The sequence below is a fragment of the Dendrobates tinctorius genome, unplaced genomic scaffold (genome assembly GCF_039654945.1).
Source record: "Dendrobates tinctorius isolate UK_male_01 unplaced genomic scaffold, ASM3965494v1 ptg000173l, whole genome shotgun sequence".
In the NCBI taxonomy this organism is placed as follows: domain Eukaryota; kingdom Metazoa; phylum Chordata; class Amphibia; order Anura; family Dendrobatidae; genus Dendrobates; species Dendrobates tinctorius.
Window position 1 is genome coordinate 2527395 of NW_027361840.1, and position 72089 is coordinate 2599483.

Genomic DNA, 72089 nt, shown 5'->3' on the forward strand with positions numbered 1-72089 from the left:
GACCATAATCCCCTAGTCTGGCTTAATCGGGTCTCCGGAGACAACGCCAGATTGCTGCGGTGGAGTTTAGCCCTACAACCTCTGGACTTCACCATCCACCACAGACCCGGCAAACAAAACGGTAACGCCGATGGACTAAGTCGACAAACGGAACTGGTACCAACCCCATAAACTTCGGTCATCCTCAAACCGATCCGTTGAGGATCAGACTGTGAATGCCGATCGCGTCGCTGAAAAGGGGGAGCCGTGTTACGTGCTACAGAACCACGCAGCACCCAGAATATGTTGCACAGTTATATGTATGTATAATAGGTTCCATGTGAGGTGCATGTCCCTAGTGCATCAGCCCACAGGCTGCGCCCCTGGGCAGAGGGGACACGATATTCTCCTTTTTTGTCCGCCCTCCCCCCACCTTTGTAATTCCCACAGTAAACATCGGCAGGCTCCGGCCACCTGTGGCTTAAATAAATGCATGTCTGGCCTGCCGCTTTTCTATTGGCCGGCCCTCTGTATCTGTGTGATATATTCTGTGTCCTGTGAGTAAAGTGTTGTCAGACTGGAAATACGTGGAGAAGCAGTGATCTTTTATATGCGCCCATGTAAACAAGGAATTCCAGCCAGCGTCCTTCATTCAGACTCCAGCCAATGCAGAGCGGACCTCCGAAAACACGGGGTGGTACTGAAAGAGGTACCCCAGCTTGGTAGACCCCGTTACAGGAGGTATGAACTAATCTGATATAAGGGGGTTGGTATGGACTAATTTATTTGATATAAGGGGGAGATTATATGGACATACAGTGGGGCAAAAAAGTATTTAGTCAGTCAGCAATAGTGCAAGTTCCACCACTTAAAAAGATGAGAGGCGTCTGTAATTTACATCATAGGTAGACCTCAACTATGGGAGACAAACTGAGAAAAAAAAATCCAGAAAATCACATTGTCTGTTTTTTTTTCATTTTATTTGCATATTATGGTGGAAAATAAGTATTTGGTCAGAAACAAAATTTCATCTCAATACTTTGTGATATATCCTTTGTTGGCAATGACAGAGGTCAAACGTTTTCTGTAAGTCTTCACAAGGTTGCCACACACTGTTGTTGGTATGTTGGCCCATTCCTCCATGCAGATCTCCTCTAGAGCAGTGATGTTTTTGGCTTTTCGCTTGGCAACACGGACTTTCAACTCCCTCCAAAGGTTTTCTATAGGGTTGAGAGCTGGAGACTGGCTAGGCCACTCCAGGACCTTGAAATGCTTCTTACGAAGCCACTCCTTCGTTGCCCTGGCGGTGTGCTTTGGATCATTGTCATGTTGAAAGACCCAGCCACGTTTCATCATCAATGCCCTTGCTGATGGAAGGAGGTTTGCACTCAAAATCTCACGATACATGGCCCCATTCATTCTTTCATGTACCCGGATCAGTCGTCCTGGCCCCTTTGCAGAGAAACAGCCCCAAAGCATGATGTTTCCACCACCATGCTTTACAGTAGGTATGGTGTTTGATGGATGCAACTCAGTATTCTTTTTCCTCCAAACACGACAAGTTGTGTTTCTACCAAACAGTTCCAGTTTGGTTTCATCAGACCATAGGACATTCTCCCAAAACTCCTCTGGATCATCCAAATGCTCTCTAGCAAACTTCAGACGGGCCCGGACATGTACAGGCTTAAGCAGTGGGACACGTCTGGCACTGCAGGATCTGAGTCCATGGTGGCGTAGTGTGTTACTTATGGTAGGCCTTGTTACATTGGTCCCAGCTCTCTGCAGTTCATTCACTAGGTCCCCCCGCGTGGTTCTGGGATTTTTGCTCACCGTTCTTGTGATCATTCTGACCCCACGGGGTGGGATTTTGCGTGGAGCACCAGATCGAGGGAGATTATCAGTGGTCTTGTATGTCTTCCATTTTCTAATTATTGCTCCCACAGTTGATTTCTTCACTCCAAGCTGGTTGGCTATTGCAGATTCAGTCTTCCCAGCCTGGTGCAGGGCTACAATTTTGTTTCTGGTGTCCTTTGACAGCTCTTTGGTCTTCACCATAGTGGAGTTTGGAGTCAGACTGTTTGAGGGTGTGCACAGGTGTCTTTTTATACTGATAACAAGTTTAAACAGGTGCCATTACTACAGGTAATGAGTGGAGGAAAGAGGAGACTCTTAAAGAAGAAGTTACAGGTCTGTGAGAGCCAGAAATCTTGATTGCTTGTTTCTGACCAAATACTTATTTTCCACCATAATATGCAAATAAAATGAAAAAAAACAGACAATGTGATTTTCTGGATTTTTTTTTCTCAGTTTGTCTCCCATAGATGAGGTCTACCTATGATGTAAATTACAGACGCCTCTCATCTTTTTAAGTGGTGGAACTTGCACTATTGCTGACTGACTAAATACTTTTTTGCCCCACTGTATCTCTCTGATATAAGGGGGTTGGTATGGACTAATCTATCTGATATAAGGGGGTGGTATGGACTAATCTATCTGATATAAGGGGGGTGGTATGGACTAATCTATCTGATATAAGGGGGTGGTATGGACTAATCTATCTGATATAAGGGGGTGGTAGGACTAATCTATCTGATATAAGGGGGGTGGTATGGACTAATCTATCTGATATAAGGGGGTGGTATGGACATATCTCTCTGATATAAGGGGGGTGGTATGGACATATCTCTCTGATATAGGGGGGATGGTATGGACATATCTCTCTGCTATAAGGGGGATGGTATGGACCAATCTTTCTGATATAAGGGGGGTGGTATGGACTAATCTATCTGATATAAGGGGGGATGGTATGGACCAATCTATCTGATATAAGGGGGGTGGTATGGACTAATCTATCTGATATAAGGGGGGGATGGTATAGACATATCTCTCTGATATAAGGGGGGGATGGTATGGACCAATCTATCTGATATAAGGAGGGTGGTATGGACATATCTCTCTGATATAAGGGGGGGTGGTATGCACATATCTCTATGAGGACATCCGCTGACTTTCCTTTCTGCCGGGGATGAGCTGCTCATTTCTATGATGACACCATATTTTTTGATGTTTGTTCTACCTTTTGCTTCTGCAGGTGGAGGAGCTTGTGGCGAGATGTTCTCTGCACCCTGCGCTCTGTCATGTCCTGGCCGCGCTCCTCGTACAGTAACATCCATTTGGCAAGGGAGATATTTTATTTGGTTTCAGCAGAAAGGAAACCCGACCAAACCGAATATTATTCTAATGATTAACATTTTCTTATGGTCGAGTTTAAAAGTACAAAGTCATGTAATGGGAAGTTCACGGCTGCGCTGGAAGGAGACGGCCATATCCTCGCCAGCGGCCACCGACACCACAAATCTGATGTTAGATTTCTTATATTTTTAATATTTTGCACCCTTAAAGGGTTAATTTTAGGAGCTGATAAAAATTGGAAGGCAAAATCTGTACCTTGGTTATTAAAGTGCAGGCACCCTCTTATAGCTGCAGCCAATGATGATGCTGCAGAACTGTCGGCGCCCTTTATATCTGGGATCCAGGTGAGCCCTTGTGTGGCTCTTCACTAGTCACATATGTTGGATCAAAAAACAATATGGCGACTATGGAACAATGGAAAGCGAACTGGACAAATGGCGCAGTCCTGCTCATACAACTATTGGGTTGTTACAATGTATCAGTGTAGATGATGTGGTCATGGCTGGGCTGAGCAGACTGTTACACCCAGTTGTGGCGCACGTGGATTTGTGGACCCACTGTGCCACAGGACCGGGCCCAATCAGGAAGGGGCATAACTCACCACTACCGGTGATACAACCTCAACCAACACCGGAACTGCTGCAACCCACCAACCTACTGTCTCCTTCCCCACCATCCTGTAGCATGTAAGCCTGAAAGGGCAGGGTCCTCTCTCCCCTCTATATCAGTCTGTGATTGTTAGTTTGTTTGCTGTAAGTAATATCTGAAATTAGTATGTAAACCCTTCTTATGTACAGCACTGTTATGATTGAGTCACCGTAGGAGGCAAAAACATAAATGCTAGCTAAGTCCTGAAAACCAGAGAAGTTGGCAACTATCAGATTGCAGACCCCTGAACCTATCAACACAACTAGCAGTAGCCATGGGGGGTTCCTACAATGACCTAGACCCCTCGATCACAGCCGGAGAGATACATAGGCCTAAAGAAGGAAAGGGGAAATCTAACTGCCCCAGAGCAGACCCCAAAGCAATAGGCAGCCCCCCACATATAATGACGGTGAAGCAAGATAAAAACACTTACACAGACAGAAAGACAGGCTGAGCAAAGACGGGGCCCAAAAACTACCTAGATAGGAACGGATAGGAAAGCTGCTGTCTGCAATCTGCCAAAACCCTATCAGAGACAAAAGCCAACAAGCTGATATAAAAATGGCCCTGAAGCAACTAAGCTTCAAAAACTAAATCAGCACTCAGGTACCTTCAGAAGACAGAGCTCACGGAACACTGCACACTCCAGCAGGGAGTGGCAGAATCCAAAAAGCAAGAAAAACAAAAAACAAATCTTAGATGCAAAAGGCAAAACAGAAAACTTAGCTTTAGGAGAGCAGGAATCAGACTGGTGTCCAAGAGTCCACAGAGAAATCACCCGCAGGGCAGAAAGGGCGTAGGCTGCCTTAAATCCAGTCAGTGACTCCACTCAGCCAATCGTCTTCATTAGTCCCAGGTGTCTGATAATCAGGCTCACTACCTTCCTTCACTAGAATAGGGAGTTCACCAGGCCTCAGTGACGGAGGGGAAAATGAACTCACAACACAGCACCATGGAACCAATGGCGCTATATAAATAAATAATAATAATAACTAAGCAGCTACCTTGGTGTTCACTGGAGCCTCTAGTGGTGAGGTCAGGCTTGTGCGGCAGGTAGCTACGAGGTACCACTCCTGGGCAGAACTCGGTACTGCAGCTGCTGACCCCAGAGGTCAGGTACGCTGATACTACTTTATGGCTCAGTTCAGACATGCTGGTCTAGGATTTAGGAACAGGGTTAGACCACTCGTAAACCAGGGAATAGTGTTCATGCCCTGGCCGTACAGGGAACACGGTGTCATGACTGAGGACGGGATTTCCTTCTCCGTCCTGGGTTTGTTGGGGTTAACACCACATAGCCTCCCTTTGGTTCGGGGCTATTTGTGCTCGCTCTGGCGCTGGATTCTTTGTCAGTGATACTTCCGATCTCGGCTGAGCAGCTGACCTAGTGACTCTGGCGTATACCGTTTGTTCCTCTGTGTGCTTGTTCTGTGTATGATTCGGCTTGTCCCACGTTCTGTGTCTGCTTGATGATTCTGTACTGCTGTTATATCTCCGGTTCTGACCTTTGGCTAAGTTCTCAAACTTTCCTGCTGTCTACGCCCCTGGTTACCACATTCCTGTCTGGATTCTGACTTGTATTGCACCATCCTTCTGTCTCATCCCTAGGCTCTTGTGTTACCCTCCGGTTACTGATCTCGGCTTGTCTGACCTCGCTCCCGGCTCCGCCATCTCCTGCTTTCATTTTCTCTCCCATATGGGAGTTAGCTCCACCTTCTGCCACTTCCCTTTGGGGCTGTCTTGAGCAACCGAACAAGCTAACAATAACTGCCCACGCAGGGGATCAATACAAGAAACACACGGTAATGCGAACACAACTAACCCGGCAAAGGCCAGTCACTATAGGGCCACGGTATGGCCGACTACGGGTCCTTAGTTATAAAAGTGTCACCTATCCTCTCTGATGTCCGGCAGGGTCGTGAACGATGATGCTTCGGCGTTGCAGCCGCTGGGCCCAGCCGACGAGGATCTGATGAAGACTTCGGGCGTTCATGTGCCCAGGCGAGGTGGAGGCATAACAGAAAGTAAGGAGTTCCGCAAGGCAGCGCCCCCGGCGGAGGTGGTGCAGTGCCACTTGGGGGCTGGAGAACGGAGGCCGCAGCCCCGAACGGCGCTACAGGGACCGCGGCTGGCAGCGGACAGGCCGCAGCCGCGAACTGGAGTGAGGAGGCGTCGGCCGCGGGTGGCAGCAGGTAGGCCGCAGCCGCGAACTGGAGCGGGGCGTCGTCTGCTGCGGGTGGGAGCTGACGGGCCACACCCGTGGGAAGGAGTTGGGCGGCGACTGCCACGGGCGGGAGCAGACGGGCCATACCTGCGGGACAGAGTCGGGCGGCGGCTACCGCGGGCGGGATCGGACGGGCTGCACCTGCGGGGTGGAGTCGGGCGACGGCTGTCGCGGGTGGGAGCGGACGGGCCACACCCGCGGGGTGGAGTCGGACGGTGGCGGCCACTAGGAGCGCGGCTGAACAGTCAGCGTCTCCCTCCTGGACGGCTAGCTGCCGTCTCCCTTCTGTCTGTGGTGAGTCTCCCTGCAGTCTCTCTGGTCGCTGCTCTCCCATGGCTCTGGCTTTTGCTCTGGATCCCTGGCGCTTCCTGGCTTCCTTCCTCCACCTCTCCTGTTCTGCTGACTCACCCCTCCTGGCGTCCTCAGACCTTTTTATACTGGCTCCTCCCCCAACCTCTCTTGAACCCTCTATGTCCCGTCCTCTAATTCTGTCCCCGGGAAACAGTTTCCCTAGGAACCTTGGTGACAGCCCCCTTGGTTCCGGCCCGGGCACACAGCGGGGACAGCTCCTCCTACACTTATATCTAAAGATGCGCCAAATTTATCAAACATCATGCAAAAGGCTGATACAGTGGCATGTAAATGTTTGGGCACCCCTGGTCAAAATTACTGTTATTGTGAACAGTTAAGCAAGTTGAATATGAAGTTATAGGTGACACATTTCCTTTGTATTTTAGGGACAAAAATTAGAATATCATCAAAAAGTGAATTTATTTCCGTTCTTCAATACAAAAAGTGACTCTCCTATATTCTATAGAGTCATTACACACAGAGTGATCTATTTCACGGGTTTATTTCTGGTAATGTTGATGATTATGGCTTACAGCCAATGAAAACCCAAAAGTCATTATCTCAGTAAATTAGAATAATTAACAATAAACACCTGTAAAGGCACCTAAGTGTTTATAAAGGTCCCTTAGTCTGTTTCTGTAGCTCCACAATCATGGGGAAGACTGCTGACCTGACAGATGTCCAGAAGGCAGTCACTGACACTCCATGTAACGGGGTCCACCCAAGCTGGGGTACCTCTTTCAGTACCACCCCGTGTTTTCGGAGGTCTGCTCTGCGTTGGCTGGAGTCTGAATGAATGACGCTGGCTAGAATTCCTTGGTTACATGGGCGCATATAAACGATCACTGCTTCTCCACGTATTTCCAGTCTGACAACACTGTACTCACAGGACACAGAATATATCACACAGATACAGAGGGCCGGCCAATAGAAAAGTGTCAGGCCAGACATGCATTACAAAAGCCGCAGGTGGCTGGAGCCTGCCGATGTTTACTGTGGGAATGACAAAGGTGGGGGGAGGGCGGACAAAAGGAAAATATCGTGTCCCCTCTGCCCAGGGGCACAGCCTGTGGGCTGATGCATTAGGGACATGCATCTCACATAGAACCTATTATACATACATATAACTGCACAACATATTCTGGGTGCTGAGTGGTTCTGTAACATGTAACACTCAACAACATAGTTATTAACATAGTTATTAAGGTTGAAGGAAGACTTTGAGTCCATCAAGTTCAACTCATGGAGGGGAAGCCACGAAAGGTCATTGGCAAAGAAGCCGGCTGTTCACAGAGTGCTGTATCCAAGAATATTAATGGAAAGTGGAATGGAAGGAAAAAGTGTGGTAGAAAAAGGTGCACAAGCAACCGGGATAACCGCAGTCTGGAAAGGATTGTTAAGAAAAGGCCATTCAGTAATGTGGGGGAGATTCACAAGGAGTGGACTGCTGCTGGAGTCATTGCTTCACACCACACACAGACGTATCCAGGACATGGGCTACAAGTGTCGCATTCCTTGTGTCAGCCACTGATGACCAATAGACAATGCCAGAAGCGTCTTACCTGGGCCAAGGAGAAGAAGAACCGGACTGTTGTCAGTGGTCCAAGGTGTTGTTTTCAGATGAAAGTAAATTTTGCATTTCATTTGGAAATCGCGGTCCCAGAGTCTGGAGGAAGAGTGGAGAGGCCACAATCCAAGCTGCTGGAGGTCTAGTGTGAAGTGTCCACCATCAGTGATGGTTTGGGGAGCCATGTCATCTGCTGGTGTAGGTCCACTGTGTTTTACCAAGACCAAAGTCAGCGCAGCCGTCTACCAGGACATTTTAGAGCTCTTCATGCTTCCCTCTGCCGACAAGCTTTATGGAGATGGAAATGTCATTCTCCAGCAGGACTTGGCCCCTGTCCACACTGCCAAAAGTACCAATACCTGGTGTACACACAACAGTATCACTGGGCTTGATTGGCAGCAAACTCGCCTGACCTTAACCCCATAGAGAATCTATGGAGTATTGTCAAGAGGAAGATGAGACACCAGACCCAACAATGCAGACGTGCTGAAGGCTGCTATCAAAGCAACCTGGGCTTCCATAACCCCTCAGTAGTGCCACAGGCTGATCGCCTCCATGCCACGCCGCATTGATGCAGGAATTGATGCAAAAGGAGCCTGACCAAGTATTGAGTGCATTTACTGATCATACATTTCAGTAGGACAACATTTCAGATTTTACAATCATTTTTCAAGCTGGTGTTATAAAGTATTCTAATTTCCTGAGATAATGACTTTTGGGTTCTCATTGGCTGTAAGCCATAATCATCAACATTACCAGAAATAAACCCGTGACATAGATCACTCTGTGTGTAATGACTCTATAGCAGTGGTCCCCAACCTTTTTTGCACCAGGGACCCGTTTCAAGCAAGACCATTCTTCCATGGCCCGGCAGGGCGGGGATGGAGGTGTGGCAGGGGCGGGGCTTTGGTCATAAGGGGGCGGGGATATGGACACGGTTGTAGTGTAGCAGTGCATACTTATAATTAAATAACATTTATAATGTGACTCAACTCACCATAGGTTTTGAATGAGTGCTCCATCACCCCCTTCTCCCCATCATTGCCTTCACACCATCACTCCCTTCTCCCCATCATTGCCTTCACCCCATCACTGCCATCTCTCCATCATTGCCTTCACCCCATCACTGCTGTCTCCCCATCATTGCCTTCACCCCATCACTCCCTTCTCCCCATCATTGCCTTCAACCCATCACTGCCGTCTCTCCATCATTGCCTTCACCCCATCACTGCTGTCTCTCCACCATTGCCTTCACCCCATCACTGCTGTCTCCCCATCATTGCCTTCACCCCATCACTCCCCTCTCCCCATCATTGCCTTCACCCCATCACTCCCTTCTCCCCATCATTGCCTTCACCCCATCACTGCCGTCTCTCCATCATTGCCTTCACCCCATCACTGCTGTCTCCTCATCATTGCCTTCACCCCATCACTCCCCTCTCCCCATCATTGCCTTCACCCCATCACTGCCGTCTCTCCATCATTGCCTTCACCCTATCACTGCTGTCTCTCCATCATTGCCTTCACCCCATCACTGCTGTCTCTCCATCATTGCCTTCACCCTATCACTGCTGTCTCCCCATCATTGCCTTCACCCCATCACTGCTGTCTCTCCATCATTGCCTTCACCCCATCACTGCCGTCTCTCCATCATTGCCTTCACCCCATCACTCCCCTCTCCCCATCATTGCCCTCACCCCATCACTACCGTCTCTCCATCATTGCCTTCACCCCATCACTGCCGTCTCTCCATCATTGCCTTCACCCCATCACTGTTGTCTCCCCATCATTGCCTTCACCCCATCACTGCTGTCTCGCCATCATTGCCTTCACCCCATCACTGCTGTCTCTCCATCATTGCCTTCACCCCATCACTGCTGTCTCCCCATCATTGCCTTCACCCCATCACTGCTGTCTCCCCATCATTGCCTTCAGCCCATCACTGCTGTCTCTCCATCATTGCCTTCACCCCATCACTGCTGTCTCCCCATCACTGCCTTCACCCCATCACTGCTGTCTCTCCATCATTGCCTTCACCCCATCACTGCCGTCTCTCCATCATTGCCTTCACCCCATCACTGCTGTCTCTCCATCACTGCCTTCACCCCATCACTGCTGTCTCTCCATCATTGCCTTCACCCCATCACTGCCGTCTCTCCATCATTGCCTTCACCCCATCACTGCTGTCTCTCCATCATTGCCTTCACCCCATCACTGCTGTCTCTCCATCATTGCCTTCACCCCATCACTGCTGTCTCTCCATCATTGCCTTCACCCCATCATTGCCTTCACCCCATCACTGCTGTCTCCCCATCATTGCCTTCACCCCATCACTGCTGTCTCCCCATCATTGCCTTCACCCCATCACTGCCGTCTCTCCATCATTGCCTTCACCCCATCACTGCCGTCTCTCCATCATTGCCTTCACCCCATCACTGCCGTCTCTCCATCATTGCCTTCACCCCATCACTGCTGTCTCCCCATCATTGCCTTCACCCCATCACTGCTGTCTCCCCATCATTGCCTTCACCCCATCACTGCTGTCTCCCCATCATTGCCTTCACCCCATCACTGCTGTCTCTCCATCATTGCCTTCACCCCATCATTGCCTTCACCCCATCACTGCTGTCTCCCCATCATTGCCTTCACCCCATCACTGCTGTCTCCCCATCATTGCCTTCACCCCATCACTGCTGTCTCTCCATCATTGCCTTCACCCCATCATTGCCTTCACCCCATCACTGCTGTCTCCCCATCATTGCCTTCACCCCATCACTGCTGTCTCCCCATCATTGCCTTCACCCCATCACTGCCGTCTCTCCATCACTCCCCTCACAGTCTTCTCCTCATGTCCCCATCTCCTCCAGGGCCAGGCTACACAAACGCAGACCAACACACACACACACACATTATACATACACACAGACACCACCTCTCTCCTCTCACCTGTCCGCAGCATCGCCCGCGCTTCCTCACTCTGACACAGCAGCGGCCGCGCTCCTCTCTGTGTCAGTCAGAGACAGGAAGCGCGGGCGGCGGGCAGGAAGCTGGACACAGTGGACGGGTCCTTGCAGCTCCGCTCCTGCTATTCCCTCTTGCAGGCAGCGGAGCTGCTTGGATCGCTCCCTGGCCGCCGCTACACACGCCGCTAAGAACTGCTGCGCGCCGCCCCAGCCCCCGCTACGCCACTGACCGCCCCTGGCTCCCCTTGTGTCCGCGGACCGGCAAGGGCACTGCAGCGGCCCGGTGCTGGGCCGCGGACCGGCGGTTGGGGACCCCTGCTCTATAGAATACAGGAGAGTCACTTTTTGTATTGAAGAACTGAAATAAATTCACTTTTTGATGATATTCTAATTTTGTGAGAAGCATTTGTATATATTCTCATTTTTTACATTTTAAAAATTACAAAAAGGATAATGGGCCAATGCAAAAGTTTATGGAAATACTGCATGGTTAGTACAGAGTAGACCCCATTTATAAGTATCACAGCTTGTAAACGCTTTTTGTAGCCAGTCAAGAGTCTTTCAATTCTTGTTTGAGCGATTTTCCTCCTTTCTTCCTTGGAGAATTCCTCCCGTTCTGTGAGATTCCTGGGGCGTCTTTCATCCTCTGCTATTTTCAGGTCTAGCCTTATCAATGATGTTCAGATCTGAGGACTGTGAGGGCCATTGTAAAACCTTCATCTTGTGCCTTTTGAGGTCGTCTGTTGTGGATTTTGACATGTGGTCAGGGTCATTATCCATTTGTAGAAGCCATCCTCTTCCTCTTTTCACCTTCATCTTTTTTACTGGTGATGTTAATTTTGCATCAAGAATTTGTTGAAATTTCATTGAATCCATTCTTCCCTCTACCCATGAAATGTTCCCTGTTCCATTGGCTGCAACACAACCCCAAAGCCTGATTGATCCACTCCCATGCTTAATGGTTGGCAAGATGTTCTGAAATTCTGTGCCCTTTTTTCTCCACACATTTTAACCTCATCATTCCACAGGATTTGTTTCCAAAATACAGCAGGCTTGTTTAGATGTTCATTTGCATACTTCTGATGCTGAATTTTATGGTGAGGACACAGGAGAGGTTTTCTTCTGATGACTCTTCCATGAAGGCCATATTTCTGCAGGTGTCTCTGAACAGTAGAACAATGTATCACAACATCAGAGTCTGCTAAATCTCTCTGAAGTTCTTTTGCAGTCAAGCAGGGGTTTTGATTTGCCTCTCTAGAACAGGGTTTCCCAACTCCAGTCCTCAAGGCACACCAACAGATCATGTTTTCAGGATTTCCTTAGTATTGCTCAGGTGATAATTGCTTCACCTGTGCAATACAAAGGAAATCCTGAAAACATGATCTGTTGGTGTGCCTTGAGGACTGGAGTTGGGAAACCCTGCTCTAGAAATCTTATAAGCAGCTCTCACTGAAATTTTGCTTGGTCTTCCAGACCTTATCTTGTCTTCCGCTGTTCTTGGTAACTGCCATTTCATAATTACATTTCGAACTGAGGAAAAGGTAACTTGAAAACGCTTTGCTATCTTCTTATAGAATTCTCCTGCTTTGTGGGCCTCCACCATTTTCATTTTCAGAGTGCTCAGCAGCTGCTTGGAAGAACCCATGGCTGCTTTTTGGCACAAGGTTAGAGGAGGACTGGTTATTATAAAGCCGTGAAATTTGCATTGTCTTGCCTTATCTAACGATGATAGTGAACAAGCTGAAACCCTAACAGGCTTTTTAAGGTATGAAACCTTGTTCAAAGTTATCTGAGCACCCAAATCTCCAAGGGTGCCCAAACTTTTGTATTGGTCATTTTTCCTTTTTGCAATTTTTAAAATGTAAAAAAATTAGATTGTTTTCTTTTTTTTCTAAAATACAAAGGAAATGTAGCATTTTTACCTTTAGGCCTTTATAAACTATTCACGATAACAGTAATTTTGACCAGGGGTGCACAAACTTTTACATGCCACTGTACATTTGGTGCAAATAATAGCAACACAGGCAGCATAAAAGTGGCTTTAAAAATTCCCTTCATAATTCTCCCTGCTCCATAATATCTGCTGGAGGATTCCTTTAAGCCTGTAACACTTCACAGCCACATGATGTCATTGTATTAGAAGGATCGGGATGATGATTCAGTGATCGCTGTGATCTCTCATCTGCACTGCTCCTCTCGCTGTGAATCCTCAGGAGGTGTCCATATCCTCCACCCATCAACATGTAGCTCAGAGATCTCCTTGTTCATAATCTTCCTAATATCTAAAGTGTTCCGATAAATTTTACTCATTTTTCTCTTCTTTGGCACAAGCCCCCACTATTGGGTAATGCGCAATCCCATCCAGCAATGTAATTGTGTTAAAAATCTGGAAGAGAAGATATATTTTCTACATAAAGAAATATGAGCTCCACTCTGTACCGGGGATGATCAGCAGCCATTACTTCTCCAACAGTGACCTCAAAAGTGAGCAGTCCAGCTGCATCCATTCCCCGGACCTGGCGGAGTCCCTCCATCACACCAACGCTTCTGGACAGATGGTCACCCCCAATCAACAGAAGATGGGATTAAGAGTGTTGGAAGTCCCAGGACGATGGCTGGTGAGGATAGAGGGAGTGATGGGACGAATTGTGAGCTTCCCTATCTATGTAGGCTTGACTGGCTCATAGTGGGGAACAATAGTGGGCAGGAACCACACAGTGAATGGAATGAACTTATTGGCAGTAAGTATCACGCAGTTTTATCATTAGGAAACGGATCCAAATCATCGACAACTGCCAAGCATATCTCCTATTAGTGTAACCGCCAAGCTTTGTGACTCCTAATAGTGTAACCGTCAAGCTTTGGGACTCCTAATAGTGTAACCGTCAAGCTTTGTGACTCCTAATAGTGTAACCGCCAAGCTTTGTGACTCCTATTAGTGTAACCGCCAAGCTTTGTGACTCCTATTAGTGTAACCGCCAAGCTTTGTGACTCCTAATAGTGTAACCGTCAAGCTTTGTGACTCCTATTAGTGTAACCGCCAAGCTTTGTGACTCCTAATAGTGTAACCGTCAAGCTTTGTGACTCCTATTAGTGTAACCGCCAAGCTTTGTGACTCCTAATAGTGTAACCGTCAAGCCTTGGGACTCCTAATAGTGTAACCGTCAAGCTTTGTGACTCCTAATAGTGTAACCGCCAAGCTTTGTGACTCCTATTAGTGTAACCGCCAAGCTTTGTGACTCCTAATAGTGTAACCGTCAAGCTTTGTGACTCCTATTAGTGTAACCGCCAAGCTTTGTGACTCCTAATAGTGTAACCGCCAAGCTTTGTGACTCCTAATAGTGTAACCGTCAAGCTTTTGACTCCTATTAGTGTAACCGCCAAGCTTTGTGACTCCTAATAGTGTAACCGCCAAGCTTTGTGACTAGTAATAGTGTAACCCCCAAGCATTGGGCCTCCTAGTTGTGAAACCACCAAATTTTGTGCCTTCTAGCTGTGAAACTCCCAAGACTTTTGCCTTTTAGCAGGGTAATGGACAAGTCATGTGCCTCCTTCGAAGCTTCTTTGTCCCTACCAGTGTAACTCACAAAGTATGTGCTTACTAGTAGTGAAATTACTCAATCTTGTGCTTCCTAGTAGCGTATCCTTCAAGTTTTGTGCCTCCTAGTAGTGTAACTGATCTTTGTGTCTCTTAGTAGTGTAACTCCCAAGTATTGTAGATCCTAATAGTGAAACAGTCAAGCTGTTATACTGAGTGTCTTTGAACCCAGAAGATTAGAGCCTGCGAACCACCCTGGAATCATGTTTGTATTTTCCTTCAAGGACTTTAACCACTGTGCCTGCCCGCCTTATTCTGAGTAAACTTGTCTTCACCTTTTCCTATTGTTTGTTGCTTCCAATCCTAATTCCCATTTTCCTTTCTCCATTCTCTACACTCAATTCTATCCTCCTTTGTCCCTCTTTTTCTCTTGTCCACTCTATTTCTCTCATTTCTTCATTCTTTCCTTCTTCCCTTTCTTATCTCTTCTTTAAATAGAATCATAGAATGCTAGCGTTGGAAGGGACCTCCAGGGTCATCGGGACCTCCAGGGTCGTCATGTCCAACCCCCTGCTCAATGCAGGAGTCACTGAACCATCCCAGTCAGATGTCTGTCCAACCTCGGTGTGAAGATTTCCATTGAAGGAGAACTCACTACCTCTCTTGGCCGCCTGTTCCACTCATTGATCACCCTCACTGTCAAAAACTTTTTTCTAATATCTAATCAGTGTCTCCTCCCTTTCAGTTTCATCCCATTGCTTCTCATGTTTCCATGTGTAAATGATTATAAAGATGATCCCTCTACACTGACAGCCCTTCAGATATTTGTACACAGCTATTAAGTCTCCTCTCACTCTTCTTTTTTGCAGCTAAACATTCCCAGATCCTTTAACAGTTCCTCATAGGACATACTTTGCAGTCCGCTCACCATCCTGGTCGCTCTTCTCTGAACTTGCTCCAGTTTTTCAATGTCTTTTATAATGTGGTGCCCAAAACTGGACACAGTATTCCAGATGAGATTACCAAAATGCAAGAAAAAGAAGGATCAATGATCAAAAAAAATATTCCTAAATAATACCAATTTTAATCAATATTTCATGAAAAAATTACCAACACAACTTTAAAACATGGACTACAATTTCATGGGACATGATGGCAGAAAAACTAAACCAGCTGAGGCATAAATCAATGTCAGGACATATATAGCAGTTACTCAAAAAAGCTCATGGGATATGTTTTTTTAATATAAATCTATCTTTATATATATATATATATATATATATATATATATATATATATATATAATAGTACACCCAGGCAATTCTTAGTTCTACATCCAGAATGTCCAATACCAGTCAGTATTACTATGGTACAGATATAATGTGAGGCAGTATCATGCCTACTGGCATATACAGTCATATATTAAAGTTTGGGCACCCCTATTAATGTTAACCTTTTTTCTTTATAACAATTTTGGTTTTTGCAACAGCTATTTCAGTTTCATATATCTAATAACTGATGGACTCAGTTATATTTCTGGATTCAAATGAGGTTTATTGTACTAATAGAAAATGTGCAATCTGCATTTAAACAAAATTTGACCGGTGCAAAAGTATGGGCACCTCAACATAAAAGTGACATTAATATTTCGTAGATCCTCCTTTTGCAAAAATAACAGCCTCTAATCGCTTCCTGAAGCTATTAATGAGTTCCTGGATCCTGGATGAAGGTATTTGTGACCATTCCTGTTTACAAAACAATTCCAGTTCAGTTAAGTTTGATGGTCGCCGAGCATGGACAGCCCGCTTCAAATCATCCCACAGATGTTCAATGATATTCAGGTCTGGGGACTGGGATGGCCATTCCAGAACATTGTAATTGTTCCTCTGCATGAATGCCTGAGTAGATTTGGAGCGGTGTTTTGGATCATTGTCTTGCTGAAATATCCATCCCCTGCGTAACTTCAACTTCATCACTGATTCTTGCACATTATTGTCAAGAATCTTCTGATACTGAGTTGAATCCATGCGACCCTCAACTTTAACAAGATTCATGGTGCCGGCATTGGCCACACAGCCCCAAAGCATGATGGAACCTCCACCAAATTTTACTGTGGGTATCAAGTGTTTTTCTTGGAATGCTGTGTTTTTTAGCCTCCATGCATAACGCCTCTTTGTATGACCAAACAACTCAATCTATGTTTCATCAGTCCACAGGACCTTCTTCCACAATGTAACTGGCTTGTCCAAATGTGCTTTTGCATACCTCAGGCGACTCTGTTTGTGGCGTGCTTGCAGAAACAGCTTCTTTCGCTTCACTCTCCCATACAGCTTCTCCTTGTGCAAAGTGCGCTGTATTGTTGACCGATGCACAGTGACACCATCTGCAGCAAGATGATGCTGCAGGTCTTTGGAGGTGGTCTGTGGATTGTCCTTGACTGTTCTCACCATTCTTCTTCTCTGCCTTTCTGATATTTTTCTTGGCCTGCCACTTCTGGGCTTAACAAGAACTGTACCTGTGTTCTTCCATTTCCTTACTATGTTCCTCACAGTGGAAACTGACAGGTTAAATCTCTGAGACAACTTTTTGTACCCTTCCCCTGAAAAGCTATGTTGAATAATCTTTGTTTTCAGATCATTTGAGAGTTGTTTTGAGGAGCCCATGATGCCACTCTTCATAGGAGAATCAAATAGGAGAACTACTTGCAAGTGGCCACCTTAAATACCTTTCCTCATGATTTGATACACCTGGCTATGAAGTTCAAAGCTCAATGAGGTTACAAAACCAATTTAGTGCTTCAGGAAGTCAGTAAAAAGTAGTTAGGAGTGTTCAAATCAAGAAAATGATAAGGGTGCCCATACTTTTGCACCGGTCAAATTTTGTTTAAATGCAGATTGCACATTTTCTGTTAGTACAATAAACCTCATTTGAATCCAGAAATATAACTGAGTCCATCAGTTATTAGATATATGAAACTGAAATAGCTGTTACAAAAACCAAAACTGTTATAAAGAAAAAAGGTTAACATTAATAGGGGTGCCCAAACTTTAACATATGACTGTATAGACGCTGTTAAGAAAAATAAAATATATAATTAATAAGTGCACTGGGCCTAGTCCTCAACTATTATACAAATCATCAGCTGAATGCTAATATGTGTGCCCATACTATAACCTATTAGTATCATGTACCTGTAGCCATAGTGAGAGGAGTGTGCAATATGCTGCCAAGGAAGGACACCTCGACGCGCGTTTCACCGGCTCTCCAGCTTCGTCGGGAGATAGAGTAGCGCTGGCTTGAGGCACATTATGTACTAGTGCCATAATTATGTAATTGGCCACATGTGTATCGACGCATATCCGCCACCATGCGATGTCACAGTAAGCTCAGCGTTCAGTGCGCATGTCATCCTTTCCCGTGGTCTGGTCCCCGGACACGTAACCAGGATGACGCACAACAATAGAGCATTGTCTCACTGCAGTGTCACAGCGCACACACGGTATGCGCTCTCATCGTCAGATACATAGAGCAGTAAGTAAATATTACCAGATTGTATGGGACCTGCTTTCACATATATGGAAAAGATAATCTAATAGCTTACAGACAAGAGAGCATATGATCATCTATGCATCAATAAGGTATAGATAGTCACATAAAGTAAGAAGAAATGTAATTGCCATATAAATAAAACATTCACATATATAGATGACAAAAGATGTGTGACATATCTATCTAAAGTGTAAATACAATATATTATACTGTGACCAATAATAATTACTATTAGTTGATTAATAGTATAAGTGAAAAAGTGCAAATTCATAGATCATAATTCATGAAAGTATACAGTACTGAGGACACAAAGTGCATGGTGACATAATAAATGTGTGGCTTTATATATAGTTATTAATAGTGCAAAACTTGTAAACCTGTAAAATACAGAAAATATCCATTATGACCAATATGGCAATACCCTCACTACAAAATGTTCATGCAACCAAGATTGTCCGTATCTTGTAGTGTCCATCCAGAGATAAAGGTTTGTACCATAACCGTGTGAAGAGAAGCATCTGTAGCAACATATATATACAGGCTAATTATCCATTCATTTCTTATGTTGTTTGTGCCAAAGGATATCTCCACTCTGTACTATGTATTTAGCAATAGAAGCAACACATGAAACAATTGGTGCACTGTCCGACCGCCGCACAATAGCCTTCATTTTGAGGAAATGAGTCGCAAGCGATGACGGCCGGACATTCTGGATGAGATACTGTAATAAATAACTGGACTCCGCCATTATAAAGGAGAGAGAATCATTGGATGCAGTGAAGAGCCGGAGGCAGAGAAGGGGTTAACCGGATTTACTGAACAGGTAAATTAAACAAGGAATACTCCACGCAGGGAGGCAAGTCTAGCAACGGCAACGACGGGAATCACACACAAACACAGTACTCGAGAGAAAGATATACAAAAACCAAGGTAACTTATCGCTTGCAGTTCTTGCAGGGGAAAGGCTGGAAAATTTCCCGACGGTGTCGCAAATCGTGGACAAAGTCTCTGGCTCTGTTACAGAGGTACGAGAAGCATTGTTTTTTTGCATGTTCCCGCACAACTGCTTCCTCTGGCGCCCTTTTACTTTTGTATTTAAACTATGTTTCACAGTTAACCTTATTATTATTAATATTATTTCATTATTAATTCCATGATGCTGTACATGAGAAGGAGGGTTACATACAAAGTTATAGATATTGTTTACAGTAAACAAATTTACAATGACGGACTGGTGCAGAGGGGAGGGGACCTTGTCCTTGTGGGCTTACATTCTACCTCATGAACTCCTCTGACATCACCATCCTTGGCTTTTTAGGGCAGCCAAGTGCTTGGGCATTAAGTAGCATAGTTTCAGTTGCTTAATGTTTGTCAGGAGTTTGCTGTTACAACTTGGCTCAGCTACAGCCAGGTATCTATCACCTCCTCACCTCCTGACTTCCATGCTACAACCAGAGGTAATTCCAAGCTCAATCCAATTTATGTAGATGTTATTCACATTGACCTCTCAGCAAGTTGTCAACTTCTCACAAATGTTTAGACCTAGCCTCTGTAATCAAGGAAACACATTTCTCCAATCTCCGGTTTGCCTACACATCATTGCATTCCTGCAATTACCCATTGCCCTGCTGGAAGAGGCTAGACTGCATTTATTTCTCTGTTACTTTGCTACTATTAACCATTGCTCTGCCAAAAAAAAGTCAGATTGCATTCCTGTGGTTAACTGTTTCCCTGCCAGGAGATACCAGTTTCCCATCTTCATACTGTTTCTGTGTGTGTATCCACACAACTAGCTCTGCTTCATCTATGCTGCATCCTCTGCTTCTTTAACTGTAGTCTTGCAAACACTGCTCTCCTGATCTTCACTGTGAAGGAGTCAGCTCTCAGAGGCTGGAATAGATGCCACTTTCTGTTGTTTCATTTGGGAAATATAGTGAAACGATTCATTAACAACTAAGAAGTCGTAACACTAAGAATGACATCAGGTGACAACCAGGGCAACTGCCACCTGATGAAGACAGACTGCCATCAAAACGCGTTGTGGGCTAAAGAAACCTTTGTTTTGTCCTTGTGTCCTTAGCGCTCCTCTGACCGTACACTCACACTGTAATGTGGCGCCCCTGAGGGTTCAGTCGCCACAGAGGTACTGCACCTCCTCCTGAGGTGTGGTACCCCACTATCCAGGTAAGGTGGAGACACCTGACCACACTCCAACACTCACATCCCACACGCACACCAGTAGTGTAGCAGAGCAACCTTTGTGGCTCCCTGCTTGGAACACGAAGAGTGCTGGGAGGTGGGTGGAGCTTAGACTGCAAAGAGAGCGGGAGAATATTAGGAAAAGGTCAGTCTGTGAGAGAAGATCCCCTGAGAGGGATGGAGTGAAGGAAGTGCTGCAGCAGACTCCTGTGACCTGGAGCTGCTGGCACGGGAAAGAGCCATAGAAAGCCTGATTCTCCAGAAGGAAGATAGTTTAGTACGGAACGTAAGGAGAAGAAGAGAACTAAGGACTAGGGTCAGAGCAGAGCCCTTCCTGAAGTTTGAAGCGCATGGCCGGGGTCCGGTCCCCGAGGTTGTATGGATACTGATGTTACTGCAGCAGAAACCGGAGGAATAGAAGTCGTCACCACTTTATTCCTATCTAAGACTTGGGGGCACAACAGCAACGTGAGTGAGCTGGGACATGATAGCAAGGAGTCCCCGAAGCAGGCTACAGCTGTCTGCCTTACAAGTAGAGTTCTAAGTAACATCAAGGAGGAACTTGAGTTTAATACGCAACTACAAGTACTTCAGATTAGGCGCTAGGGTTGAGACGTTCAGAGAAGGCACATGTTGGAGGAGTGCTGGAAAGGTGTACTTTACCTTGCCTGGGAGTTGGCTGAGCCCCTGACCTGGAGGACACGGCACCGAAGCGGGCATCTGTGTGCACCAGACTGTGAGTAAAGCCTTGGAACTACATGCCCTTGTGTCCTCCACTTATTCTTGCGCCTTACACCCGGCTCTGCTACATCTACTTCTTTACACCATCTCCCCACTTGCCAACCTCATCTTCTCTGCCCCGGGACTAAAGCTCCACCTGTGGGGAGCTTCAACATCACTGCTACACCACACCATCTGTCCCAGAGAAGCAACCCTGCAGCACTGGCCAAACTGACCAGAAACCACAGGTGGCGTCACGAATCATCTCAACAACTTTATCCCCGTCACTCTACCCCTTTTACATTGACCGCCTGAGGCCACGGACCGAGTCACTGCCACTGTGACATCTCCCATTGGAATCAACGGGCCCACACCGAGTTCCCCACGGCCTCTGGGGGCGAGTCAGTAACACTAAGAATGGCCTACAATGGCCTACCTTTATGGCTGATATTTTAGGGTTGGGGAGAGTTACCCTATGGGAACCTTAATTTTGACCAGAACATAAAACGTAACATGGCATCTTTATGATGTTGTACTGGACACTCTGCTGACTGTACTTTATCATAAGTTCTTAAAGAGAATGCCCAGTATGAGAAAAAAGGCTGAGTCAGGTATTGCAGGTGAACCACATTCATTTCAATGGGATGCAAAACCAGACAACACCCTTGGAGAAGCGGACACTGCTTCTACAAGAAATCAAATATATATTTCCAATTCTAGACCACCCCTTTAATAATATAAAAAAAATACAGAATAGAGTATTTTTCAGTGTTTTTGGATTCCCATTTCCTAGAAACCAGTAAATGTATTGCTGTGTTACACAGATTTGAAGGTGTGAAGAAATCTCAATTCTTTGACTCCAGAAAAAATATTATTGTGACCATATAGTGGAGATGCGTTTTTAATCAGGCTGTCTTTGTGTTGGCCGGGCCTCCACATACATTAGACAATGTTTCACTTTCTGGCACGTTGTGCACGTTGGGGGAGCGTCCAACTCATTCATCTCAATTCCCATAATATCGAGTCATATTTAAATAATATCAGTCCACTAAATCTGTACCATGAGGAGGGTTACGAGGGGATCGCGTGGATGCAGTGGGAAGGGAAACTTTGCGCGCGCTTGTAAAATGAACATTTATGGTGAGAAAGCAAAATAAATAATGACGGTGAGAAACACCCATGGGAACGAAACAATAATTGATTCCATTTGTTTGATTTCACATCCAACAATAAATTAGTAAAGTAAATTAAAAGGTGGAAAGAAGAATAAAAAGGAAAAATAGCTGAGAGCATTATGCAAACAAAAAAATACATGCAAAATCATGGCCACGAAACAAAAATACATAAAGCTACTATGGACGTGTGACTAAAAATATATAATAATAATAATAATAATAATAATAATAATAATAATAATAATAAAGACGATAACATAAAAATACATGAGACAGCTGAAATTAGGATTCTACATATATAGGCAAAAACTAAGACCATGAAACCAAATCGGTTCCGCAAGGCCAAAAGCCAGGTGACAACCAGGGCAAGTGGATCAAAAATATATGACGTGACGTTCCACGCAACCAAAAGACACGTACAGTTTGAGGCTATGTGCCCACGTTGCGTGTTAAAACGCACACCAAAAACCGGACTCCTTCCCAGAAATCGCGTGTTTTTTTCACCGCGATTTTACCGCGATTTTCGTGTGCGATATTCAAGCACTTTCCAAGCGATTTGAAGCATCGCTTGGAAAGTGATTGACAGGTTGGTCACACTCGTCAGACATAGTGTTTGACAAGTGTGACCAGGTTTTTACTATTGAGGCCGCCTATGCAGCATCAATAGTAAAAGATAGAATGTTAAAATGATAAAAAAATAAAAAAATCGCGGTATATTTACCTTCCGGCGTCCCGCGCTGCATTCCCGGGCCACAGCGTTCCCAGTAATGCCTTGCGGCACGGTCCAGTGATGACGTAGTCTCGCGTGACTCTAGTGGTCTCTCGATCAGCGGAGAACGCCGCAGCCTGTTCGCACCACTAGGCCGATTATCGGAAAATTAGCGCTGAGTGTACGGCGTATACACCTCTGGATTCCAACACACGGAATATGTGTACACACCCCGGCACAGTCACAGCTAACTCTCCGATAGCCACAGACTATTCTCCGCCACCACTAATCTGTTTCGGTTGATTAGACACCATTAAAATTAGCTATGGCTTTGAGGCGTGGTTTACAGAACAGAAGGACCAGAACGATTAGGTTTTATATTTCATCCAAAGGGAGGCAGTGTCTGTGAAAAATATACAAAAGATTTTACAAGGGGACAAAACAATACAGAATATACAGTTAAAGAAAAGGGATTAACAGGAGAACTTACTACACCGATCCCAGAGACGACGCAGCTTAGCCTAAGGAGAGCGCTTCAATTGGTCTGTTGACAAAGGGGTCTCTACATACATGACAAGTAACTCTAATACGAACATTGATGATAATTTGGATCGATATTTTATCAGAACCCGAGTCCCACCCACACACCCCTCTACGATGACCTCACAAGGCCCCGGTTGTGGGCCGGACTCAGTCCTCCATAATTTTAGGAAATCCCAATTTGTGTAATAACTCCTCGTAAGATGACCGCAGAAGTTTGTGACTGATGTCATCTCTTCTATCGGGATTTAAGCTACACTCAGAGATTAAACAAGGCTTGTCTGCTGGTGGTTACATGGCCCCTATAGATTTGGGGCCTTTTGGTGAGGTTTATGAATATGAGAAAATATGTGTTTGATTGCCTAGTTATCCCGGTGCCGGCAATATACGTCTCATTAATATCGGATGAATAGAAATTCCGATCTTCCATATTTTCTCCCGGAGACATACTGCCTCCTGTCTCATTGGACTGCAGAGACCACCGCTATGTGTGATGGTGTTATATTTTCTTTCGTCCCCTCTAATCTAGTAGTCTTTTCCTGTCTCTCTGTGTGGGGGCAATGCTCATCCTTTGAGGTTATTTGGACATAAAGAGTAATCCTTGCATTTTAATTACTCTGCTTCACATTGATTGTTAGCTCACAGCTCTTAGGGGTACTTCACACTAAGCGAGATCACTAGCGAGATTGCTGATGCGCCACCGATTTTGTATATCAGCGACCGCCGGGTATCGCTGATCGTGCAGGAGTGTCCTGGGCCACTTTTTGATCGCTGGCCAGCACGCATTGCGTGGCAGCGGGAGACCAACGATCAGCGAGCTCCTAGCGCTGTAAGCAGAGGCTGGGAGCTGCTATCCAAGGTAAATATCAGGTAACTAAGGGTGCGCTTCGCTTAGTTACCCGCTGTGTACCGTGGATACCAGCGTGCTCGCTTGTCCTGATCGCTGGTGAGATCTGCCTGTGTGGCAGCTCACTAGCGACCACTTAGCGATGCACCAGCGATCCTGACCGGGTCGTATCGTTGTCGGGATCGCTGGTGCATCGTTTAGTGTAACGGGACCCTTATCTTGTCATGACAAATGGTACATGAAAGAAAAAGAATGGGGGGGGGCATGAGGGGGCCTAAGGATTTTTAATATTTTCTTTGACAGAATAAACACATAAACACAACATAAACACATAAAACCATAAGTGTCTTGTTTCCTGAGTATACAGTGTCCATTTTCGGCGACCACTCTGACCCTGAATAAAAGACCTCAAGTTCTTGGGCCCTTAGGCTAACATAACAACCGCACAACAGTCCTTGCGCACCTACCAAGTTCTCCTCCTGCAGTTGGTCCTCTCTGTTATAACCGCAGAGCTAATGTTCATCCGAGTTCATGTTCCTGAAAACAATGGCCCTTATGCCTGCACAACAACGATCGCCCAACAATCCTTGGGCAGAGTCCAGTTTCTTCAACCAGGTAGAAACATCGGGTCTTCCATTTGTCTCCAAGGTTCCACATGAACCCAGTCTCAGTACTTTGGAAACCCTGACACAGTTCTTTTGCAACTAAGGCCATTGACCACTACATCCATAGCTCCAGCAGTCCAAGAGCACAGTCCATAAGTCCACCATCAGTACTTTAAGACAATGGTAGAGTTCAAACTGTCCAGACCCGGCTCAACTTCGGGTCGTCCTTTTCCTCCCCTCCACCTTTTGCGAACAACAGTTCCTTTAAATTGCACAGTGCTTCCCTAGTGCCAGGCTCGCAATCCATTAGGGCAAATTTCATAGAAAAATAGGGGGCAAAGACCATTAGGGAGGTAGAACAGAGTCCATGGGGCAATGTGCACAGTTCACAGCTCCTTAAAACAGCATGGAGATATGCAACCGTGCATAAAACAACTGGGGGAGCACAAACTTCAGCCATCCTGGCTAACACCCGAGGCTTCCCAACACACTTAGGGCCTTCTGCCTTCTTGAACGCACAGCAGTTCCTTTAGTGGCTATTTTCATGCAACAAGCACAATTGAGCTTGAAAAGTAGATTTCCCTCCTGACTCAGGCATCCATGTTGTCCTCCTTCTTCAGTCATGTCTGGGCACTATCTCCATCTGCTCCCTGGAGCCTGGTTTGCAGGTGCCTTTGCTGCAAGTAACCCAGCTTTGGGTAATGCCAGAGTCCCCGACATGTATAAATGAACTACGGCCCCTGTGTCACTTGCACCATCGCCTACTCTCCTATAGGATGTGGAGACCCTCTGGAATTGTCTAATACCCCAGCGGTGGTGGTTCAAACTTGAGCCACCTAGATGAGCCACTCCCAGGCCCTTTCATTCCACAAGAATGACTCATCCTGCTCCCTACCTTCACGGGTGACGCCCAAGGGGTACCACCAATGTCACCTTTCCATTTTTAAGAAGGTAACCATGGTACTGGACATCAGCTCTTGCAACCTTCAGGTAGGCGCTTCATCTCGACAGTCCTCTGGTCAAACAGAATGTGGTGATGAGTTCCAAACTCTCCTATGGACCCATGTTTGAGTTGTGGGTCATAAGTGATAACCTTCCCCCAGGATGCCAGCTTTCAGTACCTTTTGGCTAGCGTACACACTAGCATGTCCTCAGTTCTGGTTCTGGCCTGTCTCCATCTCATTTCTGTCCAGCTCAGGCTACTTTAGTTGCTCAGCAGCTGCCGGATCCTGGCTCTCTCATCCTCAGTCCTCAGGAACCTTGGTGGTGAAGGCGGCATCCTCGCTTTGGGCCTTGGTTTCCCAGGGACATTGCTCAGTTCAGGGCCACAAGCTCCTGCTACCTCTGGTTCCTGGATTCCTCCGGCCACACCCTCAGAGACCTCCCTTGAATCCGCCATTGCCTCACACTGCTGTGCCGTTGCTGACTTATTATCCGAGAATGGCGTTGTCTCTTCCAGCTTCTGAGACCTGTCATGGTTCAGCTTCCCCTGGTGTGGGGCTTCCATTTTCCATTTTACGCCAAAGAATACGATGTGCCCGGCAGCCCCTATGCCAGACCTTGGGCTCTGGGTGCAAAAGGCAAGTCCGCTTGGAATTCTAGTACAGCGTGCCACTGTCTTGCATGGTGGACACATGCTGACTCTAGCAGCCCGCTGGATTAGAACTTGGACTTGTTACTACACTTCTCTTAACCCCTGCTGTTCTGATCGCATTTACTATACATTTGTATTGTTTTGGGTCAATATGACCCGACCTATTAAAAAGGTTGATTTTAGCTACTGCAAGTGTTTTATTTTCATTATTAAACTGTGTGTGAACATGGCTGATCATAAACAAATGAAAATGGAGCTTACATCAAGACAGTAATCAAAGAATGGCTGTACACGATGCAATCTAAAGAACTGAATAATCTGAGGAGAGAAGCCCAGCGTCTCTGTCACAGCTGAGGGTCCTAGCTCACAGAACTGAAGGAACAGCGGAACCTGCACCCACTGAATAATGAGATGAAGTACACAGGAAAACAAATACATTTTGCAGGCAGAAAAAATTAGTGAATGTTATCGGGTCATATTGGCCCGAACAGTACAAGTGTAAATCAGCGCGTAGCAAAAAGTAAAAAAAATCAAACAACACTCATAGTGAAGGACCCCTGGAATGAGGACAAGTCCACTAATCACAAGTTTCAGATCCGCATAATAAAAAATCTGCAGGGTCCCAAATTTTATTTTGGGTCATATTGACCCGAACGGAACAGCAGGGTTAACTCCTGACAATGCCAGGAAGTGCCCACCCTTTATTACCACTGGGCTAGTGCGATCCATGAATTATACCCGAAGCTTTAATATCCTCTTTCCTATCCCAATGTCAAAGATGATACCAGAGAGATCATGGAGATCCCATTGCTGCCACCAGTTGTCAAAGATTACAGGGGGGGGGGGGTCACGCAACCCACCGCAGCGCTCTGCTGCCCCCTACTGTCCGGACAATCACGCACCTGACCAACAATGAGCAGAGGAGGCCGCCGCTGTTTCCACTAAGGCAGGTTATTGGGAGACTAAGGGTGTGTGCACACTGCGGATTCTGCTGCGGATCTGCAGCAGTTTTTGCTGCACTCTACAGTACCATAATATCCTATGGAAAATGAAATCCGCAGTGCCCACGGTGCAGAATTTTACACGCGGATTTTCTGCGGTTTCAAATCCGCAGCATGTCAATTCTTTGTGCGGATTCCGCAGCGGTTTGGCACTTGCTCCATGACAGATGTCAAACCGCAGAAAAACTGCGGCACAATCCGCAGCGTGTGCACACACCCTAACAGTGAGTGTATGGTATAGACCTCTGATTCCCGCGCATGGAATATATATATATACCCCGGTACGGTCACTGCTGACTCCACAATAACCCAATATGTTAGAATATGTTGGGGCTATAAAAACCCAAATATTATCCTACGGACTGAACCCCTCGTCCTTATCTCACGTCCTCCGCCATTGATGAATCACTTACTATCTAGCGGTATTTATCTGCTCCCTGGTGTAACCCTGCGCCTGCCGTCACTGCCCACACTATACATTAACCCACATCACCTATACGCTGTCCATCACACCACATAGAAGACGCACGTCACTGTTCACACCACATAGCGAAACGCACACGATTGTTGTCCTCAGGGCAGGGATGATGGAGTCCATCGTTATAGCAGCTCCTTATCCCGACCAGAGCCGCTCTAGAGAAACTCCTCGGCTCCACAGTGACCCGCAGACACCATGCTGCTCCGCGGATTCACTGCGGCCACTTAGACGAAGGAAGAGGCTCGTGTCAGACGGACGGACGGGAACTCTCGCTTCTTCCTTTCTCTGAGAACTTTGCTTTCCTGCTGATCATTGTGCTGCCCTGGAGACGACACGTGCCGGGGTTCCTGCCTCGTGCTAAAGATAACGAGACTAACAAGGCTAAGGAGGACCTGGGAGCGAGAGACAGTCACCGGCAGTCCTATGTAACAGCACAGATAGCACAGTGATAACTATCTGAGTACAGATAATGCAGTAGATGTCACCTGCAGTCCTATGTAACAGCACAGATAGCACAGCGATAACTCTCTGAGTACAGATAATGTAGATGTCACCTGCAGTCCTATGTAACACCACAGATAACACAGTGATAACTCTCTGAGTACAGATAATGTAGTAGATGTCACCTGCAGTCCTATGTAACAGCACAGCGATAACTCTCTGAGTACAGATAATGTAGTAGATGGCACCTGCAGTCCTATGTAACACCACAGATAACACAGTGATAACTCTCCGAGTACAGATAATGTAGTAGATGTCACCTGCAGTCCTATGTAGCACCACAGATAACAGTGATGACTCTCTGAGTACAGATAATGTAGTAGATGTCACCTGCAGTCCTATGTAACACCACAGATAACACAGTGATAACTCTCTGAGTACAGATAATGTAGTAGATGTCACCTGCAGTCCTATGTAACAGCACAGCGATAACTCTCTGAGTACAGATAATGTAGTAGATGGCACCGGCAGTCCTATGTAACACCACAGATAACACAGTGATAACTCTCCGAGTACAGATAATGTAGTAGATGTCACCTGCAGTCCTATGTAGCACCACAGATAACAGTGATGACTCTCTGAGTACAGATAATGTAGTAGATGTCACCTGCAGTCCTATGTAACACCACAGATAACACAGTGATAACTCTCTGAGTACAGATAATGTAGTAGATGTCACCTGCAGTCCTATGTAACACCATAGATAACACAGTGATATCTCTCTGAGTACAGATAATGTAGATGTCGTCACCAGCAGTCCTATGTAACACCACAGATAACAGTGATAACTCTGAGTACATATAATGTAGATGTCACCTGCAGTCCTATGTAACACCACAGATAACACAGTGATAATTCTGAGTACAGATAATGTAGTAGATGTCACCTGCAGTCCTATGTAACACCACAGATAACACAATGATACTCTCTGAGTACATATAATGTAGTAGATGTCACCTGCAGTCCTATGTAACATCACAGGTTATATGGAGATTCTATTCGCCAGCGCCTCTACATTTGTGTGCATAGTCAGTGATCTGCCCTGTTCGGTGTGTACATAGTGACCTCTACTGGACATGTGATGTTACTACTTTTCCTTTCTCTGATAACTGCAGATCCCTTTAATGTGCTGTTGATCTCTAACATTAGGTCTCAATACATTTCTTCCAATTTGATGCAACTTGGACAATTAATATGTTTAGTTCTTTTGTTTTCTGGTGACATTCTCAATGAGAATGTACAAGTAGCACTTTTGATGAGAATAACCTTGTGGCTCTGAAATAAGTAAACTGGTGGCAAGAATGTCCTGGTGGAACTTGTGGAGAGAATGTCATGGTGACAGTTGCAGTGAGAATGTCCTGATGGCACTCATGATTGGAATGACCTGCTAACACTCATGGTGATAATGTCCTGCTTGCCATTGTGGTGAGAATGTCCTGCTGTCACTCGGGTGATAATGTCCTGCTGGCACTTGTGGTGAGAATGTCCTCGTGGCATGCTCTGTGAGAATGGCCTGGTTGCATTTGTGGTGACAATGCCTTAGAGGCACTCATGGTGAGAATATTCTGGTGGCACTCGTGGTGAGAATGTCCTGGTGGCACATTCTTACAGAATGTTCAGGTGGCACTTGTGGTGAGAATGCCTTGTGGTATTCTCAGTGAAAATGTCCTGGAGACACGCTTGGTGAGAACGTCTTGTTGGCACTCATGGTGAGAATGTCCTGGTGGTACATGTGGTGAGAATCTCCTGCTGACACTCTTGATGAGAATGTACTGACGGCACTTGTGGTGAGAATCTCCTGGTGGCACTCGCCCGCGGTGAGAATGTCCTGATGAAGTGGGCCGGTGACATGTTCTCTGTGATTTGCTGTAGGACACTTCCTACTCCATTGCCCCTTTTGGCGCCACACTTTACCTCTGCCCAGTGACCTCCATGATCTCTTATTGCCCAGTAAAGTCTTTTTTGTGTTACTTGATAGTTCTGGGCTCAATCTCTTCGTCTGGCTGGAAAGTCGAATGAGGCCGTTGTGTGTGAGGGACACGGGTACTGATCACCATGGCCTTGTCCGCTCCTCATCATCCCCCATGAAAGTTGTGTTTATATTGAGGGGATTACGCGGCTTGATTGGCATCTGGTGGGATCATGTGAGGCGTCTATGGAATCCCCAGATCCCGCTGTCCTTCAGACTGTTCTCCCTGCTCTTTATGGACTACAGATGTGCGCGGCTTTCATCTGCTGACTAGCATTGAGCGCCTTCATCTGATGATGGGTGGTGTCACTGATTGTCACTGGGCCACTGGTGCCTAGCCAGGATGGGCACACAGACCCCCTCGGACCCTTGTGGGGGGCAATTTTTGCTTCTATTTCATATTTTGTCATATTTCATCTTTTTACACTTTTCTATGTAATCAAAAGACCAACAACTTTGTCATAGTGTTTATGTTTCATCTCTTCACAATTTCAAGATTTCTGCTTGCTGCCAGGTGGCTACACCTGTGTCCAGTATGGAGAGTGCACGGACCTCTCTGCAGGTTTGCTCCAATGTGTCAGATCGTTGTTGATAGTGGAGTGGCCTACTATGGTGGTGTGAGCAGTGAGCTCTGGGATGAGAGTCCGCAGTTGGGGCCACGCTGTAGGAAGAAGCTGCCGCCCCCCAGGAACATCGCTTTCTGCTGATAACCACGAGGAGAAGAAACAGCAGCAGATGCTTTACCTTTAAATATGGAAAGAGGAAATCCCATCTCATGCGGAGATCAGATCGTCCTCGGGACACCATCATTGATGTCTTAGGGTCAAGTTGTTCTTCAAAGAGAATGAACCAGAACATTTTAAGGGTTCACAAACTTTCCAGGCAAACAGTAAATTGTCAGATTACAGCAATCCCCCGCTCTCTGTATAAACGATCCACACATGTGAATTTTCTCCATGGACAAATGACCTCATGTTTGGTGAATATCTGCTTTGCATCCTCAGAATTCACGTAGCCGCACCCCAAGACGTCAATGAAGGAAACGTGTCCACCCGCCCAAGTCCCCAAGTCCTGTACGGCCCCCAATACCAGTTATGTCATACACTGGACACGCAAGAACTCACATCCCGAGCGCCTAAGTGACACGTGTGCATCCCTAGTGGCGTACTGCTAACAAGGGGTTAATAATATCACAGGATATCGAGGGCAGATAGAAGGTTAATGTAGGCACTTCTGGTGGTCTAGGGTTATTGTGACAAACACTGGTAGTAGGGTTATTTATTACCATTCCTGGTGTTCAATGGATAATGTGACAAACCATAGTAATGTAGGGTTAATATGACCACCCCTGGTGGTGAAGGGTTAATGCAACTATTCCTGGTAGTCTAAGGTTATTTATTACCGTCCCTGGTGGTTTAGTGTTAATGTGACCATCCCTGGTGGACAAGGATTAATGTGACCATCACTGGTACTGTCTGATTAATGTGGCCATCCCTGGGAGTAGGGTTATTTGCTATCATCCCTAGTTAATGTGGCCATGCATGGTGGTCTAGGATTAATGTGACAAATCCTGGTAGTGTAGGGTTAATGTGGCCATCCCTAGTGGTGTAGGGTTAATGTAACCATTTCTGGTGGTGTAGGGTGAATGTGTCCATCCCTAGTGGTGTAGGGTTAGTGTGTCCATCCCTAGTGGTGTAGGGTTAGTGTGTCCATCCCTGGTGGTATAGGGTTGAGTCCATCCGTGGTGGTCTCGGGTTATTTGCTACCATCCCTGGTGGTATAGGATTGTGGCCATCACTCATGGTCTTGGGTTATTTGTTACCATCCCTGGTGGTATAGGGTTGTGTCCATCCCTGGTGGTCTTGGGTTATTTGTTACCATCCCTGGTGGTATAGGGTTGTGGCCATCACTGGTGGTCTTGGGTAATTTGTTATACCATCCCTGGTGGTATAGGGTTGTGGCCATCAATGGTGGTCTTGGGTTATTTGTTACCATCCCTGGTGGTGTAGGGTTAATGTGGCTATACCTGGTGGTCTTGGGTTATTTGTTACCATCCTTGGTGATATAGGGTTGTGGTCATTAGAGTTGAGCGAAACGGGTCGAAAAATTTCAAAAGTCGCCGACTTTTGGCAAAGTCGGGTTTCATGAAACGAAACCCGACCCTAGGATGAGGTCGGCCACGAGGTCGGCGACTTACGCGCCAAAGTCGCGTTTCAAAAGTTTGCTTTGCGCTCTTTTTCAGCCAATCAGGATCCACGGACACTGTGGGCAACGTGATGACATAGGCAGGGGTCACCACCATCTTTCAGAAGGGCATGCAAGTGATTGGCTTGCTTTGGTGGGCGTCACAGGGGGTATAAAAGGGCGTGCACGCCGACCGCCATCTTACTTCTGCCGATCTCAGTATAGGGAGAGGTTGCTGCTGATTCTGTAGGGAGAGCGTTAGGCAGGGAAGAAGACAAAAAAACTGCTTCTGCTGCTAGCGATTTGGCCTGCACAACACACCAGTCACTGTGTGTGCAGTGCAAGGGGAGGCTATATAGTGGTGTATCAGTGGTGTTGGTTGTTGGGCTGCCTTCTAAGGCTTCCTGACATTCCTGCATTGCTGTTTACCCACTGCTCCGCAAACTGCTTTTTTAAAAGCAATCCCAATTTTTTTTTTTTGTCCTGCTGAGAAGAAAAAAAAACTGCTTCTGCTGCTAGCGATTTGGCCTGCACAACACACCAGTCACTGTGTGTGCAGTGCAAGGGGAGGCTATATTGTGGTGTATCAGTGGTGTTGGTTGTGGGGCTGCCTTTTAAGGCTTCCTGACAGGCTGGCATTGCTGTTTACCCACTGCTCTGCAAACTGCTTTTTTAAAAGCAATCCAATCTCCCTTATCCTCTAGTCACTTTTGTCACAGCTGTGCCATCGAGCCTGTGACATAGCGCTCAGATATCAGTGGGCCTCACACAATCCAAAAGTGTCCAGTGTCCACAAGTGTGTGCAGAAATTCAAAATCTCCCTTATCCTCTAGTCACTTTGGTCACAGCTGTGCCATCGAGCCTGTCACATATCGCTCAGATATTCATTGGGCCTCACACAATCCAAAAGTGTCCAGTGTCCACAAGTGTGTGCAGAAATTCAAAATCTCCCTTATCCTCTAGTCACTTTGGTCACAGCTGTGCCATCGAGCCTGTCACATAGCGCTCAGATATTCATTGGGCCTCACACAATCCAAAAGTGTCCAGTGTCCACAAGTGTGTGCAGAAATTCAAAATCTCCCTTATCCTCTAGTCACTTTGGTCACAGCTGTGCCATCGAGCCTGTCACATAGCGCTCAGATATTCATTGGGTCTCACACAATCCAAAAGTGTCCAGTGTCCACAAGTGTGTGCAGAAATTCAAAATCTCCCTTATCCTCTCGTCACTTTTGTCACAGCTGTGCCATCGAGCCTGTGACATAGCGCTCAGATATCAGTGGGCCTCACACAATCCAAAAGTGTCCAGTGTCCACAAGTGTCTGCAGAAATTCAAAATCTCCCTTATCCTCTAGTCACTTTGGTCACAGCTGTGCCATTGAGCCTGTCACATAGCGCTCAGATATTCATTGGGCCTCACACAATCCAAAAGTGTCCAGTGTCCACAAGTGTGTGCAGAAATTCAAAATCTCCCTTATCCTCTCGTCACTTTTGTCACAGCTGTGCCATCGAGCCTGTGACATAGCGCTCAGATATCAGTGGGCCTCACACAATCCAAAAGTGTCCAGTGTCCACAAGTGTCTGCAGAAATTCAAAATCTCCCTTATCCTCTAGTCACTTTGGTCACAGCTGTGCCATCGAGCCTGTCACATAGCGCTCAGATATTCATTGGGCCTCACACAATCCAAAAGTGTCCAGTGTCCACAAGTGTGTGCAGAAATTAAAAATCTCCCTTATCCTCTAGTCACTTTGGTCACAGCTGTGCCATCGAGCCTGTCACATAGCGCTCAGATATTCATTGGGCCTCACACAATCCAAAAGTGTCCAGTGTCCACAAGTGTGTGCAGAAATTCAAAATCTCCCTTATCCTCTCGTCACTTTTGTCACAGCTGTGCCATCGAGCCTGTGACATAGCGCTCAGATATCAGTGGGCCTCACACAATCCAAAAGTGTCCAGTGTCCACAAGTGTCTGCAGAAATTCAAAATCTCCCTTATCCTCTCGTCACTTTTGTCACAGCTGTGCCATCGAGCCTGTGACATAGCGCTCAGATATCAGTGGCCCTCACACAATCCAAAAGTGTCCAGTGTCCACAAGTGTGTGCAGAAATTCAAAATCTCCCTTATCCTCTCGTCACTTTTGTCACAGCTGTGCCATCGAGCCTGTCACATAGCGCTCAGATATTCATTGGGTCTCACACAATCCAAAAGTGTCCAGTGTCCACAAGTGTGTGCAGAAATTCAAAATCTCCCTTATCCTCTCGTCACTTTTGTCACAGCTCTGCCATCGAGCCTGTGACATAGCGCTCAGATATCAGTGGGCCTCACACAATCCAAAAGTGTCCAGTGTCCACAAGTGTGTGCAGAAATTCAAAATCTCCCTTATCCTCTCGTCACTTTTGTCACAGCTGTGCCATCGAGCCTGTGACATAGTGCTCAGATATCAGTGGGCCTCACACAATCCAAAAGTGTCCAGTGTCCACAAGTGTCTGGAGAAATTCAAAATCTCCCTTATCCTCTAGTCACTTTGGTCACAGCTGTGCCATCGAGCCTGTCACATAGCGCTCAGATATTCATTGGGCCTCACACAATCCAAAAGTGTCCAGTGTCCACAAGTGTGTGCAGAAATTCAAAATCTCCCTTATCCTCTAGTCACTTTGGTCACAGCTGTGCCATCAAGCCTGTCACATAGCGCTCAGATATTCATTGGGCCTCACACAATCCAAAAGTGTCCAGTGTCCACAAGTGTGTGCAGAAATTCAAAATCTCCCTTATCCTCTAGTCACTTTGGTCACAGCTGTGCCATAGAGCCTGTCACATAGCGCTCAGATATTCATTGGGTCTCACACAATCCAAAAGTGTCCAGTGTCCACAAGTGTGTGCAGAAATTCAAAATATCCCTTATCCTCTCGTCACTTTTGTCACAGCTGTGCCATCGAGCCTGTGACATAGCGCTCAGATATCAGTGGCCCTCACACAATCCAAAAGTGTCCAGTGTCCACAAGTGTCTGCAGAAATTCAAAATCTCCCTTATCCTCTCGTCACTTTTGTCACAGCTGTGCCATCGAGCCTGTGACATAGCGCTCAGATATCAGTGGGCCTCACACAATCCAAAAGTGTCCAGTGTCCTCAAGTGTCTGCAGAAATTCAAAATCTCCCTTATCCTCTCGTCACTTTTGTCACAGCTGTGCCATCGAGCCTGTGACATAGCGCTCAGATATCAGTGGCCCTCACACAATCCAAAAGTGTCCAGTGTCCACAAGTGTCTGCAGAAATTCAAAATCTCCCTTATCCTCTCGTCACTTTTGTCACAGCTGTGCCATCGAGCCTGTCACATAGCGCTCAGATATTCATTGGGTCTCACACAATCCAAAAGTGTCCAGTGTCCACAAGTGTGTGCAGAAATTCAAAATATCCCTTATCCTCTCGTCACTTTTGTCACAGCTGTGCCATCGAGCCTGTGACATAGCGCTCAGATATCAGTGGGCCTCACACAATCCAAAAGTGTCCAGTGTCCACAAGTGTGTGCAGAAATTCAAAATCTCCCTTATCCTCTCGTCACTTTTGTCACAGCTGTGCCATCGAGCCTGTGACATAGTGCTCAGATATCAGTGGGCCTCACACAATCCAAAAGTGTCCAGTGTCCACAAGTGTCTGCAAAAATTCAAAATCTCCCTTATCCTCTAGTCACTTTGGTCACAGCTGTGCCATCGAGCCTGTCACATAGCGCTCAGATATTCATTGGGCCTCACACAATCCAAAAGTGTCCAGTGTCCACAAGTGTGTGCAGAAATTCAAAATCTCCCTTATCCTCTAGTCACTTTGGTCACAACTGTGCCATCGAGCCTGTCACATAGCGCTCAGATATTCATTGGGCCTCACACAATCCAAAAGTGTCCAGTGTCCACAAGTGTGTGCAGAAATTCAAAATCTCCCTTATCCTCTAGTCACTTTGGTCACAGCTGTGCCATCGAGCCTGTCACATAGCGCTCAGATATTCATTGGGTCTCACACAATCCAAAAGTGTCCAGTGTCCATAAGTGTGTGCAGAAATTCAAAATCTCCCTTATCCTCTCGTCACTTTTGTCACAGCTGTGCCATCGAGCCTGTGACATAGCGCTCAGATATCAGTAGGCCTCACACAATCCAAAAGTGTCCAGTGTCCACAAGTGTCTGCAGAAATTCAAAATCTCCCTTATCCTCTCGTCACTTTTGTCACAGCTGTGCCATCGAGCCTGTGACATAGCGCTCAGATATCAGTGGCCCTCACACAATCCAAAAGTGTCCAGTGTCCACAAGTGTCTGCAGAAATTCAAAATCTCCCTTATCCTCTCGTCACTTTTGTCACAGCTGTGCCATCGAGCCTGTGACATAGCGCTCAGATATCAGTGGGCCTCACACAATCCAAAAGTGTCCAGTGTCCACAAGTGTCTGCAGAAATTCAAAATCTCCCTTATCCTCTAGTCACTTTGGTCACAGCTGTGCCATCGAGCCTGTCACATAGCGCTCAGATATTCATTGGGCCTCACACAATCCAAAAGTGTCCAGTGTCCACAAGTGTGTGCAGAAATTCAAAATCTCCCTTATCCTCTAGTCACTTTGGTCACAGCTGTGCCATCGAGCCTGTCACATAGCGCTCAGATATTCATTGGGTCTCACACAATCCAAAAGTGTCCAGTGTCCACAAGTGTGTGCAGAAATTCAAAATCTCCCTTATCCTCTCGTCACTTTTGTCACAGCTGTGCCATCGAGCCTGTGACATAGCGCTCAGATATCAGTAGGCCTCACACAATCCAAAAGTGTCCAGTGTCCACAAGTGTCTGCAGAAATTCAAAATCTCCCTTATCCTCTCGTCACTTTTGTCACAGCTGTGCCATCGAGCCTGTGACATAGCGCTCAGATATCAGTGGCCCTCACACAATCCAAAAGTGTCCAGTGTCCACAAGTGTCTGCAGAAATTCAAAATCTCCCTTATCCTCTCGTCACTTTTGTCACAGCTGTGCCATCGAGCCTGTGACATAGCGCTCAGATATCAGTGGGCCTCACACAATCCAAAAGTGTCCAGTGTCCACAAGTGTCTGCAGAAATTCAAAATCTCCCTTATCCTCTAGTCACTTTGGTCACAGCTGTGCCATCGAGCCTGTCACATAGCGCTCAGATATTCATTGGGCCTCACACAATCCAAAAGTGTCCAGTGTCCACAAGTGTGTGCAGAAATTCAAAATCTCCCTTATCCTCTAGTCACTTTGGTCACAGCTGTGCCATAGAGCCTGTCACATAGCGCTCAGATATTCATAGGGTCTCACACAATCCAAAAGTGTCCAGTGTCCACAAGTGTGTGCAGAAATTCAAAATCTCCCTTATCCTCTCGTCACTTTTGTCACAGCTGTGCCATCGAGCCTGTGACATAGCGCTCAGATATCAGTGGCCCTCACACAATCCAAAAGTGTCCAGTGTCCACAAGTGTCTGCAGAAATTCAAAATCTCCCTTATCCTCTCGTCACTTTTGTCACAGCTGTGCCATCGAGCCTGTGACATAGCGCTCAGATATCAGTGGCCCTCACACAATCCAAAAGTGTCCAGTGTCCACAAGTGTCTGCAGAAATTCAAAATCTCCCTTATCCTCTCGTCACTTTTGTCACAGATGTGCCATCGAGCCTGTCACATAGCGCTCAGATATTCATTGGGTCTCACACAGTCCAAAAGTGTCCAGTGTCCACAAGTGTGTGCAGAAATTCAAAATCTCCCTTATCCTCTCGTCACTTTTGTCACAGCTGTGCCATCGAGCCTGTGACATAGCGCTCAGATATCAGTGGGCCTCACACAATCCAAAAGTGTCCAGTGTCCACAAGTGTGTGCAGAAATTCAAAATCTCCCTTATCCTCTCGTCACTTTTGTCACAGCTGTGCCATCGAGCCTGTGACATAGTGCTCAGTTATCAGTGGGCCTCACACAATCCAAAAGTGTCCAGTGTCCACAAGTGTCTGCAAAAATTCAAAATCTCCCTTATCCTCTAGTCACTTTGGTCACAGCTGTGCCATCGAGCCTGTCACATAGCGCTCAGATATTCATTGGGCCTCACACAATCCAAAAGTGTCCAGTGTCCACAAGTGTGTGCAGAAATTCAAAATCTCCCTTATCCTCTAGTCACTTTGGTCACAGCTGTGCCATCGAGCCTGTCACATAGCGATCAGATATTCATTGGGCCTCACACAATCCAAAAGTGTCCAGTGTCCACAAGTGTGTGCAGAAATTCAAAATCTCCCTTATCCTCTAGTCACTTTGGTCACAGCTGTGCCATCGAGCCTGTCACATAGCGCTCAGATATTCATTGGGTCTCACACAATCCAAAAGTGTCCAGTGTCCACAAGTGTGTGCAGAAATTCAAAATCTCCCTTATCCTCTCGTCACTTTTGTCACAGCTGTGCCATCGAGCCTGTGACATAGCGCTCAGATATCAGTAGGCCTCACACAATCCAAAAGTGTCCAGTGTCCACAAGTGTTTGCAGAAATTCAAAATCTCCCTTATCCTCTCGTCACTTTTGTCACAGCTGTGCCATCGAGCCTGTGACATAGCGCTCAGATATCAGTGGCCCTCACACAATCCAAAAGTGTCCAGTGTCCACAAGTGTCTGCAGAAATTCAAAATCTCCCTTATCCTCTCGTCACTTTTGTCACAGCTGTGCCATCGAGCCTGTGACATAGCGCTCAGATATCAGTGGGCCTCACACAATCCAAAAGTGTCCAGTGTCCACAAGTGTGTGCAGAAATTCAAAATCTCCCTTATCCTCTAGTCACTTTGGTCACAGCTGTGCCATAGAGCCTGTCACATAGCGCTCAGATATTCATAGGGTCTCACACAATCCAAAAGTGTCCAGTGTCCACAAGTGTGTGCAGAAATTCAAAATCTCCCTTATCCTCTCGTCACTTTTGTCACAGCTGTGCCATCGAGCCTGTGACATAGCGCTCAGATATCAGTGGCCCTCACACAATCCAAAAGTGTCCAGTGTCCACAAGTGTCTGCAGAAATTCAAAATCTCCCTTATCCTCTCGTCACTTTTGTCACAGCTGTGCCATCGAGCCTGTGACATAGCGCTCAGATATCAGTGGGCCTCACACAATCCAAAAGTGTCCAGTGTCCACAAGTGTCTGCAGAAATTCAAAATCTCCCTTATCCTCTCGTCACTTTTGTCACAGCTGTGCCATCGAGCCTGTGACATAGCGCTCAGATATCAGTGGCCCTCACACAATCCAAAAGTGTCCAGTGTCCACAAGTGTGTGCAGAAATTCAAAATCTCCCTTATCCTCTCGTCACTTTTGTCACAGCTGTGCCATTGAGCCTGTCACATAGCGCTAAGATATTCATTGGGTCTCACACAATCCAAAAGTGTCCAGTGTCCACAAGTGTGTGCAGAAATTCAAAATCTCCCTTATCCTGTCGTCACTTTTGTCACAGTTGTGCCATCGAGCCTGTGACATAGCGCTCAGATATCAGTGGGCCTCACACAATCCAAAAGTGTCCAGTGTCCACAAGTGTGTGCAGAAATTCAAAATCTCCCTTATCCTCTCGTCACTTTTGTCACAGCTGTGCCATCGAGCCTGTGACATAGTGCTCAGATATCAGTGGGCCTCACACAATCCAAAAGTGTCCAGTGTCCACAAGTGTCTGCAGAAATTCAAAATCTCTCTTATCCTCTAGTCACTTTGGTCACAGCTGTGCCATCGAGCCTGTCACATAGCGCTCAGATATTCATTGGGCCTCACACAATCCAAAAGTGTCCAGTGTCCACAAGTGTGTGCAGAAATTCAAAATCTCCCTTATCCTCTCATCACTTTGGTCACAGCTGTGCCATCGAGCCTGTCACATAGCGCTCAGATATTCATTGGGCCTCACACAATCCAAAAGTGTCCAGTGTCCACAAGTGTGTGCAGAAATTCAAAATCTCCCTTATCCTCTCATCACTTTGGTCACAGCTGTGCCATCGAGCCTGTCACATAGCGCTCAGATATTCATTGGGCCTCACACAATCCAAAAGTGTCCAGTGTCCACAAGTGTGTGCAGAAATTCAAAATCTCCCTTATCCTCTAGTCACTTTGGTCACAGCTGTGCCATCGAGCCTGTCACATAGCGCTCAGATATTCATTCTGTCTCACACAATCCAAAAGTGTCCAGTGTCCACAAGTGTGTGCAGAAATTCAAAATCTCCCTTATCCTCTCGTCACTTTTGTCACAGCTGTGCCATCGAGCCTGTGACATAGCGCTCAGATATCAGTGGGCCTCACACAATCCAAAAGTGTCCAGTGTCCACAAGTGTGTGCAGAAATTCAAAATCTCCCTTATCCTCTCGTCACTTTTGTCACAGCTGTGCCATCGAGCCTGTGACATAGTGCTCAGATATCAGTGGGCCTCACACAATCCAAAAGTGTCCAGTGTCCACAAGTGTCTGCAGAAATTCAAAATCTCTCTTATCCTCTAGTCACTTTGGTCACAGCTGTGCCATCGAGCCTGTCACATAGCGCTCAGATATTCATTGGGCCTCACACAATCCAAAAGTGTCCAGTGTCCACAAGTGTGTGCAGAAATTCAAAATCTCCCTTATCCTCTCGTCACTTTGGTCACAGCTGTGCCATCGAGCCTGTCACATAGCGCTCAGATATTCATTGGGCCTCACACAATCCAAAAGTGTCCAGTGTCCACAAGTGTGTGCAGAAATTCAAAATATCCCTTATCCTCTAGTCACTTTGGTCACAGCTGTGCCATCGAGCCTGTCACATAGCGCTCAGATATTCATTGGGTCTCACACAATCGAAAAGTGTCCAGTGTCCACAAGTGTGTGCAGAAATTCAAAATCTCCCTTATCCTCTCGTCACTTTTGTCACAGCTGTGCCATCGAGCCTGTGACATAGCGCTCAGATATCAGTGGGCCTCACACAATCCAAAAGTGTCCAGTGTCCACAAGTGTCTGCAGAAATTCAAAATCTCCCTTATCCTCTTGTCACTTTTGTCACAGCTGTGCCATCGAGCCTGTGACATAGTGCTCAGATATCAGTGGCCCTCACACAATCCAAAAGTGTCCAGTGTCCACAAGTGTCTGCAGAAATTCAAAATCTCCCTTATCCTCTCGTCACTTTTGTCACAGCTGTGCCATCGAGCCTGTGACATAGCACTCAGATATCAGTGGGCCTCACACAATCCAAAAGTGTCCAGTGTCCACAAGTGTCTGCAGAAATTCAAAATCTCCCTTATCCTCTAGTCACTTTGGTCACAGCTGTGCCATCGAGCCTGTCACATAGCACTCAGATATTCATTGGGCCTCACACAATCCAAAAGTGTCCAGTGTCCACAAGTGTGTGCAGAAATTCTAAAACTCCCCTGTCCTATAGACACCTTGTACCTTGTTTTACATTACTATATAGTTTGTTGGATTTTGTCTACATTTCTACCAAAAATGAGGAAGGCTGGTGGAAGAGGCCGTGGAATTGGGCGGGGGTTGGCAGCTGGTAATGATGGTGTTGGTGGTGGATCTGATGGTAGTGGCAAGAGCAAAATAGGACCGAATGCAGGAGGTGTTGAGCCTGCGTTATCGTCTGGCTACATAAGGCCTCGAACGCTTAGTTTTCTAGGAGTTGGCAAATCGCTTTTAAAGCCAGAGCATCAGGAAAAAGTTTTGTCTTACATTGCTGACTCAGCCTCCAGCTCTATCGCCTCCTCTTCTTCAGTTGTAAAAAGTAAAAGCACTGAGTCGTCATTGGAGGCTCATGTTCATGAACCACACCTTTCCTTGTGTCCTTCACCCCAACCAAGATTGAAGGATGACACAGGCCATACTACTGATTACTCCATGGAGCTGTTTTCACATACCATGCCTGGATTATCAAGTCAAATGGTGAATTACCCAGGCCAAGATGAATCTGACATGGAGTGCACTGATGCACAGCCGCTGATGGATGATTCTGCTGGTACATTCACTCAGAGCACTACATTGTCCTCGCAGTGTACAGAGCCAGATTCTGACCCTGATGAGACTCAGGTGCCCCTTCCCGCACACTATACCACCATACACGGTGACACAGAGGAAGGTGCACATGACATAGAAGAGGAGGTGATGGATGACCCAGTTGTTGACCCAGATTGGCATCCATTGGGGGAAGAGGGTGCTGCTTCCAATAGCTCAGATGAGGAGCATCCACAGCAGACATCGACATCGCAACAGCTGTTATCTGGCAGGCCCGGAGCACTCCAAAGACAGGTTCCAAACATCAAAAGAGTTGCTGGACAGCTTGTCCAGAGGGTCAAAAGATCACAGTGTGCTAGGCCGCAAAATGTCTGCCAAAGTAGGAAGAGTGCAGTGTGGCACTTTTTTGACCAAAATCCTCATGATCAGGCCAAGGTTATCTGTAAGAAGTGCGCAAAGACCTTTAGCCGAGGGAAAAATCTGAAAAATTTGAATACCAGTTGCATGCTTAGACATTTAACCAGCATGCACTTGCAAGCGTGGACACAACACCAAACCTCAAGTGCCACATGTGCAACTGATCACAACAAAGGTAGTCAGCAACGCTACATTGTTTCCCCCACTGTAAGCCCACCGGTTAGCACAGCAGCAAATGTTGAGGTGTCGTTGCAAGGCCACAGCAGTCAGGGAATCCCACTGTTATATCAACGAAAGACTGATTCTAGGCCATCAGAAAGAACACCAACTCCATCACCATCATCAACCCTCTCTCAGTCAGCCCTGTCCACCGCTACTTCCACCATATGCAGCTCTCAAGTCCAGCTCACCCTCCCAGACACTATGAGTAGGTCAAGAAAGTACTCAGTCTCTCATCCGCGTACACTGGGTTTGAACGCCCACATTGCCAAACTAATCTCGTTTGAGATGATGCCCTTTCGGTTGGTGGAAAGCACAGCTTTCCGCGAACTCATGGCCTATGCAGTACCACGCTATGACCTACCCAGTCGCCACTTCTTCTCTCGCAAAGCCATCCCAGCCCTCCACCATCATGTGAAAGACCGCATTGTCCATGCACTCAAGCAGTCAGTGAGCGGAAAGGTGCACCTCACAACTGATGCTTGGTCCAGTCGGTATGGCCAGGGCCGTTACGTGTCCATCACTGCGCACTGGGTTAATGTGGTGGATGCAGGGTCCACAGGGGACAGCGGTGGTGGGACAGTGCTGCCTAGCCCACGGTATAGGAAACAGTTGGCTGTAGGCGTTCGACCCTCCTCCTCCTCCTCCTCCAGAAGCGAAAGCTCGTCCACAGAGCACAGTCGTACGAGCACTCCATCTGCAGCTGCCACTGTTGCACACGATGTGTCCCCCTATCGAGCAGCTAGTGGAAAGCGTCAGCAGGCTGTGTTGCAGATGATGTGTTTAGGCAACAGACACACCGCCGAGGTGCTGGCCGAGTACTTGAAGCGACAAACTGAGTCATGGCTGGGCAGTGTACATCTTGAGGCAGGCAAGGTATTTAGTGATAACGGCCGTAATTTTGTGGCAGCCATAGCCCTTTCAAAACTCAGCCATATACCTTGCTTGGCTCACACCTTGAACCTGGTGGTGCAGTGCTTCCTCAAAAATTATCCGGAGTTAACAGCCCTGCTCCAGAAGGTGCGAAGACTGTGCGCGCACATCCGCCGGTCGCCTGTACACTCCGTTCGTATGCAGAAGCTGCAGCGATTGCTCCACCTTCCCAACCACCGCCTCATTATCGACATTGCAACAAGGTGGAACTCCACCCTGCACATGGTGGAGCGGCTGTGCGAGCAGAGGCAGGCCATAATGCATTTGTGGGAGGATACACGGCCAGGCACTTTGAGAGCAGACATGGAGTTGACAGGTGTGCAGTGGTCGAAGCTGAAAGACCTCTGTAAAGTCCTTCAGTGTTTTGAGGAATGCACACGGCTGGTAAGCGCAGACGACGCCATCCTAAGCATGAGCATCCCACTTATGCGTCTGCTCATGCAAACTTTGACGCACCTTAAGGAGCAGGCGTCTGCAGCCAATGTTGATGAGGAGGAAGAGGAGGAGGGAATCCTTGATGACATTCAGCCATTGTCTGCTCAGGGACCTCTCCTGGACGAGGTGGAGGAAGAAGAGGAGGAGGAGGAGGAGGATGGGGATGATTACTTAGGGGAGGAGGATGCATCTCGTGGGGCAAGTGAAAATGTTGGCGTGGCAAGGTCTGGTACAGGGTTTGTGCGTGACTGGAGGGATGTGGATTTGCCAGAAAGTGCTCCTCCACCCAGCACTCGCAGTGCATCATTGACACCGGGAACATTGGCCCACATGTCAGATTATGCCTTGCAGATCCTAAAAAGGGACCCACGCATTGCCAAAATGATGAACGATGACGACTACTGGTTGGCCAGCATCCTGGATCCACGCTATAAGGGCAAATTACAAAACATCATGCCACAGGAGAACCTTGACCTAATATTGGCTAATAAACAAGCAACTCTGGTAAATCGGTTGCTTGAGGCATTCCCAGCACACAGCAGCGGTGATGGTTCTCATACGAGCCGTACGGGCCAGGGGCAGCTTGGCAGAGGTGTTCGTGGTGCACACAGCAGAAGTGGCGTTGGAGACAGGGGTTTCATGACAATGTTGTGGACTGATTTTTCAAGTACCGCTCACACAACTGGTAATACTGCATCGATGGAAAGTGACAGGAGACAGCAGTTGTCAACTATGGTTACAAACTACTTTTCCTCCCATATCAATGTTCTCCCACACAGGTCATTCCCCTTTGACTATTGGGCCGCTAAACTGGACACCTGGCCTGAATTGGCCCAATATGCCTTACAGGAGCTCGCTTGCCCAGCTGCAAGTGTGCTATCGGAAAGAGTCTTCAGTGCAGCTGGATCAATCCTGACAGAAAAAAGGACCCGTCTGTCAACCCAAAATGTGGATGATCTAACCTTCATTAAAATGAACCACGCATGGGTTTCCAAGGATTTTGTCCCACCTTCCCCTGATGACACATAGGGTGACAGAAAAATGGCTTGCTTTGGTCCACCTCTTCCTGGGACTTGACCTATTTCACCTTTTGCATCAGCTGAATGTCCAACATCAACATATGCCACTTTCTAAAACTCCCTAACTGTGCTGCCTCCCCCCCCAATGGCCGGGGTCACCACCTAGCGCACGACACCGTGCGAGTGCCGTTGCCCTGGACAGGTGGGTAGGCCGACTCTTGGGCGCGGGCACTGGCACAGGGTCCTTCATAGTGCAATCAAGTGTCTCTGACGGTGGTGGTGCACACCTACCGTCAGACACACCGCCGTACTATGAGGGGCCCAGTGCCGGTACCGACGCCCACGAGTGGGCCCCCCTTGCTTGGGCAGGGCCCCAGCATTTGCAATCTTTACCTCTCCCTGCTCCTCCTCTGTGTAGTCTGGGCCGTCAAATCCATACTGTGCCTGACACCGTCTGAGCCTGCCTCCTGATGTATAGACATATATTTTGAATGTGTACGCTATCCATACATGTTATCTGGGGATACGGTACCCTTTCTAACCTTTGTGCAATCACGTGCAATCCATACTGGGCCTAACACCGTCTGAGCCTGCCTCCTGATGTATAGACATATATTTTGAATGTGTACGCTATCCATACATGTTATCCGGGGAAACGGTACCCTTTCTAACCTTTGTGCAATCACGTGCAATCCATACTGGGCCTAACACCGTCTGAGCCTGCCTCCTGATGTATAGACATATATTTTGAATGTGTACGCTATCCATACATGTTATCCGGGGATACGGTACCCTTTCTCACCTTTGTGCAATCACGTGCAATCCATACTGGGCCTAACACCGTCTTCCTGCCTCCTGATGTATAGACATATATTTTGAATGTGTACGCTATCCATACATGTTATCTGGGGATACGGTACCCTTTCTAACCTTTGTGCAATCACGTGCAATCCATACTGGGCCTAACACCGTCTGAGCCTGCCTCCTGATGTATAGACATATATTTTGAATGTGTACGCTATCCATACATGTTATCCGGGGAAACGGTACCCTTTCTAACCTTTGTGCAATCACGTGCAATCCATACTGGGCCTAACACCATCTGAGCCTGCCTCCTGATGTATAGACATATATTTTGAATGTGTACGCTATCCATACATGTTATCTGGGGATACGGTACCCTTTCTAACCTTTGTGCAATCACGTGCAATCCATATTGGGCCTAACACCGTCTGAGCCTGCCTCCTGATGTATAGACATATATTTTGAATGTGTACGCTATCCATACATGTTATCTGGGGATACGGTACCCTTTCTAACCTTTGTGCAATCATGTGCAATCCATACTGGGCCTAACACCGTCTGAGCCTGCCTCCTGATGTATAGACATATATTTTGAAAGTGTACACTATGCTATCCATACATGTTATCTGGGGATACGGTACCCTTTCTCACCTTTGTGCAATCACGTGTAATCCATACTGGGCGTGAGAACGGCTGGCGAGCTGTTATGCAAGCTACAGCACCTGTGGTTTGCACACGTAAGTTTTTCATTTTTTCAGGAATGACGGTTAGGCCTAATTCTGGAACTGCGGTTGACCTGCACTTACTGGGAAATCATTGTTCGCGGGTAATAATTGTAATCAGTGATCCCCATCACTAACGTTGTTCAGCGGGTTATCTGCACCTGTAAGCGACAAACGCTGGCCTTTTCAGTGTAGCGCACATGCAGCTACGGACATGTAAGGGCATGACACACCAGTTATTGGCCAATCTCATGTGCCAGAGCCTCACGTGTCCCTCTAGTAAGCCGGACTCGGACCGCGGGGCATGACGGAGTCTCGTTCGTTAACGGAATTAAGCTTGCAATGTGTGCATCTGTTCTGTAGCTGGCATGGTTGAGGTTTCCCAGGTGGAGTCGAAGTTAACCGTAGGCTCCACTCCTGGTGGTGCCCTTCTGGACATTCCTTTAAGGTTCAGCTTTGCAACCATACTGCCCACGTAAAACAAACACTTTGCCTTCATGAACGCTGTTTGGAGGGTCATGACTCGTGGGAATAACGCCGCCCAATCAGTTAACCTGCTAGAGAGATCGTTCGTTGCTCCCAAGCATGACATCACACTCCCTAGGAAGAAGGTAATGCCACTGTGGCGACCGTACTCCTGGGGGCGACACAAGTGCACTGATGCCCAGCCACTGCTCGATGAATCTGCTGGTACATTGACCCAGACCACTACATTCCCCTCGCACGCTACACGGCCTGAATCTGACCCTGATGAAACTCAGGTTACCCTTCCCATATACAGTTCCATCTTACACGGTGACAAAGAGGAAGCTGCAGATGAAAGTGCAGGTTCGGCCCACCCGCCATCAGACACACCACCGTACTATCAGGGGCCCTGTGCCAGTGCCGTCGCCAACGAGTGGGCCCCCCCTGCTTGCTCAGGATCACAGCAATTGCAAAGTTGAAATACTGTGCAGTGAGATGGAAGATGGGGCCGACGAGGAGTCCAGACAAGTACAGGGATTCCCTAGCGAGGAGACTTATTTGATTGCTTTCAATGTTGGGACAGCAATTTTTGGGGAGCACTATACTCTGGAGAATGATAGATGGGGCCCACCATACACTGGAACATTCCAAAGGTGGACATCAGACACTGGAGCAGCATTTACAGGGCCCATTATACACTAGAGCATTAGAAATGGGGCCCATTATGTTTGGAGCATTATTTGGGCCCATAAGACAGTGGAGCTTCATCCATGGGGACCAACATATACTGTAGCATTATGTGGAGCTCATCATATACTGTTTCAAACATTATATGGGACCAATGATTCTGTATGGAGAAATAGATGGGCCTCGTCATGAGATGTAAAAAGTGAGGTATTTTTCATTGTACTATACCGCTATTTCTCTGCCGTATCGGAGCATGATGAGTTGTGGTATTATGTGTTAAAGGGGCGCTCTTTCGCCCAGGGCACATGAAAACCTGGAGCCAGCCCTCCCCCCCACAACTTTAGCCAAATAACCCCCATTTTTCAGTGCGTAACTTGTATTATGAAGTTAATTAAGGTTGACAAGCCTAAGTAAGAAGAATTGATGCTTTTGGCATTCAAATGGGCACTGTAGGTGTTTCCTGTCCTCCTCTCACTGCCGACTTTTATTCCCCATTGACTTACATTGGGTTTCGTGTTTCGGGACGACCCCGACTTTTCCCTATAATCGGACGATCTTGCTCGACCCGACTTTTGGAAAAGTCGGGTTTCACGAAACGAAACGCGACCCTAAAAAACCAAAAGTCGCTCAACTCTAATGGTCATCCCTGGTGGTGTAGGGTTATTTGTTACCATCCCATCTAGTATAGGGTTATTTGTTACCATCCCTGGTGGTGTAGGGTTAATGTGGCCATCCCAGGTGGTCTCAGATTGTTACCATCCCTATTGGTCTTGGGTTATTTGTTACCATCCCTGGTGGTGTAGGGTTAATGTGGCTATACCTGGTGGTCTTGGGTTATTTGTTACCATCCTTGGTGATATAGGGTTGTAGTCATCCCTGGTGGTGTAGGGTTATTTGTTACCATCCCATCTAGTATAGGGTTATTTGTTACCATCCCTGGTGGTGTAGGGTTAATGTGGACATCCCAGGTGGTCTCAGATTGTTACCATCCCTATTGGTCTTGGGTTATTTGTTACCATCCCTGGTGGTGTAGAGCTGTTTGCGTGCTGTTGAGGTTAGTATGTAGGTGGACTGATTTGGGGTCTGGTCGGAGGGCTGTATACATACTTATATATGGTAGGTCTGTCAGGAAAATATGAAAAATCCCTAAAATTCTATGTACGCTTCCAGTGCTTGTTCTGCCCCACCCCCCATTAGGTTTGTGCAGTGTACACAAGCCTGCACTAGCTGCCGCTCCCCTACCCCCTCCCTTCAGATGAGCGAGCTTTGTGTAATGTGAGATCATGGTCTGCCGGGCTCAAGCAGGTAATAAAGTTTTCCCGCCAACACACAATAAGCCCAGAGACAGGAGACCTATATTTTCGGGATCGGTATAATTAAAGCTACACACAGCAGTATTTTGCAGCTTCTGCATCCACCAGAAACCGGGAAAAGGGTATCTGCCTCCCAGTAGTACAGAGACATATGCGGTTTGGTCTTAAATGAAAGAGAAATTTGTAAGCAAACATATGATACCCCTGTCGTCTCTCTGTGAGCTTCCCAGCCCGAGATATGGCTCGCAGAAGTTTTTTAATAACTTTCTAAAGGGGCATATCCAGCCCACCCTGTGAGGTCAGCGAGGGGGGAGACCCTTGGTTTTGGGCAAAGGTATAAATCTCAGATGCTCAAACAAAGGGGGGTCATTTGCCCAGAGAAGCAGCTAGCAGGAGGTTGGGCTTATGTACCATTTTTCCTTGGGAAGATTCTCCTTCCCTTTATCCACACGTCATACCAGTGACTGAGATGTAGTAAGTTCTTATCTTAATCCTGTTTTATTTGTAAACTGTTTTGTATATACTGCATTCTATCTCCCTTTGTAACATCTTTTGTATTTTTGTAAACACTGACTATATTTTCTGGAGTAAATCTATAAAATTTACTAGTTTTGTTTTCCTTGCTCTATGACCGAACCGCCACGTCCTCCGCACTAAACTACGCTATCATGTGGGTGGGCTCCTGACCCGATATTGATTATAATGTCAAATGAGGAGCTGGTGGCAGCAAAGTGTTCTGGGGGATTTGGGAGACTCTGGCAGTGACGGAATGGAGGTTTATGTGTGTATTTCCTGCCTGAGACTGGGGATATACACACCGCCCTCACTGCAGAGTGCCCAATAGCCAGTACACGACTAAGTATTCTTTCTGGCGACTACTTATCCTAGTTGTAGTTCCCTAACTGACCTGAGGGTAAGGGGGGCGCCAAAGAGCTGCAAGTTCTGAACCAGAACTGAGAGTGGGATAGACAATTAAATCTCTGACAAGGTCTGGTTGAGGTTAGTATGTAGGTGGACTGGTTTGAGGTCTTGTCTGGGGGCTGTATACATTCTTATATATGGTAGCTCTGGTTGAGGATAGTATGTGGGTGGACTGGCTTGGGGTCTGATTTGGGGTCTGGTCTGAGGGCTGTATTCATTATGGGGTGTGATGTTTGGGGTCATTGACGTTACCGATGGGAACACCTGGTTTGGACGCTCCTGTGTGATTGGGCCTCGTTAATCAAAGTGAACCCTGATAATAAATAACAAACACCACAGCACAAGCTCCACGCTGGTCTGTTGCTAGGGGCAACAAAGCCGGGATCCAATGTTCAGAAGTCCTTTCCCTTCACTTCTCCATCAACACTTGAAGCTCAGAAAATCCTGAGTGACACTGACACAGCAGCAGCGGCCGTCAAGACAGCAGCCCCAACCGCAGAGACAGCAGCCGCAACCGCAGAGACAGCAGCCGCAACCGCAGAGACAGCAGCCGCAACCGCAGAGACGGCAGCCGCAACCGCAGAGACGGCAGCCCCAACCCCTGAGACAGCAGCCGCAACCGCAGAGACAGCAGCCCCAAGCGCAGAGACAGCAGCCGCAACCGCAGAGACGGCAGCCGCAACCGCAGAGACGGCAGCCGCAACCGCAGAGACAGCAGCCCCAACCGCACAGACAGCAGCCGCAACCGCAGAGACAGCAGCCCCAAACGCAGAGACAGCAGCCGCAACCGCAGAGACAGCAGCCGCAACCGCAGAGACAGCAGCCCCAAGCGCAGAGACAGCAGCCGCAACCGCAGAGACAGCAGCCGCAACCGCAGAGACGGCAGCCGCAACCGCAGAGACAGCAGCCGCAACCGCAGAGACAGCAGCCCCAACCGCAGAGACAGCAGCCGCAACCGCAGAGACAGCAGCCCCAAACGCAGAGACAGCAGCCGCAACCCCTGAGACAGCAGCCGCAACCGCAGAGACAGCAGCCCCAAGCGCAGAGACAGCAGCCGCAACCGCAAAGACAGCAGCCGCAACCGCAGAGACAGCAGCCGCAACCGCAGAGACAGCAGCCCCAAGCGCAGAGACAGCAGCCGCAACCGCAGAGACAGCAGCCGCAACCGCAGAGACAGCAGCCGCAACCGCAGAGACGGCAGCCCCAACCCCTGAGACAGCAGCCGCAACCGCAGAGACAGCAGCCCCAAACGCAGAGACAGCAGCCGCAACCGCAGAGACAGCAGCCGCAACCGCAGAGACGGCAGCCCCAACCGCAGAGACAGCAGCCCCAACCGCAGAGACAGCAGCCGCAACCGCAGAGACAGCAGCCCCAAACGCAGAGACAGCAGCCGCAACCCCTGAGACAGCAGCCGCAACCGCAGAGACAGCAGCCCCAAGCGCAGAGACAGCAGCCGCAACCGCAGAGACAGCAGCCGCAACCACAGAGACAGCAGCCGCAACCGCAGAGACAGCAGCCCCAAGCGCAGAGACAGCAGCCGCAACCGCAGACACAGCAGCCGCAACCGCAGAGACAGCAGCCGCAACCGCAGAGACAGCAGCCGCAACCGCAGAGACGGCAGCCCCAACCCCTGAGACAGCAGCCGCAACCGCAGAGACAGCAGCCCCAAACGCAGAGACAGCAGCCGCAACCGCAGAGACAGCAGCCGCAACCGCAGACACAGCAGCCGCAACCGCAGAGACAGCAGCCGCAACCGCAGAGACAGCAGCCGCAACCGCAGAGACGGCAGCCCCAACCCCTGAGACAGCAGCCGCAACCGCAGAGACAGCAGCCCCAAACGCAGAGACAGCAGCCGCAACCGCAGAGACAGCAGCCGCAACCGCAGAGACAGCAGCCCCAAGCGCAGAGACAGCAGCCGCAACCGCAGAGACAGCAGCCGCAACCGCAGAGACGGCAGCCGCAACCGCAGAGACAGCAGCCGCAACCGCAGAGACAGCAGCCCCAACCGCAGAGACAGCAGCCGCAACCGCAGAGACAGCAGCCCCAAACGCAGAGACAGCAGCCGCAACCCCTGAGACAGCAGCCGCAACCGCAGAGACAGCAGCCCCAAGCGCAGAGACAGCAGCCGCAACCGCAAAGACAGCAGCCGCAACCGCAGAGACAGCAGCCGCAACCGCAGAGACAGCAGCCCCAAGCGCAGAGACAGCAGCCGCAACCGCAGAGACAGCAGCCGCAACCGCAGAGACAGCAGCCGCAACCGCAGAGACGGCAGCCCCAACCCCTGAGACAGCAGCCGCAACCGCAGAGACAGCAGCCCCAAACGCAGAGACAGCAGCCGCAACCGCAGAGACAGCAGCCGCAACCGCAGAGACGGCAGCCCCAACCGCAGAGACAGCAGCCCCAACCGCAGAGACAGCAGCCGCAACCGCAGAGACAGCAGCCCCAAACGCAGAGACAGCAGCCGCAACCCCTGAGACAGCAGCCGCAACCGCAGAGACAGCAGCCCCAAGCGCAGAGACAGCAGCCGCAACCGCAGAGACAGCAGCCGCAACCACAGAGACAGCAGCCGCAACCGCAGAGACAGCAGCCCCAAGCGCAGAGACAGCAGCCGCAACCGCAGACACAGCAGCCGCAACCGCAGAGACAGCAGCCGCAACCGCAGAGACAGCAGCCGCAACCGCAGAGACGGCAGCCCCAACCCCTGAGACAGCAGCCGCAACCGCAGAGACAGCAGCCCCAAACGCAGAGACAGCAGCCGCAACCGCAGAGACAGCAGCCGCAACCGCACAGACGGCAGCCCCAACCGCAGAGACAGCAGCCCCAACCACAGAGACAGCAGCCGCAACCGCAGAGACAGCAGCCCCAACCGCAGAGACAGCAGCCGCAACTGCAGAGACAGCAGCCCCAACCCCTGACACAGCAGCCCCAAGCGCAGAGACAGCAGCCGCAACCGCAGAGACAGCAGCCGCAACCGCAGAGACGGCAGCCGCAACCGCAGAGACAGCAGCCGCAACCGCAGAGACAGCAGCCCCAACCGCAGAGACAGCAGCCCCAAAAGCAGAGACAGCAGCCGCAACCGCAGAGACAGCAGCCCCAAGCGCAGAGACAGCAGCCGCAACCGCAGAGACAGCAGCCGCAACCGCAGAGACGGCAGCCGCAACCGCAGAGACAGCAGCCGCAACCGCAGAGACAGCAGCCCCAACCGCAGAGACAGCAGCCGCAACCGCAGAGACAGCAGCCCCAAACGCAGAGACAGCAGCCGCAACCCCTGAGACAGCAGCCGCAACCGCAGAGACAGCAGCCCCAAGCGCAGAGACAGCAGCCGCAACCGCAGAGACAGCAGCCGCAACCGCAGAGACAGCAGCCGCAACCGCAGAGACGGCAGCCCCAACCCCTGAGACAGCAGCCGCAACCGCAGAGACAGCAGCCCCAAACGCAGAGACAGCAGCCGCAACCGCAGAGACAGCAGCCGCAACCGCAGAGACGGCAGCCCCAACCACAGAGACAGCAGCCCCAACCGCAGAGACAGCAGCCGCAACCGCAGAGACAGCAGCCCCAAACGCAGAGACAGCAGCCGCAACCCCTGAGACAGCAGCCGCAACCGCAGAGACAGCAGCCCCAAGCGCAGAGACAGCAGCCGCAACCGCAGAGACAGCAGCTGCAACCACAGAGACAGCAGCCGCAACCGCAGAGACAGCAGCCCCAAGCGCAGAGACAGCAGCCGCAACCGCAGAGACAGCAGCCGCAACCACAGAGACAGCAGCCGCAACCGCAGAGACAGCAGCCGCAACCGCAGAGACGGCAGCCCCAACCCCTGAGACAGCAGCCGCAACCGCAGAGACAGCAGCCCCAAACGCAGAGACAGCAGCCGCAACCGCAGAGACAGCAGCCGCAACCGCAGAGACGGCAGCCCCAACCGCAGAGACAGCAGCCCCAACCGCAGAGACAGCAGCCGCAACCGCAGAGACAGCAGCCCCAACCGCAGAGACAGCAGCCGCAACTGCAGAGAGAGCAGCCCCAACCCCTGACACAGCAGCCCCAAGCGCAGAGACAGCAGCCGCAACCGCAGAGACAGCAGCCGCAACCGCAGAGACGGCAGCCGCAACCGCAGAGACAGCAGCCGCAACCGCAGAGACAGCAGCCCCAACCGCAGAGACAGCAGCCCCAAAAGCAGAGACAGCAGCCGCAACCGCAGAGACAGCAGCCCCAAGCGCAGAGACAGCAGCCGCAACCGCAGAGACAGCAGCCGCAACCGCAGAGACGGCAGCCGCAACCGCAGAGACAGCAGCCCCAACCGCAGAGACAGCAGCCGCAACCGCAGAGACAGCAGCCCCAAACGCAGAGACAGCAGCCGCAACCCCTGAGACAGCAGCCGCAACCGCAGAGACAGCAGCCCCAAGCGCAGAGACAGCAGCCGCAACCGCAGAGACAGCAGCCGCAACCGCAGAGACAGCAGCCGCAACCGCAGAGATGGCAGCCCCAACCCCTGAGACAGCAGCCGCAACCGCAGAGACAGCAGCCCCAAACGCAGAGACAGCAGCCGCAACCGCAGAGACAGCAGCCGCAACCGCAGAGACGGCAGCCCCAACCGCAGAGACAGCAGCCCCAACTGCAGAGACAGCAGCCGCAACCGCAGAGACAGCAGCCGCAACCGCAGAGACAGCAGCCCCAACCGCAGAGACAGCAGCCGCAACTGCAGAGACAGCAGCCCCAACCCCTGACACAGCAGCCCCAACCGCTGAGGCAGCAGTCCCAACCCCCGAGACAGCAGCCCCAACCGCAGAGACAGCAGCCGAAACCGCAGAGACAGCAGCCCCAACCGCCAAGACAGCAGCCCCAACCGCCGAGACAGCAGCCACAACTGCAGAGACAGCAGCCCCAACCACCGAGACAGCAGCCACAACCGCAGAGACAGCAGCCGCAACCGCAGAGATGGCAGCCCCAACCCCTGAGACAGCAGCCCCAACTGCACAGACAGCATCCCCGACTGCCGAGACAGGAGCCGCAACCGCAGAGACAGCAGCCTCAACCGCCAAGACAGCAGCCCCAACCGCACAGACAGCAGCCCCGACTGCCGAGACAGCAGCCCCAACCCCCGAGACAGCAGCATCAACCGCACAGACATCAGCCCCAACCGCCAAGACAGCAGCCCCAACCGCCGAGACAGCAGCCCCAACCGCACAGACAGCAGCCCCAACTGCCGAGACAGCAGCCCCAACCGCCGAGACAGGAGCCGCAACTGCAGAGACAGCAGCCCCAACCACCAAGACAGCAGCCCCAACCGCCAAGACAGCAGCCCCAACCGCCGAGACAGCAGCCCTAACCGCCGAGACAGCAACCCCAACCGCCGAGACAGCAGCCGCAACCGCCGAGACAGCAGCCCCAACAGCCAAGACAGCAGCCCCAACTGCCGAGACAGGAGCCGCAACCGCAGAGACAGCAGCCCCAACCACCAAGCCAGCAGCCCCAACCGCCAAGACAGCAGCCCCAACCGCCAAGACAGCAGCCCCAACCGCCGAGACAGCAACCCCAACCGCCGAGACAGCAGCCGCAACCGCCGAGACAGCAGCCCCAACAGCCAAGACAGCAGCCCTGACTGCCGAGACAGGAGCCGCAACCGCAGAGACAACAGCCTCGACTGCCGAGACAGCAGCCCTGACTGCCAAGACAGCAGCCGCAACCGCAGAGACAGCAGCCCCGACTGCCAAGACAGCAGCCGCAACCGCAGAGACAGCAGTCCCGACTTCCAAGACAGCAGCCCCGACTGCCAAGACAGGAGCCGCAACCGCAGAGACAGAAGCCCCGACTGCCAAGACAGCAACCACAACCGCAGAGACAGCAGCCCCAACAGCCTAGACAGCAGCCCCGACTGCCAAGACAGCAGCCCCGACTGCAAAGACAGGAGCCCCAACCGCCGAGACAGCAGCCCCAACCGCCGAGACAGCAACCCCAACCGCCGAGACAGCAGCCCCAACCGCCGAGACAGCAGCCCCAACCGCCGAGACAGCAGCCCCAAAAGCCAAGACAGCAGCCCCGACTGCCGAGACAGGAGCTGCAACCGCAGAGACAGCAGCCCCGACTGCCGAGACAGCAGCCCCAACCGCCAAGACAGCAGCCCCAACCGCTGAGACAGCAGCCCCAACCGCCGAGACAGCAGCCCCAACCGCCAAGACAGCCGGCCCGACTGCCAGGACAGCAGCCCTGACTGCCAAGACAGCAGCCCTGACTGCCGAGACAGCAGCCCCAACCGCCGAGACAGCAGTCCCAACCGCCGAGACAGCAGCCCCAACAGCCAAGACAGCAGACACGACTGCCGAGACTGAGCCGCAACTGCAGAGACAGCAGCCCCGACTGCCGAGACAGCAGCCCCGACTGCCAAGACAGCAGCCCCAACCGCCAAGACAGCAGCCCCAACCGCCGAGACAGCAGCCCCAACTGCCGAGACAGCAGCCCCAACCCTCAAGACAGCAGCCCCGACTGCAGGACAGCAGCCCCGACTGCCGAGACAGCAGCCCTGACTGCCGAGACAGCAGCCCCGACTTCCAAGACAGCAGCCCCGACTGCCGAGACAGCAGCCTCTACCGCAGAGACAGCAGCCCAGACTGCTGAGACAGCAGCCCCGACTGCCAAGACAGCAGCCCCGACTGCCGAAACAACAGCCCCGACTGCCAAGACAGCAGCCGCAACCACAGAGACAGCAGCCCCCTCTGCCAAGACAGCAGCCGCAACCGCAGAGACAGCAGCCCCGACTGCCAAGACAGCAGCAGCAACCGCAGAAACAGCAGTCCCGACTGCCAAGACAGCAGCCCCGACTGCCAAGACAGCAGCCGCAACCGCAGAGACAGCAGCCGCAACAGCCAAGACAGCAGCCCCGACTGCCAAGACAGCAGCCCCGACGGCCAAGACAGGAGCCGCAACCGCAGAGACAGCAGCCCCGACTGCCAAGACAGCAGCCCCAACCGCCGAGAAAGCAGCCCCGACTGCCAAGACAGCAGCCCCAACCGCCAAGACAGCAGCCCCGACTGCCAAGACAGGAGCCGCAACCGCAGAGACAGCAACCCCAACAGCCAAGACAGTAGCCCCGACTGCCAAGACAGCAGCCCCAACGGCCGAGACAGCAGCCTCAACCACCGAGACAGCAGCCCTGACTGCCAAGACAGCATCCCCGACTGTCAAGACAGCAGCCCCAACCGCACAGACAGCAGCCCCAACCGCCGAGTCTGCAGCCCCAACCGCCGAGACAGCAACCCCAACCGCCCAGACAGCAGCCCCAACCGCACAAACAGCAGCCCCAACCCCCGAGACAGCAGCCCCAACCGCCAAGACAGCAGCCGCAACCGCCGAGACAGCAGCCCTGACTGCCAAGACAGCAGCCCCCACTGCCAAGACAGCAGCCCCAACCCCCGAGACTGCAGCCCCAACCGCCGAGACTGCAGCCCCAACCGCCGAGACAGCAGCCCCAACCGCACAGACAGCAGCCGCAACCCCCGAGACAGCAGCCCCAACCGCACAGACAGCAGCCCCAACAGCCAAGACAGCAGCCCCAACCGCCGAGACAGCAGCCCCAACCGCCGAGTCAGCAGGCCCGACTGCCAAGACAGCAGCCCCAACCGCCAAGACAGGAGCCGCAACCGCAGAGACAGCAGCCCCAACAGCCAAGACAGCAGCCCCGACTGCCAAGACAGGAGCCGCAACCGCAGAGACAGCAGCCCCAACAGCCAAAGACAGCAGCCCCGACTGCCAAGACAGCAGCCCCAACCGCCGAGACAGCAGCCCCAACCGCCGAGACAACAGCCCCGACTGCCAAGACAGCAGCCCCAACCGCCAAGACAGGAGCCCCGACTGCCGAGACAGCAGCCCCGACTGCCAAGACAGCAGCCCCGACTGCCAAGACAGCAGCCCCAACAGCCAAGACAGCAGCCCCGACTGCCGAGACAGCAGCCCCGACTGCCAAGAGAGCAGCTCCAACCTCCGAGACAGCAGCCCCGACTGCCAAGACAGCAGCCCCGACTGCCAAGACAGCAGCCCCGACTGCCGAGACAGCAGCCCCGACTGCCAAGACAGCAGCCCCAACCCCCGAGACAGCAGCCCCGACTGCCAAGACAGCAGCCCCAACCGCCCAGACAGCAGCCCCAACCGCCAAGACAGCAGCCGCAACCGCCGAGACAGCAGCCCTGACTGCCAAGACAGCAGCCCCGACTGCCAAGACAGCAGCCCCAACCCCCGAGACTGCAGCCCCAACCGCCGAGACTGCAGCCCCAACCGCCGAGACAGCAGCCCCGACTGCCGAGACATCAGCCCCGACTGCCGAGACAGCAGCCCCGACCACCTAGTCAGCAGCCCCAACCGCCGAGACAGCAGCCCCAACCGCCGAGTCAGCAGGCCCGACTGCCAAGACAGCAGCCCCAACAGCCAAGACAGCAGCCCCGACTGCCAAGACAGCAGCCCCAACCGCCAAGACAGCAGCCCCAACCGCCGAGACAGCAGCCCCAACTGCCGAGACAGCAGCCCCAACCCTCAAGACAGCAGCCCCAACCCTCAAGACAGCAGTCCCGACTGCAGGACAGCAGCCCCGACTGCCGAGACAGCAGCCCTGACTGCCGAGACAGCAGCCCCGACTTCCAAGACAGCAGCCCCGACTGCCGAGACAGCAGCCTCTACCGCAGAGACAGCAGCCCCGACTGCCGAGACAGCAGCCCCGACTGCCAAGACAGCAGCCCCGACTGCCGAGACAACAGCCCCGACTGCCAAGACAGCAGCCGCAACCACAGAGACAGCAGCCCCCTCTGCCAAGACAGCAGCCGCAACCGCAGAGACAGCAGCCCCGACTGCCAAGACAGCAGCAGCAACCGCAGAAACAGCAGTCCCGACTGCCAAGACAGCAGCCCCGACTGCCAAGACAGCAGCCGCAACCGCAGAGACAGCAGCCGCAACAGCCAAGACAGCAGCCCCGACTGCCAAGACAGCAGCCCCGACGGCCAAGACAGGAGCCGCAACCGCAGAGACAGCAGCCCCGACTGCCAAGACAGCAGCCCCAACCGCCGAGAAAGCAGCCCCGACTGCCAAGACAGCAGCCCCAACCGCCAAGACAGCAGCCCCGACTGCCAAGACAGGAGCCGCAACCGCAGAGACAGCAACCCCAACAGCCAAGACAGTAGCCCCGACTGCCAAGACAGCAACCCCAACCGCCGAGACAGCAGCCTCAACCACCGAGACAGCAGCCCTGACTGCCAAGACAGCATCCCCGACTGCCAAGACAGCAGCCCCAACCGCACAGACAGCAGCCCCAACCGCCGAGACTGCAGCCCCAACCGCCGAGACAGCAACCCCAACCGCCCAGACAGCAGCCCCAACCGCACAAACAGCAGCCCCAACCCCCGAGACAGCAGCCCCAACCGCCAAGACAGCAGCCGCAACCGCCGAGACAGCAGCCCTGACTGCCAAGACAGCAGCCCCCACTGCCAAGACAGCAGCCCCAACCCCCGAGACTGCAGCCCCAACCGCCGAGACTGCAGCCCCAACCGCCGAGACAGCAGCCCCAACCGCACAGACAGCAGCCGCAACCCCCGAGACAGCAGCCCCAACCGCACAGACAGCAGCCCCAACAGCCAAGACAGCAGCCCCAACCGCCGAGACAGCAGCCCCAACCGCCGAGTCAGCAGGCCCGACTGCCAAGACAGCAGCCCCAACCGCCAAGACAGGAGCCGCAACCGCAGAGACAGCAGCCCCAACAGCCAAGACAGCAGCCCCGACTGCCAAGACAGGAGCCGCAACCGCAGAGACAGCAGCCCTAACAGCCAAAGACAGCAGCCCCGACTGCCAAGACAGCAGCCCCAACCGCCGAGACAGCAGCCCCAACCGCCGAGACAACAGCCCCGACTGCCAAGACAGCAGCCCCAACCGCCAAGACAGGAGCCCCGACTGCCGAGACAGCAGCCCCGACTGCCAAGACAGCAGCCCCGACTGCCAAGACAGCAGCCCCAACAGCCAAGACAGCAGCCCCGACTGCCGAGACAGCAGCCCCGACTGCCAAGAGAGCAGCTCCAACCTCCGAGACAGCAGCCCCGACTGCCAAGACAGCAGCCCCGACTGCCAAGACAGCAGCCCCGACTGCCGAGACAGCAGCCCCGACTGCCAAGACAGCAGCCCCAACCCCCGAGACAGCAGCCCCGACTGCCAAGACAGCAGCCCCAACCGCCCAGACAGCAGCCCCAACCGCCAAGACAGCAGCCGCAACCGCCGAGACAGCAGCCCTGACTGCCAAGACAGCAGCCCCGACTGCCAAGACAGCAGCCCCAAACCCCGAGACTGCAGCCCCAACCGCCGAGACTGCAGCCCCAACCGCCGAGACAGCAGCCCCGACTGCCGAGACATCAGCCCCGACTGCCGAGACAGCAGCCCCGACCACCTAGTCAGCAGCCCCAACCGCCGAGACAGCAGCCCCAACCGCCGAGTCAGCAGGCCCGACTGCCAAGACAGCAGCCCCAACAGCCAAGACAGCAGCCCCGACTGCCAAGACAGGAGCCACAACCGCAGAGACAGCAACCCCAACAGCCAAGACAGTAGCCCCGACTGCCAAGACAGCAGCCCCAACCCCCGAGACAGCAGCCCCAACCGCCGAGACTGCAGCCCCAACCGCCGAGACAGCAGCCCCAACCGCCCAGACAGCAGCCTCAAGCGCCCAGACAGCAGCCCCAACTACCCAGACAGCATCCCCGACCGCAGAGACTGCAGCCCCAACCCCTCGAGACAGCAGCCCCGACTGCCGAGACAGCAGCCCCAACCGCCGAGACAGCAGCCCCAACCACCGAGTCAGCAGGCCCGACTGCCAAGACAGCAGCCCCAGCCGCCAATACAGGAGCCGCAACCGCAGAGACAGCAGCCCCAACAGCCAAGACAGCCGCCCCGACTGCCAAGACAGGAGCCGCAACCGCAGAGACAGCAACCCCAACATCCAAGACAGTAGCCCCGACTGCCAAGACAGCAGCCCCAAACGCCGAGACAGCAGCCTCAACCACCGAGACAGCAGCCCTGACTGCCAAGACAGCAGCCCCGACTGCCAAGACAGCAGCCCCAACCGCACAGACAGCAGCCCCAACCGCCGAGACTGCAGCCCCAACCGCCGAGACAGCAGCCCCAACCGCCCAGACAGCAGCCCCAACCGCCAAGACAGCAGCCGCAACCGCCGAGACAGCAGCCCTGACTGCCAAGACAGCAGCCCCGACTGCCAAGACAGCAGCCCCAACCCCCGAGACTGCAGCCCCAACCGCCGAGACAGCAGCCCCGACTGCCGAGACATCAGCCCCGACTGCCGAGACAGCAGCCCCGACCGCCTAGTCAGCAGCCCCAACCGCCGAGACAGCAGCCCCAACCGCCGAGTCAGCAGGCCCGACTGCAAAGACAGCAGCCCCAACAGCCAAGACAGCAGCCCCGACTGCCAAGACAGGAGCCACAACCGCAGAGACAGCAACCCCAACAGCCAAGACAGTAGCCCCGACTGCCAAGACAGCAGCCCCAACCGCCGAGACAGCAGCCTCAACCGCCGAGACAGCAGCCCTGACCGCCAAAACAGCAGCCCCGACTGCCAAGACAGCAGCCCCAACCGCACAGACAGCAGCCCCAACCGCCGAGACTGCAGCCCCAACCGCCGAGACAGCAGCCCCAACCGTCCAGACAGCAGCCCCATCCGCACAGACAGCAGCCCCAACCCCCGAGACAGCAGCCCCAACCGCCAAGACAGCAGCCGCAACCGCCGAGACAGCAGCCCTGACTGCCAAGACAGCAGCCCCGACTGCCAAGACAGCAGCCCCAACCGCACAGACAGCATCCCCAACCCCCGAGACTGCAGCCCCAACCGCTGAGACTGCAGCCCCATCCGCCGAGACAGCAGCCCCAACCGCCCGGACAGCAGCCCCAACCGCACAGACAGTAGCCCCAACCCCCGAGACAGCAGCCCCAACCACCGAGACTGCAGTCCCAACCGCCGAGACAGCAGCCCCAACCGCCCAGACAGCAGCCTCAACCGCCCAGACAGCAGCCCCAACCACCCAGACAGCAGCCCCGACCGCAGAGACTGCAGCCCCAACCCCCCGAGACAGCAGCCCCGACTGCCGAGACAGCAGCCCCGACTGCCGAGACAGCAGCCCCGACCGCAGAGACAGCAGCCCCAACAATAGCCTCGATGCTCCAATACTGGAAACCCCCAATCACACCTCCCAACATTGAGTGAGCAGAACGATGGACAAATTATGCATGAATAAGACTTTTGGCCACGCCTGTAAGCACACCCCAAGGCAGGAGGAGTTGTCAGAGGGACAATGGCAATGAGGGACTTTCAGCAGACACCCGAGACTGAAAGGCGCAGACCCAAATCTGGAATTGTCCGCTGTATCCACGACAGTTGGGACTAGAGATGAGCGGATGGGTTCCCGGGTCTCCGGTAAAGGTCAGGGCTACCTGGCAGATGGACACGAATCTCTGACCTTCCGGGGTCTCCGGCTTTTCATCCCCCAGGGCCGGAGTGACATCATCTGTGCATCCGGCTCACCTCTAGTTCGGACCTTGGGATTCGTTTTTGCTCCTTGATTCAGTTGGAGCCGCCAGAACTTTCCCATCTTTCTGTGGCATCACTGCGTGAGGTGCAATCTTGGTTTTCTGAGAGCCATTTTGCCAGACATGTCCATACGGCAGTGTTCACATCTAGCGTAAATGCTGCCAACTTTTTTTTATGCTTTTATTCTGCAGTTGTCACAAGACACAATATAAATCTTCTGTGAATATTGCAGATTTGCTGCATTTGTTTATGCGTTTTTGCATAAAAAGCATAAAAATACCTCAAATGTTACAGAAAAGCTTTTATTCTGCAGCTAAAAATGCAGCGGCGTTTCTTTTACCTATTTTTTTTAGGTTCCACATCGAAGCCTATAGAGAAAAAAATGCACCAAACGGCAGAGTTCAGCCGCGTCTTTAGTCACACTGAGGGCGGAGATTTCACGATATCACATCCACTTTCCTTGGACAGTTAAACGCAGATTATCGGCACAAAAAATGCAGCAAAAAAATAACGGAGCGTTTATTCAATTTAAATAAATAATTACAATTTGCGCTTAATAATGAACCCCTTTAGCTTGTAGTGACCTAAAAAATACACACAAATGAATTGGATTGCTCCAAGTTAGGTAGTTATTCCCTTAAGGTGTAATCTGAGCGAATGTCTGGACTCCGAAGGACCAGAAAAGAGCGCTGTGTGTCTTGATGTGAAACCAGATTGAATGATGTTTGCCAGATAAACGTGGGTTAATACCACAGCTCTTCAGGAGTGCTGTCCCGGCCAGTGACAGACACTCCACACTCCCTCTTCATGCGGCGTGCCGGTGTGCAGTGTGCATGATGTGAAGCTGTGGCGTGAGATGAGCCAACAGGACCTTCGTGATGTCACTGGTCACGTGATAGATTACAGGGAGCACAGTGGACCAATTCCTCTCCGACTAGTTTAGGAAAAAACATGGTTTCCTTCTTCTCCCGAGATTTCAATGCCGAGATCTCCAGGAAGCAAGCCACCGCACAGGCATGGATGGAACGGCAGAGCCCCCCACGCAGCACAGGACAGAGCCCGGTGGCAGGCACTGGGGGACACAGCGTGGCGGCAGCAGCACCCGGAGGACCCAGCATGGTGGCGGCAGCACCATGTACAGAGTGGGCGACAGCACCCTGGGGGACAGAGTGGGCAACAGCACTCCGGGGACAGAGTAGGGGACAGAGTGGGCGACAGCACCCCGGGGACAGAGTGGGCAACAGTACCAGGGGACAGAGCGGTAAGCAATAAGACACCTGGATTATACGAAGCACCACCATTTTATTAAAAAAAAGTTTTTTCCTATTTTTCTCCTCAAAATTTGGGGTGCGTCTTATAATCCGGAGCGTCTTATAAAGCGAAAAATACGGTATTTATTTATATTTCATTGATCACATTGGTGGTGTGTGTTCCTAATTTGCAGCAAGTGTTCCTCTCTCTTTTCTACAGTTACTAGCGCCACCTACAGTCTATACTAGATCATTTATTCAATTTGTTAACACGACCTAATTGTCACAGCAAAGTGGATAAACTCCAACCACGGCTGCGAGATCGCTGCCGCTCTGGAGCCATTTTTCCTCTTTCGGTTTCTATGTGGAGCTTGAAAAAAAGCACAATTTAAAAAACGCAGTTAAGTCTTTAAGTTTAAAATCAAAGCTATTCAGTAAAATAAAAAAGCACTAAATATGCGGCTTCACATCTGCACCAAAAACACATAAAATAAAGGCATAAAAAATGTAATAGTCAAAGAAGATTGTTATTGCATCATGTGGTGCAGAACCCTGCAGAAAAGATGCAGCAGTTACATTGTGTGAACAGTCTCACTGTTAAATTTTTACATAAAATGTTATGGGTATAATGGTGAAAAAAAGAAATCAATCGCCACTTTTTTTACACCATTTATTGATCACTGCAAATAATCTGATTGCTGTGTGGTGCTGGTAATTAAGGTTACAGGGACAATAAATATGTTATTTTCTGATTTATGATGTGTATATTTTTTAAAGTGCATTAAAAATGACATGACATACGGTAATTGTTTTTCACTGTTTTAGTAATTTTATAGGAGAAAGAAAAATTGGTGACTTTTCTTTTACCGCTTAGAATGTAGGTATATAGAGATGTAGCTTCATGTACCAGTACAATCTGCCTGTAAAGAAGAGGAATACAATGCATATTCAAGTAGAGCAAATTCTTCTTTTTATTGATGGTGCAGCCAGTGCATCACAGCTGTTCCTGCTGCCTCAAATGCTACAGGTTGGGAGTTCAAATACCACGGAATACCAGACTTCAAGAAAGGAATGAACTAAATAAATGTAATTATGTACAGAGCTTAGAAAAGAAGGAGGTACTACCAAGCAACAAACTCACTAACTAGTCTACTGCCCTAGAAAATGCACGGCAGTAGACATCAGGATGTAGCCCTGACTTCCCAGGACAGCTCTCCTAAGTCAGAACTATACTGGCGGCATAACAGTGCCAGAAAGACAATGCTCTAGAAAATAACACTGCTAGTCAGATAACGCTCCAGAAAATAACAGTACTGGAAAGACAATGCTCTGGAAAATAATGGTGTGAAATAGATATTGCTTGACAGATGGTTAGAGAGACAACTCATTTAAGTTTGTCCCCCCAAACAGTGCACCCTTTGTAATAATGCACCCAGAGTGCCCCCTCTACTAATAATGCTCTCCGTGTGTCCCCTTAAGGCATAGAGCACTCTGAGTTCCCCCTCCAGTAACAATGCCTGAATACCTCCTCTAGTAATGCCCCCTTTATTAATAATGCCCCCTGTGTGCTACCTCTCCTAATAATGCCCCAAGCACGCCCTCTGGTAATAATACCCCATGAGTGCGCTATGAGCTACCCCTCCATTAATAATACACCATTTAATCATAGTGTTGAGTGAGCTTGCTCGGATAAGGTGTGAACAAACACCTAACAAACAGGCAATCCCTGCATGAGTTGCTCCTGTCGAACAACCGCGAAACATGCTATTAAGTAATATTAATGTGCCCTTAGCGTCCCCTTCAGTAATAATGCCAGGAGGAGCGATGACGCAACATCATTGCTCCACCTAGGGCACCACGCTGACATCTCATTGTGGTACATATGAAGAAGGCTCTAGATACTGTGTGATACAGGGAGCACATATAGAGAAGGTTGTGACGGGGTATGCGACAGAGAAAGAAGAGACACCAGGCTAATAAACAATCCAATGAGAATTATTGGAAAAGGGACCTGGGCAGCACAAATGAGGGTAATGCTACGGCGTCTGTAATGAGTCCACAAGAAGTCCCCACAAAGGGAGCCAATCCAGGGCCCCACCCAGTAATCCGATACCAGGAAAATATAGAAAGACTCCTTGGATGAGTTAAATGGATCCAACAGATGAGGGACACAACACAGTCCCACGTTGCCGCTTCTAACAATACGCACGGTCACCGGGATCTCGCCTCAGTATAAAGGCCCTTTTACATTTAGCGATGCACCAGCGATCCAACCAGCGATCCGACCCGGTCAGGATCGCTGGTGCATCGCTAAATGATCGCTAGTGAACTTTCATACAGAAAGATCTCACAGCGATGCAGCAGCGACGCAGCGCACGATACTTACCATTCACACACAGCGATCCTGCGTCCTCCCGCCCGCCTCCACGCGTCGCTGGACGTCACAGCAGGAAGCCCAGCAGGAAGCAGACGACGAGAAATGGAGCCGGACATTCTCGCGCGATCAGCGATGGACAGCGGGGGAGCCGGTCGCTGGTAAGTATCACACATAGCGGTATCACTAGCAATATCGCTATAACGTCACAAAACCAGTGACGTTTTAGCGATGTTGCTAGCGATATTGCTTAGTGTAAAACCCCCTTAAGATCCCAGCCCTTCGCAGGTCACCACCAATAATAGTCTTTGGATTCAGTCCCCAAATCCAGCAGGGTGGTGAGACATCACAATTTCATGTGGCAAATGATCTCCAATCTCCATACATGATACCAGGTTCCAGCCACAGTTGCAGATCCTTGTCCTTCAAAGCACACAGTATCAACTAACCCAACATGTGGCTTATTGTCCTACCACACTTGGGATCAGCCCCCTTTTTGGGCAGAAATACCAACACCCACCCCCTTAAACATAGCTCCAAGGATTAAGAATGTTCCAGAAATCCTGTCTGCAGTCTGTCTACAAGTTTGTGTATTGGAGAAGCCCCCTGCAGAGGGGAACAAAGACAAGCATGCCCCCACCAGATACAAGACAAGGAGTGATAATGCATGCCTGATTACAGTATGTGTACAGGCTGGGGGTGACTCTCTGTTACAACCCCTTCCCCCCTCAAGAAGTATACAGACTAGTGACCTCAACAGGTCGCTGGTCAAGTACACGTAGACATGGCCGACATAACTCATGACTCCTGTCTGGACAATCCATCACACTGGTGTCGACTGCCTCAAGTTTATTGTATGGGAAAGTTGTAGGGTTGAAGGCCGAGCTCCATTTTACATCCTCTTTATTATTATTATTATTTATTATTATTATAGCGCCATTTATTCCATGGCGCTTTACATGTGAGGAGGGGTATGCATAATACATACAAGTACAGTAATGTTAAACAATACAAGTCATGACTGGTACAGAATGAGAGGACCCTGCCCGCGAGGGCTCACAATCTACAACGGGATGGGTGAGGATACAGTAGGCGAGGGTAGAGCTGGTCGTGCAGCGGTTTGGTGGATCGGTGGTTACTGCAAGTTGTAGGCTTGTCAGAAGAAGTAGGTCTTCAAGTTCTTTTTGAAGGTTTCCATGGTAGGCAAGAGTCTGATATGTTGTGGTAGAGTTCCAGAGTAGAGGGGATGTGCGGGAGAAATCTTGTATGCGATTGTGGGAAGAGGAGATAAGAGGGGAGTACAGAAGGAGATCTTGTGAGGATCGGAGGTTTCGTGCAGTTAAGTACCGGGAGACTAGGTCACAGATGTACGGAGGACTCAGATTGTGGATGGCTTTGCATGTCATGGTTAGGGTTTTGAACTGGAGTCTTTGGGTAATGGGGAGCCAGTGCAGGGATTGACAGAGGGGAGAGGCCGGGGAATAGCAGGGGGACAGGTGGATTAGTCGGGCAGCAGAGTTAAGAATAGATTAGAGGGGTGCGAGAGTTAGAGGAGAGGCCACAGAGCAGGAGGTTGCAGTAGTCAAGGCGGGAGATGATGAGGGCATGGACTAGGGTTTTTGCAGATTCTTGGTTGAGGAATGTACGGATCCGTGAAATATTTTTGAGTTGAAGTCGGCAGGAAGCAGAAAGGGCTTGGATATGTGGTTTGAGAGATCAGTGTCAAGGATAACCCTGAGGCAGCAAGCTTGTGGGACTGGCGAGAGTGGGCAGCCGTTTACTTTAATGGATAGGTCTGTTGGGGGGGTCACGTGAGATCGGGGAAAGATGATGAATTCTGTTTTGTTCATATTAAGTTTTAGAAATCTAGCGGAGAAGGGGCGTGGCCTATGCCTTGTACCATGAGGACATAGGAACCGGGTGCTCCAGTGAAACCCACAAAATCCGACTTAATCTGCGGCGGTTTTGAACCATCCAAGCTCAGATTCCTCTTTATTAGCTTCCTAAAAAGCTACAGGATCTTTCAAGATCATTTTGGACTAATTTTGGCCCTTATTGAAGATGTTGCGGCCTATACCTCATTGCAGACCTGAAGCCAGGGACTAAATTTTCTACATGAGGCCTGGCTCCTCCTCCCCTCTCTCCTAGGAGATCTACAACCACTGGAGACGCCGCAGACCAGGAGAGGAAGACCGGGAGGAGCAGGTGCCACTGCCGAATTCTCGTCACCGGGACACTGCCACGCCTGCCACGCCAGCAGCTAAAGAGGTGGGTCATCTGCAGTGGCACAGAATCCCCCTAGAGCTGACGAGCACAGCAGGCTCTGAAAAAGCTCTGAAAGATCAGCTAGCAAGCGCTGATATAGAGACAAGGATCACCGCTCACTACGAGCCAGGGAGTAATGCTGTGGTTCTAATTGTGCCAACATCAGGGAAAGGTCTTTCCTTAATAGACGGCTGGGAGCTTAAGAAGCGGACTAGTAATAATACTTAGCACAAACTTTATTAGCAGGGAGCCACTGTGGTTGTATATACTGAGGATAACAGACCCTCACATCCCTCTTGCCCCAAGAAATACTAAAATCTGAGGAGGGGTTAATCACACTGCCTGAGTGGGAAGCCCTGTTGTGTTACTATAAAAGCAAGGGTTAATCTCACTCCCTTAAATGGACAGAGAGCTAAGTTGTGATAACAACAAGCTCAAAGCACACAATTCCTATTAGAGACACTGGTCTGGGGAACACTCAGCACAATAGCACCACCTGGTGGCTTATATCTTAAAAGGTGAAGCTCTTTTTCCCATACTCTTTGTGAACCTATATCTTCTAAATCAGCCACCACTAATCAAGTAAAAAGGGGGAAACATAAAAACAAACAAGGGGGGTGAGTCGGACAACGCTTTACACATCCATAAAATCTCTCCTTATCTCCAGAATGAGCACCACTAGAAACAAAGGTTCCTCTCCTGCCTCAAAAATCCCTAACCTACCAAGAGGCAACAAAGCTCTCCCACAACGCCAAGTTAACAGCGATAGAGCTACTACTACTAATAGAAGCAGATCCCGCTCACCACGCAGGCTTAACTCTCCCACAAAGCAAACCTACTACCCCCAACACATACCCCTAAATACTGGTAAAAATAACCAGTTCCTCGTGGAGATGGACACTTCTCAGAGACTTAAAAGAAGCGCTCCAGGAGTGTGGGGAAATGTTCATACCTCTTCACACGAACAATCTGGCTCGGACGAAGAGTCAGAGGTTATCTCTCCGAATTCCTCCCCCGCGAAATCCAAGGCCAAGAAAAATCTCCCAAGTTACAATTATGAAGAAGATTTTCCATCTTTAAAGGGTTCCAAAGCAAGTCTCGAATCGCTACAGGGAGACGTACATTCATACTTGGTTAATCTATCTGAAAAAATGGAAAAAATGGAAAGGGATATGGACAAAAACTTCAAAGACCACAGTAAACAGCTTGACCTCAAATTAAATTCAATCTTTGAAAAGTTCTCTGAAAAAATTATCAATCATGAAGAGAGACTACAAAAACTCGAACGCAAATCAACTGATTCGTCCTTTGACTTAAAGGAACTTTCTGCTGAGGTCTACAAACTCAAACTCAAACTCTCAGACGTGGAGGATAGAAGCCGCCGCAACAATCTAAAGATACGTGGCATCCCGGAAAGCATTCCTCCAGAACATCTCTCTGACCATATTAAAGATATCTTCAAAACAGCTATCCCAAACCTCTCTTCTTCCGATCTCGAGATAGACAGGGCTCATAGACTTCCACGGCCATCAAAACTAGCAGCTGATATCCCCAGGGACACAATCCTGAGGGTACACTTCTTCCAAATGAAGGAAAAAATTCTAAAGTACCTAAAGGACCAAAAAACATTCCCGGACCCGTACAGTGATCTGAAGGTCTTTCCTGACTTGTCAAAATTCACATTGGACGCTAGACGCTCCTTTTCCAGCGTCACCTCTGCCCTCAGAGATAAAGGAATCCCGTACAATTGGGGGTTCCCCCTCAAGCTCCTAATCCGCCACCAGGGCAAAGTTATCCCTGTCTTCACCCCAGAGGAAGGTGCCAATTTTCTAAAATCCATCTCCAGACCAAGGCAAAATACTGGAAAATGATAAATAACTTTAATGTCTACTAGGTTCTTTTCACGTTTACATTGGGTTTCACTATTACCCGTCCATGTGTAATACCCCGAGTGCTTAGTAGCAGTTCATTATTTAGTGTTCTGCTTATGTTTACTGTTTATTGTTCACAATCTACTTTTCTCTTTACAGGTTGTTTCTTTTGCCGATACATACCGATTGTATTCGAGTATTGGTTTATTCTCTATCATTGTATTCATTTGCTCCAGGTTCCAAGCTACATAGCTCCTTACTGATCATCCCTATACCTAATCCAAATTAGATCTATCATGAGTTTTAAACTCACCTCCTACAATGTGAAAGGCCTAAATAGCCCATGGAAGAGGTTCTCCCTCTGGAGGGAACTAGAAAGATCACACATTGACATTGCATGTATTCAGGAGTCTAAGTTCATGATTAACAACCATCCACACCTCCACCACAAAAAGTTCCCCCACATTTTTACATCTTGTGGCCCTCAGAAAAAAGCAGGTGTAATCACTATGATAAGTTCTTCAACTCCCTTTGAAATCATAGATGAACATAAAGATACTAACGGTAGATACCTCATCTTGATCTGCAAAATTAATGAACAAATCTGTACCCTAGTTAACCTATACGCCCCCAACCGGCACCAGCTTCGCTTTCTAAACAAGCTCCTGAAAATCATTTCCAAGGTTAGAAAAGGTGAACTAATTCTTGCTGGAGATTTCAACATTACACCGGATAGCACTGTTGACTCTTCCTCACACACCCGTAGTCCCTCAAATAACCTAAATCAGTGGATCTTTAAAAACGAACTTTTCGACGTCTTCAGGTGTCTAAACACGTCGTCAAGAGAGTACACTTTGTTTTCAGACGTACATCAGTCCGCATCCCGGATTGATCTAATCCTTACAGACGTGTTCACTCTCCCCAGACTCCAGGAGGTTTCTATAGGCAAAAAGTCCTTCTCTGATCATTCACCAGTACACAGTCTTATTCAAATAGGTCCCCCTCTTAAGAAAGCTAATATGTGGAGATGTAACTCCAACATCCTTCACGACACCTTTCACAAGCAAAAAATAGAAAAGGCCATTTCCCAATTCTTCCTAGATAACAAATCCTCCTCAACCAACCCTTTCAATAATTGGTGCACCCACAAGGCTGTACTCAGAGGTATTTTCATTGATATTTCATCAAAAATTAAAAAAGAGAATAGAAGGAATATCTTGGAAGTCCAAACCAAAATCCACAATAAAGAATCCGAATTATTAGCCCATCATTCCCAATCTTCCTCTCTCCAACTTGAACTCTTGACTCTGAGACAAAAGCTCAAATCACTTATCAGCACTCCTTATGATGCTGTAGT